At 43.0% G+C, this 72,089-nt stretch overlaps 1 protein-coding gene across 1 annotated transcript; it reads left to right on the top strand.

Annotated features, from left to right (window-relative positions):
• Nucleotides 1-31,835: 31,835 nt before the first annotated feature.
• On the top strand, nucleotides 31,836-34,494 carry OTUD1 (OTU deubiquitinase 1). Its single transcript, XM_078663452.1, has one exon. It carries the CDS (start codon nucleotides 32,098-32,100, stop codon nucleotides 33,229-33,231), a length of 1,134 nt encoding a protein of 377 aa, XP_078519578.1. The 5' UTR covers nucleotides 31,836-32,097; the 3' UTR covers nucleotides 33,232-34,494.
• Nucleotides 34,495-72,089: the final 37,595 nt, after the last annotated feature.

The following is a 72,089-nucleotide window of genomic DNA, read 5'->3' as shown; positions in this document are numbered from 1 at the left end:
ATGCTAACATGGATATTCAGTTCGTTGCTGACAACTGTATTGCTGTGGCTCGATATGAGACGTCTTACATCACAAAAAAAGAAAAGACTGAACTGAAGGAAATGTGGGAGGACATTTCACCTGAAAAGAGTCTAAGCAAGAAATTATACAGTTACAGTCTGAAGATGTTGTCGCATCGAGAAATTGGAGCATATGAATGTTCTGATCGATTGTCGTCAGCAAGTCTCTATGCCAAATCTAGAACCATCATTTGGGTGAGTCTAGGTCTTGCTGCAACACAAAATCGAGTTTTGAAATCTGTACAAGAGATAGAGTATTTGGCGGAGAAAGAACCAGAAAGTACAGATATTTTGAAGACAAACATGTTGGATACATACTATCCAAATAGAAGTCCTCAACTTGAGAACATTTGTCTCTATGAAGTTCTTCAAAGCTATATTTATAAGAGGAACATCAGAGAAGATATCAATAATGGAATATATGCTGTAATTGGATGTGAAGGATGTCTAGTGAAACAGAGAAAAGGTCATTTGATTAATCATCGAAAATTGAGTTGTGAAAATCCAGACAAAAGAGAATTTTACTATTTGGCTCTTTTGCAACTCTTTAAACCATGGCGAGAAGAAGAGGAACTACTTGGAGATTTTCTCTGTTATGAAGACTCTTTTAATGCTACGAAGGATACCATAGAATGTCCTGTTTTTCCAAATTATCTGCAAATGTTGAATGAAGAAATAGAGCAAGAAGCAAAAATTGCTGCAGAGATTGCGAGAGACAGTTCTCAAGGCAGTCAGAGTTCTGCTTCATTGAGTCAGGATCCACTAGGAGGACCAATTATCCAAAATGAAGCTGCCACTGCCATGGATGAGGTGGAAAGAGCTATGGAGCAAGCTCAAGAGGATGTAATTAATTTAGAAGATTTGGTGAAACAATTAAACGTTGAGCAGAAACTGATATATGACGAAGTCACAGAACAGGTTGAACATGGATTGAGTCATGAGAAGAAAGAGTGCTCATGTACATCATTTAAGCCTGTCCGACTGTACGTGAGTGGAGAAGCGGGAACTGGAAAACGTTTTCTGATTAAAGCAATTGCATCTTATCTGCAGAAAAGGACTGAATCACCGCTGTCTTGTGTTGTTACCGCTCCAACTGGGCTGGCAGCACATAATATTAAAGGGATTACTTTACATCGTTTACTGATGCTGCCAGTGGAGCATGATAACAAATTGCAATATCACAAGCTATCTGGAGATGCGTGTTCCGAAGTTTCGAGAGTCCTGAAGAAAATGAAACTTCTTATCATTGATGAAGTAATCATGGTGTCAAATATAATGCTTGCTTTTGTGCATTTGAGAATGCAAGAAATTCTTAGAACAGACTATGATGTTTTATTCGGAGGAAAACACATTATTGTTTTTGGAGATCTTCTGCAGTTGACTCCAGTGAAAGGACAACCTGTGTTCAAAATGCTCATGCATGAAGATACCATGAAGTGCCTAGGAAGCATTGGAAACGTTAATATATGGTTAAACTTCAAATATGCAGAACTGCTTCAAAATATGCGGCAGGCAAAGGATGAAGATTATAAAAATATTTTACAAGGCGTAAGAGTAGGAAAAATAAGTCAGCAAGGGAAAGAAGCTTTACATGGACGGTTAATTTCAAATTTGTACCCAAATGAAAACATTCTTCCAGAGAATATTTTTAAGAAAATTAACGAGAGGAAATCTGCCATATGTTTGATGCTAACTCTGAAAGAATGTCCATTGTTCAACAACAAAATGTTAAATTTAGAAAATGAAGAGATAGTGAAACTGGAAGCTACAGATAAAATAGAGCATATGGGAGCAACAATTGTTTTGTCTGAAAATTTGAAATCAAAATTGGATTCATTAGAGAAGAGTATATCTAAAACTGCTGGTTTTGAAAAGACTCTGAATGTGTGTTTGAATTGTCGTGTCATTTTGCGAAGGAATTTAAATGTTGAAAGAGGTCTGGTAAATGGAGCAATGGGTCATGTTGTTGGTTTTGTGAATTACAAAAATAGAGATGGAATTGAAATTATAAAAATTAAATTTGATGGCATTGATGAAATAGAACAAATTTGTCGTTGTTCAGCTAGATTTTTGCTTGTGAAAGACTTATATGTTCGCCAAAAACAGTTTCCTATTTGTTTGGCATATGCAGTGACAATTCATAAATCTCAAGGTTTAAGTGTAGATAGTGCTTTGGTGAACATTGGAAGTTCTGTGTTTAAAGAGGGTATGGCATATGTGGCTTTATCACGAGTCAGAACTTTATCAGGATTGTACTTGATTGAGTGTGATGAAACAAAGATTTGTGCTGATCTAGATTGTGTTAAAGAATACAATAGGTTAAGAAGAGAGTATGCTCCACATTTGCCTCAATATCCTCTGATTGAAAAACGTGTGGTAGGCCGAAAAAGAAGAAATGAGAGTAATTGCAGTGAGGTAGTAGCAAAAAGACAAAAAGTAGATGAAACTGTAATTGTAAGCAGAAGGAAAAAGGATTCTGTTGAGGATGTTGTTGGATTTCAGTTTGAAAACAGTTCTGGTGTCAACTGCTATGCTAATGTAGTAGTTAATGTTGTTTTTTTTCTTCAAAATGTACAAAAACAGATTGTCGAAAATCGGGAACAAACATTGTGCTGTTTATTGAATTCTGTGTTAGAGAAATGTAGCAGTGATAGAGGAAAAATAGAAAGTGTTTCAGAAATTAGGAATCTTGTAGACATATGTTCAGGTCAAAATCAATTTTCACAGATAATTCAGCAGGATTGTCAGGAATTTTTAATGTATATGTTTGATGTATTGGATGATGAAGGAGTAGATATAAAAAATCGTTTTAACCTTTCTTATCAATGGCAACATGACTGTGATAACTGTGCTTCATCAAGTAGTACTAGAATAGACTCTGAAAGATTTATATATTTGACTTTACCAGACTGCAAATCAGTGTCTTTTAATAATCTAGTTAAAGCAGCGGATCACAATATGGTGTGTATCCAATGTAAGTCTACAATGCTGTCCACATTATTTCTACAAAATTATGGTCACTATGTCATTTTAATGTTCCAACGATGTAGACCTGATGGAACTAAATTGACAACTTCTATTAAAAATGTTGTGGCTTCTCAGTTATCGATATCAGGAAGAACCTTTGCAACTGCAGCTATTATTTTTCATGATGGTCCTTCTACAACATCAGGGCATTACACATGCTATTTAAAAACTTCTAAAGGTTGGACCCAATGTAGCGACACTCATTTGACTTTCAAACAACGTTTGCCTTTTGGCTTTATAAATTCATACCTAGTGTTTTTACAGCCAAAATTTAGGTAAAAGTAATTGGCTAATGAAGACGGGAGCAGTTAATAAAGGTTATTTTGCTGTTTAAAAATATATTCTGAGTAAAAGTGATCCAGGCAATATAAAAAATTGACTTATCATATAGGTACTGTAAGTGGATGTCATAGTAAGTGATGTTAGTATTATACAAAATGATGAACATGAGTGAGTCAGAGATGGCTTTACAAATACTTAAATATTGTGAAAATGTTGTAGAGCCTTTCTTTCAGAACGTCGGGAAAAAGGTCATTTCAGAGTGCCTTAGAATTAATTTGAACGTATACTCATACATCTGACACTATTTGGCCAAATGGAAAGGTGCAGGAATGAGTAAAGAGTCATGACTGAAAAAAAGGAGTATATGAAATTATTGAAAATATTTCAGATGTTCTTGGAGCTTTTCTTATAGAAAGTCGATGAAATGGATTTTTAAGTGAACAGCAAAGTACTTTCCAACGAGAAAAGGACCACCATGATACAGTATTTGGCCTCAAGGAAAAGTAAGTCAATCTAACTTTAGCGTACATTTGTCATTTGTCAGTATTTAAGTTTTTTTTTAAAACACAATCTTTGAGATTGTGTTTTTTTTTCCCGCTGTCATATGATGAGTAATTTGAACTCACCGTTTTAAGTGAAATTCAATATATTCTGAGAACAGCAAAAATAAACTATGTAACATGTTGTACAAGTTATTTTATACTTTGGATTGTGTAAATTAAATTGTATTCCCATTCTCTGACACTCACTTTCCTTTTTCCATCCTCTTTCAGCTCTTTTTACTCACTTATAATGTCTTTCTCTCACTCTCTGTAACCCCCGTTCCCTTACTCCACTTCTTTGACAACCCCTCATTCTCATTTCAACTGTGTGCATCCCGTCTCTCCCTTGCATAACTTTTTAGCTTTCAGTCTCTCTGCTTTACTTCTCTTTTCCGTATTTTCCTCCTTTGCTCTTTTAGTAATTCCTGTTTACTCACTCAGCAGTATTATTGCACTCTATCACTATAAATCATCCACTCTCCCTCGCTTATCTTTGTTTGTTCCTTACTTTTGACCTCTTCTCTCTATTTTTCGTTCACTACTTCTATGTCCTCAGTGCCTCACTCTACTTGTGTTATGTTCACTTGTGTTTATCTACCTTCTATCACTTCTTTTACAACAACTTCACTGCTCCTCTCTCATCGTTCTTCATCCCATTTCTTTTACTCTGGTTCCATTACTATCCCTCATTTCCTTTCTTTCAATGTCCTTCTCTTTACTTTCATCACCAAATTATTTTCTCTCAGTACCACTGGTTTAGTCGTCTTCTCCTCTCTTTCCTTCTTTTTGCTCACTTACTCATTTCCTTTTCTCACTCATTGTACTCCACCTCACTCAGTTTTTCTCTTAGTGTGTCTACCTTATAACTTCCTCAGTCCATTTCCCTCAATCGTTGTATATTATCCTGTCTCCCTTCATCCTTTCACTCTATGACTGTTCTTCACTTACTCTCAGTTATCTTCTATTCCTCAATCTTCTAAATGCATCCTTAATTAGACTGTTTTCTGTCTCAGTCATTATCTTTTTACTTACTTCTGTTTCCTGATTTATTTTTGCTAACTCACATTGTTTTAGTATCTTTCTTACCTTCAGTTAATTTCTCTGTTCTTCTCTCTCTCTTTGTCAGTGAATCTATATGCCTTACTCTTTGTAATTTGCTCTCCTTCTATTTCTTTTTCTCTCTTTTTGTCCTTCTACCTTAGTTTATTTCCCTTTCTGTGAACTTCACTCTAACTTTATTTCTAAATAGAGCGTTATGATTTTTAACCTCTTCATTTGTATCTTTTAATTTAAAATACATATTTTACTAATTATAACTTATTTTTCTTCTCTCTTTCACAGATACAAACTGTAGCAAAACAAAAATAATTAAAGTTACATTTATTATATGGTAAGTATGACTAAAAAAATGTAGTTTGTCATCACCCTTTGCTTTAAGGTCACTAACATTTTCTCAATCTACCTCACTCCTGTGTCTTTACTCTGCTTCTCTCACTTATTCTTATTTTACATGTTTACTCCCCTTTCCCTATTTACCCTCTCATATTCAACTTCTTTCGATCCCTATTCTTTACTTCACTTACCCTCTGTTCCCTTCCTTTGCTTCTTCACTCATTCTCTTTTTCTTAATTATTTACCTTACTCCTACACATACACCTCATCCTCCTCCCAACACATACACACACCTGTAACATACACCCCACACACACACCACACACACACCTCATACACACAAAAAATTCTCACACATACTCCTCAAAAACACACACACATTCCATACACACACATACATCGAACACATATACACCCCACACTCATACACTTCTCACACATATTTCACACACCCTCACCTCCACCCACACCAAAACACTCCACACAACCACACCCACAGACACACCTTACACACCCACACTCCGACCTACACCCACTGACTCCCTATAAGTCACACACACTGCATTACTTATCTTTTTTTGCTGTTTTACTCAAGCCCATTTAGGTACTGTTTCCTTTACTCTCTTTGTCCTCTCTCTTTGTCACTCCCCATGTGTTATCCTAATTCAGTTTTTCTCCCTCTTTCACCCCTCTTTACTTATACTACCTGGTCTTTTCTCACTTTCCCTCATCGTTCTTCATTTATCGTGGTTCCGCCACTACCCTTCATTCTCCATTTTTTACTGCCCTTTCTTTTTCTTTTAACAGCCAATCACAGTCTCACACTATCTATACTTTAGTGTTCTTCCTCTCTCTTCCTTTCTTTCGCTCCTTTAGTCATTTTACTTTTCTCACTTTCATCCAATTACACCTTCTCTATTTTTTACTATGTAATAAACAATCCCTCTGTGGTCATCTTGTAGCTCTTTTTCTCTTAACATAACTCTCTTTGTGTCCTTCCCTCATGCTAACTGCTTCATAAAATTTTTTTTTCTATTTTTTTGCGGGGCGCGCCCCGGTACGCGTACCCTAAGGACAAAAAATTGACAGAGATCCTTTAAAAATATAGGTTTAATTTTATAAATGAAAGGTAGTTCTGAAAAGAACTTTTTTTTTATTCTTTTTGTTGTTTTATATTTTTTTTAATGTTTTTTGAACATTTTGTACTTTTTTTGGCTTTTCAAAACAGTTTTATATTTTTTTTGTATTTTTTATGGGAAGAAACAAAGAGAAAGGGAATTGAAAATGGCTCAACTGGAGCAAAAAACAAAAAACAAAAAAAATTACTTCTTTTTTTTGGGGCAAATGTGATTCTGACCAGCAAGGACGATCAGCTTTACGCTCTTTTCACCATAGGCGATGAGTTTGCCACATTCAGTACAAGTGATTCTAAAAGTACCAAATTGTTGCTGAATGCAAGGCATCGTCTCCGTTGTTTCTGGGTCCGATTGACTGGGTTGCTTTCTTTTTGAGCTGGTCCTTGAACACTGGGGGAGGTGACTGGCCAGTTCCCTGATCTCTGCACGAGAATAGTTAGCAGGATGCTTCCGGGTCATATGCTGAATCATGGTATGATTCCCAAATGAATATTTTTTTTCTGGATTGCCCCTTGAGAGTTCTGCACCACAGATTCGACATGTTACCTTGGCCGCATTAACTTTTTTCTTGCCCTCTGGAAGAGAAAAAAACTCCCATACAATGTGTTCTTTTGGCTTGTATGGGGTAATTTCTTCCGGCAGCCATCTGCTCCCCTCCTCCTCTTCCTCTTCCTCCTCCTCCTCTTCTCCACCAGCAATGTATTGTTGTGGTGGTCCTCTTGGTGGTTGTGGTGGTGGTGGTGGTGCAGATGCTCCAGCTGCTGCTACAGTAGCCATTTCAAAGTACAAAAGAATTGTCTCTGTAGATGAAGCAGGTCTTCCTCAGTCAAAAGACAAAGTCAGAGTGAGGAAGAAAGGTGGGGGTTTTTATCATTTGGAAAAAAAAACTGTGCTGAACCAATCAGAAGTGTTATTTTCAGGTCACAAGACCCAGGCTTTACTCATTTGGAAACCAAAACTGTTCTGCACCAATAGAAAGTGTTATTTTCAGGTCACAAGGCCCAGGCTGGTCACAAGACCCAGGCTATACTCATTTGGAAACCAAAACTGTTCTGCACCAATAGAAAGTGTTATTTTCAGGTCACATGACCCGACGCGCTTACGCTACGCGCTCCGGGGTGCGCCCGCGGGTGTGTAGCGTAAGCGCGTCAGGACGTTTCGCGATCATATGCGATCGCGTGCTTTCGGTTGCGATTACGCTGTGCGTCATATGACGCATCACGCGGTTACGCGAAACGTCACGATGTTGTTTTCGTTCGCGAGAATAACGCTAATGGGACGCTCCCCGGTACGCGCCCCGGGGCGTGCCGTAACATTGCGCTTACCCGTGCATTCACCGGTACGCGCCCCGGGAGCGCCCCCGGGTTACAAATAAAAAAAAATATTAAAGTTTTTTTTAACATATTTATACAATATAAAATTTGTTTTAAAATGTTTCACTTTCTATACCTATTAAGATTTGCTATTAAAAAACCATTGAAATTCACTGAAAAAACCATAGGTTTCACACCAGTTATAGTTAGGAATTAGCATTTAAAAAACCTATTAAATTCACTGAAAAAACCATAGGTTTTACACCAGTTATAGTTAGCTGGAAATTTTACTCGCATAAAACCATTGAAATACCCACGTTATAGTTAGTTGGACTCACTATAACTTGCGCGTGCAATGCACTGCTGATGATGTCACATATTACATCACTCATGACATGGTCAGTGACATCACTCATGACATCACTGATGACACCATCCTTGTGACAGACTGACGGACCTCCTTTCACTGTAATGTAAGCCTTGAAACACATATTCAATAATAGAAACTAAAATTTTCAAAAAAATGGAGATACCCATACCAGTTACAAGAACAAATTCAATAATTCCACCATCTATGTACACATCCACTCATTCACCAACAGTTATATATAGTCACTCATACATATACTTACTCATCATATGTAGTGATACACCTATACATTCTGTTACACACCGACAGTCATCCAAAAGATACTCTCACACATACTCACACATGCAAATAAACTAATGAACATCCATTTATTTGCATATACAGCTATACACACACTACCACCTTACTTCTAAGGAAACTTACACATACTTACTCTCTTAAACAATAAATTAGAGAAACACATACTTATTTAAACAGGAACTCTTACAATGTCTTACTCTCACATATACTCACTTATATACATCAATATTCACATATACTACATTAAAACATATGTAGTTACTGATAAAGACACTAGTGAGACAGTCATTCACTCACTAACACACACATATACACACTCATCCACCCATACAGTCCTGCACATATGCTGTCTTCAAAACACATACAAACAGAGAGTCAGTCATTCATGCATGTATGTGCTAAGTAATACCCCCACCAAACCATACAGACACTCATACTGAAACTAAAAAAAACATCTAATAACCCATATACATACACATGTAGCTACTTACCAAGCCATGCAGCCACTTATACACAAAGTGAAACACTAATACATATATATATATTTAAATATTTTAACAATAGTCACTAATATATGTATTCACTAAGATACACTTAATAAACCAGTTAACCAATCAATTCTTTTTTTAAACATCCATGTAAACACTTATTTAAACATTTATTCTTTCATCAACTTTTACATATACATATATAACACATATTTATTTTTCAGAAAGACAGACATTCACTGGATGGTGTCATCAGTGATGTCATGAGTGATGTCACTGACCATGTCATGAGTGATGTAATATGTGACATCATCAGCAGTGCATTGCACGCGCAAGTTATAGTGAGTCCAACTAACTATAACGTGGGAATTTCAATGGTTTTATGCGAGTAAAATTTCCAGCTAACTATAACTGGTGTAAAACCTATGGTTTTTTCAGTGAATATATATATATATATATATATATATATATATATATGTGAAGAGCAAAACGCCAAGCGTATTTAGAGAGGGCTCACCATGACACACCCGGACCCTCCGGTCTCTGCTTGCATTCCGAAAATCTCACAGCCTCCCTCCACAAGGTTGAAAAGAAGTCCGACGCGTTTCGGGGCAGACACGCCCCTTCTTCATGGACGCTGCACACAGACACATGAACTCACCCAGCTGATTTAAACGCCATTTATTTAAATCTTGTCCGCCCTCGCAGCCTGCCCACCTAGCTCCTACTGAAGGAAATGAACCAGATGACAATTGAAATGTACAGCGGCACAACCTACTTAAGGATCATGGAATAACTCACCTGAGAACTACAGCTACCAGTATCCCTGGCGGCTTAGCATTACAAACCACACCCACTTAGGGCGGACAAGATTTAAATAAATAAATGGCGTTTAAATCAGCTGGGTGAGTTCATGTGTCTGTGTGCAGCGTCCATGAAGAAGGGGCGTGTCTGCCCCGAAACGCGTCGGACTTCTTTTCAACCTTGTGGAGGGAGGCTGTGAGATTTTCGGAATGCAAGCAGAGACCGGAGGGTCCGGGTGTGTCATGGTGAGCCCTCTCTAAATACGCTTGGCGTTTTGCTCTTCACATATATATATATATATATATATATATATACAAACATAATTCCCACAGCGCTGTCTGCTGATAGCGGGACAAAGACATTAATTTTGTGCTGTTATATTTTAATGCTACTTCATGACAGGATGACACGTTTCGCCTACCTCACTGGGCTTGATCACATAATGAGAAATATTTACAAAGCCATCTGTTAAAGTGCTACACACACCACGTGACCGCCAATCGGAATAATCATGAAAGACAGACTATGACCTTAAATATTTCTTACATCAAGTAAGCAAATGCAGATCTTATATTTACATTTCATTAATAGTTAAAAACTGTTTTTAAACTGTTTTAGATCTTAAAAACACAGCAAAGCTGATATTAACAGTAAAGCTAGTATCCAACATCATAGTTACTTTCATCCCTTTCTATTCAGCTACCATAAACCACTGTGTGGGTTATTTGACTTGATATTTGCTCCAATGTTGCTTGATTTAATCGTCACCACATGCTGCTAAGAACTGGGTACAATTTATCCTTTGGGAACATATAAAGTGCACATGTGCCATTAAAATATCTGATATTGATAAACAAATATTTCCACATTGTAGTGGTTAATAAGAGGTGCAACATGGCTTAAAAATAAATAAATAAGAATACCTGTTTAAATGCAATGAATGTCTAACACCTATAGCCATTACTTCTTATTAAAGTACCCTTCAACTAAACATGCACCCTAGTTTTTACAGTGCATATCTCCTCATGGATTTATAATAAAGTGCATAGTGCAAACATATCCTTTGTAGATATAGTACCTATCTCCACTTGCGGTTATAGTAAAGTGAATGGTGCAGGTACGTTGTAAATATCATTACATTCCTGTTGATTCTTCATGCCTCAAAGAAGTAAATATAACAAATCTAGTACAATACTAATAAGCATATTGACCATTACATTCATTTAAAAATAAATATTTGTTAGGTCAAACTAGTATGAGACACCTGAACTTTCATGCTTCAAACAATCAGTGCAAAAGATTTTAAAAAGGGACATAGTGCATGAAAAAGTGCTAATGTGCCTTTGATTAAAACCTAATAACTACTAGGGGATGGGAGAGCAGCAGCAATTATTCTCTTAGTTAACAGAGCAGCCTGCTCTGTTCTGCTTATTTTTATCACCAGAACTTGAATCATCTCTTGTAAATCACTCTGGGCGGGCGACCCCCTCCTTTGTGGGGAATAAATGCTTTTAAATAGTACATGGCTTTCTGGCTAGTGGAAGCACATCAAATTAGGACTGTCATAACACAGATTCTACCTGTTCTTCTTCCATTACTGTCTCATATCTACAAATATAGTCCATGAATCACAGGTCTCATAGCCTGATGGTACGCCCATTGTTCAACCCATTTGGTGTCCGTGTGTCTAACTCCAAAATAAATTTGGACTGAAACCTTCTCAAAAGTTTCTCTCTATTTCCTCCTCTTCTTAGTGGAGGCACTGCACCAATGACAAAATATTTTAAGCAGCTCAGGTCTTTGTTATGCACTGTTTAACCCCTTCGATGCTGATGACGGAGCGATTCCGTCATCAGCATCGGTCGGGCTGTGCTGATGACGGAACCGCTCCGACATCAGCACAGCCCCCGGGGGGAGCACTGGCGCTCTCCCCCTGGGGCATCGATCGTTGTGCCCTGAGCACGGGTGGCAGCGGAAGAGTTTCCGCTGCCACCCCAGGGCCCCCCCACGCTTCCTGATGACGTCAGCGCGCACAGCGTGCGCCGACGTCATCAGGAAGTGCTGGACACGCTGGAAGCCATTTTCTTTCCAGCGCGTCCAGCGAGAGGAGGTAGGTTTTGGCCTCCGGTGGGGCGGAGGAAACGTTTTTCAGTGCCTTGAGGCATCGGGGAGGAGGAAACAGTGTTTCCTCTCCCCTGATGTCCCAATGCAGGGCATTCCTGGTGCACGATCGCGCACAGCGTCGCGATCGTGCACCAGGAATGCCCCACTAGACACCAGGGATTTCTTTTTTAGCTTTAACAATGTGTGCAGGAAGCGACCCCTTGGGCAAGGGTCGCTTCCTTAGGGGGGAAATACATTTTCAGACTTTTCTGCCCCCCTTGGGGCAGATCGGCCGTTTTTTTGGCCGATCTGAACCCAGGGGGGGCAGAAAAGCCCACTGGAGCCAGGGATGTTCTATTTATTCAAAATCGGAAGCAACCCCTTGGGCAAGGGTCGCTTCCTTAGGGGGGCAAATAAATGTTCAGACTTTTCTGCCCCCCCTGGGGCAGATCGGCCATTTTTTGGGCCGATCTGCACCCAGGGGGGGCAGAAAAGCCCACTGGAGCCAGGGATTTTCTATTTATTCAAAATTGGAAGCGAACTCTTGGGCAAGGGTCGCTTCCTAAGGGGGCAAATCTTTTTTCAGACTTTTCTGCCCTCCCTGGGGACAGATCGGCCGTTTTTTTGGCCGATTCTGAACCCAGGGGGGGTAGAAAAGCCCACTAGAGCCAGGGAATTTGTTTTTATTAAAATCGGAAGGGACCCCTTGGGCAAGGGTCCCTTCCTAAGGGGGCACATTTTTTTTCAGACTTTTCTGCCCTCCCTAGGGCCGTTTTTTTGGCCGATTCTGAACCCAGAGAGGGTAGAAAAGCCCACTAAAGCCAGGGAATTTTGTTTTAGTAAAATCGGAAGCGACCCCTTGGGCAAGGGTCGCTTCCTTGGGCCCACATTTTTTTTAAAGTATATTCTGCCCCCTCTGGGGGCAGATTGGTTTTTTAATTTGGCCTTTCTGCCCCCAGGAGGGGCAGAAAACCCCACTAGACACCAGGGAATTCTTTTATTTTTAAATTGAAGTGACCCCTTGGGCAAGGGTCGCTTCCTGGGGGCCCAATTTGAAAATAAATATTGTGCTTGCTTCCAGGGGACATATATTTGTTTATGTGTAATCAGCCTTTCTGCCCCCATTTGTGTAGTGACATAGCCTGTGACATAGCTTGTTATAATGTGTATTGTTTTTCTTGTAAAGTGTAATGTTTTAATTTCCCCTCTTTTGTTCTTGTTCTAGGCTTTTGCTCTTTAGACTGTTGGAGTGTGTGGTTTCGTTACTGGTGGTTCTGCTGTTTGTGTAGTTGCATGTGTTTGGTAAGAGACCTTTTTTGTACTATTTCAATGTAAATGTGTTTTTGCAAAGTGTGTAATAATACCAGTATGTTCGGTTTCTGTTTTTTGTGATTGTAAAACATGTTTTGCATTAGTGCTTGATGTGTATTTTTTTTCTGTACATTTATGTTTTTTTTCTTCTTTCTAGTGGGATATCGTTGACTATTTGCTGTGTCTTTGCAGAGTAGGTGCTGCTGAGTGTAGCTGTCTCTTGTAAGTGAATTGTATAGTTTTTCAGTAGATAGATCTTTGTGATAAAGGCTTACATTTGTTTACCTACTTTGCACAGTGTTGGTTGTTGAGTTGTTTGTGCAGTCTCCTTTCTTAGTGAGGATAATGGCTAGCCGCCGGATTACCTTTCAGCAAGTTGTTGGAATGCTTTTTGATTCTTCCTCTGACCATGGTGCTGAGACTGACTCTGATTCTGAGGCAGAGGTGGGAGGTGGAGATTCTGGTAGTGAGTTTTCTCTCCACATGGCATCGTCTGATGATGAAGATACTCTGAGTGCTGATGAAGCTACTTTTGGTGTGGATGAAGTGTTTGTGTTAGAGGAAGACACTGCTGTGCCGGTAGTGCGGCAAGAGGCATCTGGGCTACAGCCTGGGGCTGCTAGATTTCCAGTTGGTGTAGTGAGACAAGAGGCAGCTGGGCGGCAGCCTGAGGCTGCAAGACTTGTCGTTGAAAGTTCTGACCTCTGGGTTGCCCCAGGCATGGTGCAGCCGGTTTTGCCTGAATTTACTGGTGTTCCAGGGTGTAGGGTGAACACTGAAAACTTTTTGCCAATTGATTTTTTCAAGTTGTTTATGGATGATGTGTTTTTGGCAGAGATTGTAGAGCAGACTAATTTGTATGCAGAACAGTTTTTGAGGGAGAACAGTGCCAGCCTTAAGCCCCATGCTTGAGCTACCCGGTGGACTCCCACAAATTTGGAGGAGATGAAAAAGTTTTTGGGTTTAACTTTTTTGATGGGCTTGCTTAGGAAACCATCAATGGCTTCATATTGGTCTACTAGTCCCTAGATGGCAACAGCTATATTTTCGGCAGTCATGAGTCGTGATAGGTATTTGCTTCTGCTTCGGATGATGCATTTTGTTGACAATGGTTTAGCTTTGCCACGAGATCACCCTGATTGTGACCGTCTTTTCAAGATTCGGTCTGTCATTGATCATTTTGTTGATCGATTTCCTGAGATCTTTGCTCCTGGGAAAGAAATTGCAGTGGATGAGTCTTTAGTGTTGTTCAAGGGCTGCTTGGTATTTAGGCAATACATTCCTAGTAAGAGGGCACGCTATGGAATTAAGCTTTATATGCTGTGTGACAGTCGGACTGGATATGTCTCTAATTTCAGGGTGTACACCGGTAAGGAATCCAGGATTAACCCCCCTGGTTGTCCGTCTACTTTTGGAGTGACTGAGAAAATTGTGTGGGAACTTGGTAGAGGATTTTTTAACAAAGGCCATCATTTATATGTAGATAACTTCTACACTGGTGTGCAATTGCTCTGGGAATTGGTCAAAGTGGACACTGTTGCTTGTGCCACAATCCGCTCTAACCGTAAAGGTTTCCCAAAAGAACTTGTTTGTGAAAAGCTTGCACGGGGACAGTGCAGTGCATTGCGTTGTGAGGAGCTTCTAGCTGCGAAGTTTTCAGACAGGAGAGATGTCTACATGTTGACTTCCATACATGATGAAAGCACTAAACCGGTGACTGTTTGGGGTCAGGTTGCAGAAGCGCGCAAACCTGTGTGCATTTTAGACTATAATAGGCACATGGGTGGTGTAGACAGAGTAGATCAGAGGTTGGAACCGTATGCTGCTCTTCGTAAGGCTTACATTTGGTACAAGAAGTTGGCTATCCATCTTTTCCACTTGGCAACCTTTAATGCTTTTGTTGTGTTCCATCAATCTTGTCCTCAGTCAAAGATGACTTTTGTAAAGTTTCAGGAGTCTGTAATAGGCAGCCTTGTTTTAGTAGAACAGGCAAGTGTTCCTAGAGTTGGAATGGTAGAGGATGTTGCCAGATTGAAAGATCGCCACTTTCCTGATCAAATTCCTCCTACAACCTCAAAAGACTTTCCCAGTAGGAGATGTAGAGTCTGTTGGCGAAGAGGTTTGTGGAAGGAGGTTCGTATGTACTGCCCCGATTGTCCTTCTAACCCTGGGCTGTGTGTACCTGCTTGTTTTAGAATGTACCACACGCAACAGAATTTTTGGGAGCATCCATGAGTGGTAACGTGAACTGGCTGGTCTCTATTCTTTAAAACTTATTGTTCAGTTTCAAAGTTGGCATTTGTGTAGTGTATTTATTTTTGGTTGTGTTAGTAGATTTGTATCAATTTGCAATTTGTTTTTGTTTTTTATTTATATTGAAAAAAAACTAAAGTATGATGTTGGTTTGCGTGTAGTGTCGATTGTCTGACGGTGTGCATGGTTTGGCGCTTGGCTGGCGGTGTCTGTGGACTGGTGCTTGGCTGGCTGTGTGTGTGGACTGGTGCTTGGCTGGCTGTGTGTGTGAACTGGTGCTTAGCTGGCGGTGTGCGTGGTCTGGTGGTTGGTTGGCGGTGTGCGTGGTTTTGCGCTTGCCTGGTGGTGTGTTTGGATTGGTGCTTGGCTGCTGGTGTGCCTGAAGTGGTGCTTGGCTGGCGGTGTCTGTGGACTGGTGCTTGGCTGGCTGTGTGTGTGGACTGGTGCTTGGCTGGCGGTCTGCGTGGTCTGGTGTTTGGTTAGCGGTGTGCGTGGTCTTGTGCTTGCCTGGTGGTGTGTTTGGATTGGTGCTTGGCTGGTGGTGTGCCTGGACTGGCGCTTTGCTGGCGGTGTCTGTGGACTGGTGCTTGGTTGGCTGTGTGTGTGGACTGGTGCTTTGCTAGCGGTGTGCGTGGTCTGGTGTTTGATTGGCGGTGTGCGTGGACTGGTGCTCGGCTGGCGGTGTGTTGGAAGTGACTTAAGGCTGGTTACTACACACAGTGCTAGCTGAGCACCACTCCATGCAATCCAAGAGTTTGTGTAGTTGCTGTGTCAGGAATGTGGACATGTGAAAGTGATTGACCCTTGATTGGCGTGGTCTGCTGGTGGAAGTGTAGTAATGTGATGGGTCCGCGGCTGGCGGTGTGAATGTTTTGTATGTGTCACATGTATGAAAGGTGTATGAATGGCCTGTAAAGAGGTTGGTGCCTTGTCGTGGCTTTACAGCTCACGAGCTGTGAGTCAATGGTTCAGTTTCTCGTCCTTTCTATTATTAACAGTGTATTTTCTTTTTTCTGAAATCACTCGCTAATCAATGGTATATACTGAACCATCACTCACCCTCGTGCCAAATCCAACCAGTATGTGTGTGTGTTTGAGGACTTGATGTCTGTGTAGGTATTTGTTTTTTTTGAAGCAGGACGCACCATGTCACTTTTTGTAAATGTTGTGATGTGTTGCTTTTGTGCCTGGTGGTGTGAATGGTCTTCTGTGTGTCAGGTATGAAAGGTGTGTGAATGGCCTGTAAAGCGGTTGGTGCCTTGAAGTGACTTTACAGCTCACGAGCTGCGAGTCATTGGTTCAGTATTTTTGTCCATGTAATTGATAGTGCATTTCATTTTTGTGAAATCTCTTGTTAATAAAATTATATATACTGAACCATCACTCGCCCTCGTGCCAAATCCAACCAGTATGTGTGTGTGTTTGAGGAATAGATGGCTGTGCAGGGATCTTGGTTTTTTTAGTCTCTCTGCCAAGGTGTACATTCCACCTACGAATAACCTACCAATTGTAGATATTGTTGAAAACCCATGGGACTGCATGGTGATGTCTCTCTGGTGAAATCTAACAATTAACTTTATCCACAATATCCTGCACAACTCACAATGTCCGTCATATTTTCCATGCAATATATCGCCCAAATTTTCACGCTGCACAAGTTAACAACTAATTTTGTCAAAACTAATTGGTTAAGCTAGGGGGGTCACATAGGTTTTTCACTCCTTCATCGGTTGCCATCTAGGGAAACGTAGCAAACCCACACACTTCTGGAAAGTAGACACCCGGAGGCTTTCAAGGGGGTATGGCTTGCATGGATCCTCCAACGTTCCTTTTCCCAGAATTCCTAGCAAACTTTAAATGCAGCTGAAAAAAATAGTTTTTTCAAACATTTTTGTGTGTAAAAAGTGTGGCATCACTGGGCTCACACAAATTTCCTCCCACCCAGATCTCCCCCAGGTCTCCCGATAGAAATGGTACCTTACTTGTGTGGGTAGGCATAGTGGCTTCAACTGGAAATTGCCCAAATAGTATGGTGGAGGCTTTAATATTACCTACAGCAAAACTACCTTATTTTGGTCGGGGGCACCTGAGTTTTTTACCCCGGGCTCGGCGGCCATCTTTGGAAACTACCAAACACAAACAGTTCTGAAAACTAGACACCCGGGGGAGTCCAGGAAGGTATGGCATGCGTGGGTCCCCCAACGTTTTCCTAACCAGAATTCCCTGCAAACCTTAAAATTAGGTTAAAAAAACACTTTTCCATACATTTTTGTGTGGGTTCTCCGTGCCGGCACAAATGTCCTTCCACCCAGCGTTCCCCTTGTTCTCAAGAGTAAAATGATACATCACTTGTGTGGGTGGGCCAAAGCAGAACAGGCCAAAAATGTATTTTTACAAAATTTTTGAATTCGGTATTTACAAGAAAGCACCAAGAATTCTACTGTTTTGGGGGTCATCCTAGTCACAGGCCTTTGGCCCACCCACACATGTGAGGTATCATTTTACTCGGGAGAACAAGGGGAACGCTGGGTGGTAGGACATTTTTGCCGGCACGGAGAACCCATGCACAAATGTATGGAAAAGTGTTTTTTAACCTAATTTTAAGGTTTGCAGGGAATTCTGGGTAGGAAAACGTTGGGGGACCCACGCATTTCATACCTCGCTGGACTCCCCCGGGTGTCTAGTTTTCAGAACTGTTTGGGTTTGGTAGTTTCCCAAGTTGGCCACCGAGCCCCGGGCCAAAAACTCAGGTGCCCCCCCCCCAAAAAAATACGGTTGTTTTGCTATAGGTTATTTTTAACTCTCCACCGTACGATTTGGGCCTTTTCCTGTTGCAGCAACTATGACTACCCACACAAGTGAGGTACCATTTTTATCGGGAGACCTGGGGGAACGCTGGGTGGGAGAGAATTTGAGTATCCACGCAGAATCCAGTACTTTCCACCAGAGAAATGTGAGGAAAATGCATTTTTTTCTCAATTCTTTAGGTTTGCAAGGGATTCTGGGTAACAGAACCTGGTGGGAGGCAGTGGAATCACCCCATCCTGAATTCCCCTGGGTGTCTAGTTTTCAGAAATGTATAGGTTTGCTAGGTTTCCCTAGGTGCCTGCAGAGCTAGGGTTCAAAAACTACAGGTAGGCACTTTGCCAAAAAAGGCCCAGTTTTCACTGCGAAATTGAAGTGCGACCACGTTGCGTTTTGCGCCGTTTCCTGTTGCAGGTACTAGGCAGACCCAGGCAAGTGAGTTACCATTTTTCTCATAAGACTTAGGGGAACGCGGGTGGGTGGAAATTTGTTGATCCACGCAGATTCCAGAACTTTCCACCACAGAAATGCGAGGAAAATGCATTTGTTTTTCCAGTTTTTTAGGTTTGCAAGGGATTCTGGGTAACAGAATCTGGTGGGAGGCAGTGGAGTCACCCCATCCTGGATTCCGCTGGGTGTCTATTTTTCAAAAAAGTATAGGTTTGCTAGGTTTTCCCTAGGTGCCGGCAGAGCTAGGGTGCAAAAACTACAGGTAGGCACTTTGCCAAAAAAGGGTCAATTTTTAACTGCGAAATTGAGGTATGACCACGTTGCATTTTGCCCCGTTTCCTGTCGCAGGCACAAAGCCGACCCACACAAGTGAGATACCGTTTTTATCGGGAGACTTAGGGTAATTCAGATTTGTAAATCGACTGTTATTACCTATTGAGTTTTCATGCATTTCTCCCTTCAAAATGAAAGACATTGTGTAAAAAGAAAATCATTTTGAAAAATGACCAATAATTCTCATGCTAGTATGAGTATTCTCAATTTTGAAAATGTGGAAATATATACTGTTTCTAAACTCTATAATTTGTTCCCAATTCAGAAATACATAGGTGTCTTTCATACAAATTTTTCCATGTATATATTTACCCAGAATAATTGCTCTATACCCGGTACGTCGGGTTCTTGGCGAAACTATAAGTCCTGTATATCCCCACAACCAGGAGGGTCTAACGGATGTAACGGTATATTGCTTTCAAAGTGCTGACAAAATTACAAGAAGTTACAGGTGAAAACGCTGAGACAAAAGGCTGTTTTTTTCAACGAATTTGCAATGTTTCCAATATTTAACTGTTAATTTCTATAAAGAAACCTTCATGGATTTAGACAAATGACCCCTTTCTGAATTCAGAATTTTGTCTACTTTTCTAAAATGTATATCCGGATTAAAGAGCCCATGAGCTGGCAGGACCCGAAGGGCAGTACACCAGCTTCCACTGAGAAGCAACTGACAGAGGACTGCCATGACTCGACGGAGCAGCGAGCCGCAGAACCCGCAGAACCCGCAGAGGCAGCATCAGAGCCGCACGGTTGCAGCATTTTTCCCCACGCCTGCTCCACATTCTCCGTTCTTCTCCTCTCCGGGGGATTGGTAGCGGAGCCCAGGCAGAAAAGCCGTGGCAAGCCGGCAGTGGGGTGCCGTGCCGTGCCCGTTGCCGTGCTGGTCAGGTCCTCAGCCCTCGGACTGCTGGGGGCGGACAGTGCCTCACCTATGACTGTGAGCGGCGAGCAGAGAGCTGAGCCGAGCTGAGCGGTGCGTTGGACAGCTGGTCACAGCTCCACGGCATCCGACATCCTCCGGAGAGTCCTAGCGGCAGGAGAGCGGTAAGAGAACGCAGCAGAACCCGAGAGAACAGAGAACATTGAGAGAACAATGATAGAAGCAGCAGAGACAAGGGCTACGTAAGCGGGTGAGAACTGCTGCCTAGCGGCCCCCCCTCCCAGCTTCCAGCTCCGGGTTTTTTCTTCCACTCTTGGAGTACTCTGGGAGTTTGTAGACCACTCCCCAGCGCCTGCCAATACCTGCTAATACCTCCAAGCCCCCTGACCAGCTGTCCCTCCCCCCCCGGCCAGCAGAGATAGCCCAGCTGCTGGCCCCTGGTACCTCGGAGAGCAGGAGGGGAGCATGGGGGGAGCAGGGGGGGTGCAGGGGAGCGGCAGGGGAGCGGCAGGGGAACGCTGCATCGGTTGGGCTAACAGACCGGCGAACAAGGCCGAAAGGAGGAAAGCATAAAAATGAAATCAAAAAAAGAAAATCCCCCAAAGAGGCAAATACTTTACTACAACTCAGCTACCCCGCCCTCAAAGGATGAGATCAGGCAGGGTAAGGAGGACACCAAAGCAGTCTAAAAAAACAAAGGCAAAGATATCCTCACTTGCCGACTTGAGCAACACAAAACAGAATAAAATGACAACGGCAACTAAACCCACGCCAACAAAAAAAGTCTACCAACAGTCCTGGATACTCCTCTAATCTCCCCAATAGCAACAATGGTTAAGAACAAAAAGCAGGATGGGAGAGAGAAATCAGGGATAAACAAGGCTTTCTTTTTTTTTTAAAAACCCAGGAGCCACTCTCCTTATGACCAAACAAGCTTTACCAGGGCTCCCTGCGCCACTAACTCCTGAGAAGGCAGTCTGCAATATAGGCCTAAGATCTATACCCAAAGCATCAACTCCTCACCCATCTAAGGCAAATCTAACCATTTCTACCAGCCAAAGTCCGCATCAGGAGGCGGCAACAGCAACCAGCCAATTGATGAAACACATCGGCGAGAGTTTCAACTCGTTACAAATGCGTAGCACAGGAGAAATTTCTACTTTGGGTCAGAGTAAAATACAGGCAACTGGGGCAACAGTTGAGGCCACCCAAGACAGCAAGAGGCCGAAGGAAGAATGGGCAAGGGTAGAAAAACTAGCATCCAACCCAACACCTACTACAGCACTAACCTTCTTCATAAAATTTTCAAAATCTAAATCACAGAGTCCCCCTACAAAGCCGCAAACATACAAATTATTTGACAAAGTCCCACGGAGAATCGAAGCCCAGATACACAGGGATCAGAACACAAGTCAAATGGAACTAAACAATCAGAATGTCTCTGAAACCTCATGGTTAAAGCTATTAAGCTCTACATCAAGCCCAATAGCAAATAAAGAATTGCTACAAGACGCAAGCAAAATTAACCCCATAGAAAAAAACCCTGGGGAAAAAAAACGCACAACTTAAATAAAGAACGACAACCTACTGAACTGCAAAGCCAGGAAAAAATATTGGAAAATACTAGAGCAGGAACAACTGCAATCCCAATACCCAATAAAAACCCGCTCTACCAAGAATGTGCTGATTTTGTTTCTCACCAAAAGCTCGAACATAGCGTCAGTGCAACTCACCCAGGGTTGCTTCTCTCAGTAATAGAAACCCTTCAGTCATCAGCAAAGGCACTGAACTGGCAATCCGACAAAATGGACATTCAAATTGAGCTAATGAACACCATAGCTCACTATATTGCGGGGATTGACACTAAACTCGACAAATTAAATAATTTGATAACAACAGCTCTATCAAAGTACACATTGGAACAAAGTCCCTGCTCTTGCAGCCCAATTATAGACAAACTGAGTCTCCTTCCCAATCTCATAGAACAAATACTGGCTCTCAGAGAAGTAGGCCCGCCTTTCTCTATAGTTAAATCTGCCGAAAACACTACATACCACTATCCCGCCAAGAATACAGAAGCAGAAACACACAAAGGGAAGAACTTGGAAGAAGCAAGGCCGTCGTCAAATACACCAGTTTCAAACAAACATCCAACATTAACTAGACGTCAAAAAAACGGGAAAGGAAAGCAAGGAACAAACAAACAGGAGGGAATACGGATGAAGGGATGAGAATGTTCCCCATATTTACTGCAGTCAAAAGAAAAGAGCAAACATTAAGGGGTCGATTAGGATCGCGGACGGACTTGAGTCCGTCCGCGACCCCTGAGGAGGAGGAAAGGTCCGCATGGGCTGCGGCGTTCCCTCCGATCTGATTAGGATGTGACCGCCAGGGTGGCGGTCACATCCTCTATCTCTAACATTGCGGCGGGTGCAGCTTCAAGCTGCACCCGCCCCAATGTAAAAAATGCATGCACAGCATTTGCGTGCACAAAGCGGCAGGCACCGCGCGGTGCCTGCTGCATTGTGCACGCAAATGCAGGGGGGTACCATAGGTACCCCCCATGTGCACCCCCCACCACCCCTTCACCCAGGGGGCCCGCAACGGGCCCCCGAAGTGAAGGTCCGTATGCTTTTTCACGGCGGAAAAGCCGCCGTGGAAAAGCATAGAATTGCAGACATCCTAATATGCCTGGCGGTGTCTGATAGACACCACCAGACATGTTAGTGCTTTTCCGCCGCGGTCGCCTTCCGACCGCGGCGGAAAAGCTGCGGACAGATTATCAGACCCACCAGCCATCCTAATTTGGTGGTGGGTCTGTGGAGGTTCCGCTGCGGTTTTCCCGCATCCTCCGGGCCGGCGGTGGCTTCCGCCGGCCCGGAGGATGCGGGAATTCCGCAATCATAATGACCCCCTAAATATGACAACACAATCTGATGATCATATTGACCAAGTGCCTAAACCACCAAGACAACAGTTTTCAACAAAAAAAGGAAGGGAGGTTAAACTGGCAAATGGTAAAAGCAACCCTTCTACACATATTGACGTAGAGTCCATAGGCGAAATAAGTGACAGAGACGCAAACTTGAGGTCGGGCATGGCCTACTCCATACAGACAAATGGCACTGTAGAAAAAAGTAGCCCCATACCAAGTGGGAGTCCGCCAAAAACTAGTGGATTCACAGAGGCGCCCAGCAATCCGGAGACAACCTTACAACGCAAAGACGCAGGGCCAAACAAAAAACCCATACCAATTGGACCAAAACTCAATGGCACTCTGGAAAAACGGCCCGAAGGAATCAAATGTTGCCCACAAGGCAGAGAAGAACTAAACCCTAGACAACGTAGGACCAAAAGTATGACAAGTGGGGCCATCAAACAAGGCCAGTTTGACAATGTAAGTAACAACAAAGAGGTCATACCCAAACCCACTGAAAGTACTGCAAATCCAAAACTCCAGGCAGGGGGAGAAAAGAGCTTACCCCCCATCGCTGACGTAAAGATCCTATTAAATCAAGGAGGCCGAATTGTAAATATGAATAAAAAGGAGGACGTTAACATGGAGGAAGGGACAGAGGCGACGTTTACCAGAGCCCCCCATATAAACTCCGATATAAACGGGGGACTGGTGAAAGAGAGTACCCAGAACATAAGGCCCCTGATATCCCAACACGCAGAACCAATAGATAGACAGGCAATGGGGGCGCATGTAACAAAAACATCTACCTCGACCGGCCCTTATTGAAGAATCAGAACTGACAGTAGACCTGAACCCAGAAAAGACCCCGGGAATTGGCCCAGCAAAGATGATCCATACCTAAAACAGCTGCTTTTCATTCCAGAATAAGAAACTCAGGGGATGCACGACATTCTCAATAGGGGCAACATACTTAAACTCTTCGTCAAAATTCAAGGGCTCCAACACCTAACTACAGCAGACCTACTCTCAGTCAAATTCCGTAAGCAAGAATATAATAACATACTGGGACAAACATTGACAACATGGCGAACAGAAGAGATTGTACAGTTAATACTATCCTCCAAGGAAAGGTTCGACTCATGGGTTATAAGGCTCTCCAGACCGGTAAAACCACGATACCCAGGCCCGCTCGAGAAACCATTGGCGACGAAGGGTAACAAGGAAAATTCGCCAAAAATAACTAAGCAGGCCTTTTCAGTATTATGGAATGCAAGGGGGAATAGTCCACCACCGGCAAGCTATCCTCCGACCAATCCAGTCAAACAAGCAAATACTAAAGACGACGCCGACTACTGGCGCTGGCTAACCGGCACATTGAACAAACAGAAAGATAACTGACCATCCCAAAAACCATCAAAGGAAAATAATTGCTATCTTGGAACATAGCCGGGGCAAGGAAATGGCTGGAAGATGGTCTGCCTTTCCACAACTGGGCAGCGTGCGACATCATTGCCCTTCAAGAAACATGGGCATTAGAGGCACTACCACTTGTTGGGTATATACATTTTAACATTCCAGCAAGGAAAAATTTCAAATACGGTCGACCAAAAGGGGGACTATCAGTCTATATCTCGATGGACATCAACATAAAATCAGAGGAAATAGCCCTGCATGGGCCAAACACGCAATTAATAAAGTTGTCTCTACCTGGTAGAGCGACTCCGGTACTATTAGTGAATTCCTATGTACCTCCAAATGTAAAAGAGAAACAAGCCTAGCTGGATCATCTAGTATCCACGTTCAGGGATATTCGAAACAACAACCCCACTTGGGAAATCATCCTAACAGGTGACCTCAACTCAAACCTAATCTATACACCAGAGGAGGATGAGAAGTTAGCAGCAGACAACAAATTCTGGAATGTCACACCACAAAATCAGCTGAAAACAGAACGTTACGATCCAATCGGTCAACAACTAGTAACATCCTTGGAATTTCTTGCACTGCGATTCCTTAATGGGAGAACTCCAGGGTACAATCCGCCACAGCACACTTATCTAGGAACTTCGACCACCTCAAGACTCGACTACACAGCAGTCTCACTGCCACTACTGCCCCTCGTCCATCAATTTTTAATTGAATTCACATCAAAAAGTGATCACTCGTATCAGCATACCTTTTTCAATTTAAAACTCAACAAACATTATAATACCAAGCTAGTTGGAGAGAGTTCCTTCTCCACCAACCTGAAACGATTAAATGGAACAACGGCTAACATTGAGGAGTTGCAGATAAAAGTACAGAGACAAAAAACGGGGAGTGAGACAACTAAAGGCAATCAGATACAAAAATGGGAGAATTTCACTGAAATGCTAACAACAATTATGCCCACTCCCCAAAAAAATACACGGCCTTCAATTTATAAAATCCCACTACCAAAAAACTTGGCAAAGCTCAAAATAGAAATTAGAAGAAATGCTAGAGCACTAAAAAAGATAACAACGTCATCAAAAGACTGGGCCCAAATACTAAATCTTAAAAGAGAGTATAAAAAGAAAATGTGGGAACATAAAAGATGTCTGAAGGATGATTTCTGGGCAAAACTACTCTGCAATGCAAAGAGCACCAACTCAAATGCATTCTGGAAAATCATCAACGGTCTAAACCATCCTCCAAACCCAATAACATCAAATGTCCAAGAAGCAGACTGGGCGGCATTATTAACACAGAGATTCTCGGACGCAACAAAAGACGTGCCCAATACACGTGCAGAGCAACAAAACAATAACAAAAGGGTCAAACACAGCAAAGCGAGTTCCATAATTAGTGGCGAAGAAAAAATGCCCTGTACAAAAGCAGAACTCCTGAATAAAGAAAGTAGTGCAACACAGTTGTCAGATGTGGACCAAAGGACAATAAGGAACTTTAGAGAAGAGGCACAATTTTCAGAGTACTACGAGATAGCAGAGAAGCCCAGACGCACAGGTTTCCGCGATGAGGATATAAGAAGAATTTTAAGGAAGTCGCGCGGCAGTGGAGCGCCAGGACCGAATGGCATCCCTCCGATAGTTTTCAAAGACGACCCGGACTACTGGAGTGGAAACCTAAAAAAACTATTAGATGAAGTGGAAAACAAAAACCAAATTCCATAAAGCTGGCAAGGCTCAATAATTTCACCTATCTTCAAAGGAGGAGATAGAACATCTCCAGCAAATTACAGATTGATCGCTCTCCTAGATGAGGAGGCGAAGTACTTTGCATCCCTGCTCCTTGAAGACCTGATAAGCTGGTCTGACGCGACAAAGAGAATCCCGTTGAATCAAACTGGCTTCAGGAAGGGGTGTGGGACAATGACAAACGTCTTGTCACTCTCAGTGTTTGCCGACAAATATCTACGAAGGAAACAGCCCCTCCATCTCTGTTTTATTGTCTTAAAGGCGGCCTTCGATAGCGTAGACCGCAGTATCCTATGGAGGAAACTGTGCAGCTGGAATATCCCGGAAAAAACATTGAGAGGAATTCTTCTTCTTTACTCCAGCACATGGATGGAAGTAAAATTGGGGATCGGAACACTGCTCTCAAGGAAAATCAACACCAGTAAAGGCCTCAAGCAAGTCTTTGTTCTAGCCCCGCATCTCTTCAATCTCTTTATGGCAGACCTACCTCCAAGCCTAAATAACATCTTATCCCACCCCCCAAAACTTGGCTCCCTATCTCTAACTCATTTATCATACGCGGACGACGTCGTATTGATGAGCTTAACCAAGATTGGCCTCCAAAGATCGCTGGAGGGGCTAGCGTAATTTATAAGTAATAACAATTTGGAGATAAATACAACAAAAAGCAAAACAATGCTCATCACCAGACGACGGACACTAAGCCAACGTGTCCAATTAGAGGGAAAAAACATAGAAGCTGTGTCCACCTATAAGTACTTGGGCTTTTATTTTGACAATCGGCACAACCACCAGCAGCAAAAAATGTACATCGCCCAGAGAGTAAACGCACTTTCATTTGCCTTCATGTCTCTTGCAAAAAAGCTTACGGGGCCAACATACAAACCTTTACTGGCAATATTAAAAGCCAAGGTGCTTCCTACGCTGTCCTACGGCAGTGCAGCTCTTTATGGGAAAGACGCGGATCTGCTGAACAAATTACAGACGGCTATGTACAAATCCACTTTCCAAATTCACCGGGCAGCTTCACCAGCTCAGACGAGATTAGAATTTGGGGTAATAAGCGAAATAGTGGGAAGGAAGTACGCAACAATAAAGTATTGGTACAGCCTGAAACAGAAGACATCTGCTTCAGAATTGCATAAAGCCCTGTGGGACGAAATAAAGACTGACGCAAAGTCTCCATACAATCAGTTTCTCGAGAAGGCCTTATCTGACACCGAGACAAGAAACCTTTGGGAAATTAACCTGTCTTATCCAGCTTTTAGGCAAGCCATAAATAAGTCAACAAAATTTCATTCACTCGTAACTGACAAGGCTACTTTCAGTACAAGAAAACATGCCTGGATGGTTATATCCAAATACAAAACACTCGCTGCAGCCCCATACCTAACAATTACATTTCCGGCCCCTAGAAAACAAAAGCTAATGGCGCTACGTCTGGGAAAATTTCCCTTTACCATGGACCAGCCAATTTGGGAGCATGACGGACCCAAAACTTGTGGACTATGTGGTTGCAGCAAGGAGGACTTCATTCATCTCATTTGCATTTGTCCGAATTTGGCCCAGGCTCGAGCCATCTTCCTAAAAAAGGCCATGAATGAACGAGGCATCAGAATGTGCAGATCGGCGATCATGACAGTCTTAAATCCAACAGACACCCGTCTGAACTGCCTATTAATAAAGTTCCTGTTGGTTCATGCTCAAGCGCTGAACTACAACCTGGTACCCTGCCTGAACAAGGGACACATGTCAGTGGCCTCCGTGGAAGAGGGCTCACTTGAATCTAATAAAGGCCCTCTCGAACTTAACAAAGAATAATTCCAGAACTCCTGGAACCACATTTTATATGTGTTAACAATAGTTTCTCGACCGTTTCTTTCTTTTAACTTGTATATTATGTTCACCAAAATGCTCACATTTTTTTTATTTTTTGTATTAGACTCAGAATGTTTTTAGATCAAAAGAAAGAGAATGCGGTTAAACATTAAGAGCCTTGATCCCAGTACTTGATTTTATAAAATGTATTGTTATGGTTTTAATTAACTGAAACAATAAACTTTTTTTTTCATTTCATTCATATAGCTTTCCAGGATCCATTATTGCTTTCGAACTCATTTCTACCATTAACTGGAAGGAGGTTGAAAGCACTAAAAATAGCAAAAATAGGCTATGTCCCAGAAAAATGCCAAAACTGTGTGAAAAATATTGGTTCTCTGACAAAAGACTGTCATTTCCTAAAAGCTGAGAAAATGCTGATTTCAGCCCCAGAAACCCTTTTTTGATAACATTTGCAGGGAAAAACCCAGAGGCTTGCATTTGCAACCCGTTTTCCCCATTTTTCTGAAAAAAACAAAAATGTTACTGTATTTTGCTTAATTTCTGGGACCCCTCCAAGGGAATCCACAAACCCTGGGTATCTTTAGAATCCCCATGATGTTGGAAGAAAAGGACGCTAATTTGGCGTAGATACCTTATGTGGTCAAAAAGTGAAAGGGGCCTAAGCGCACACTGACCCAAATCGCCCAAAAATGGCTTAGCACAGGAGGGGAAAAGGCCTAGCAGCGAAGGGGTAAAAAGCGCCTGGCAACTGTGTAGGACATGAGTGAAGTAAACAACAATTCCTAGGCAATCTTCAATAATTATCAATACAAACAGATACGTAAGGGAGAGCAGCAAAATGAAACTAAGATTGATAATGTTAAAAAAGCATTCGTTTTAATATTATAAAAACAATTCAATTAAAAATTGTGTAGCAACACAATATAAAATATAAATCACATAAACATATAACATTTAATTTAGTCAAAAATCAAAACATAGAATGCATATATAAAAAACTAGTGGCAAAGATGTATAATTTCTATCGACGCGCGTTTCGGCGTACTCTAAGCCTTCTTCAGGAATAACCATAAATTACATATAATGATATTATAGAATGAAACGGCTGAGAATTTCCTCTGGATGACCGTATTTCCTTGAAGTATGTTCCAAAACTCAGAATATGTAGTTTTTCCTTTATTATATAATCTTTCAATACTACTCCTGATATAGGCAACGAGTCTTGGATAAGGAAATATTCATTCTTCAAGATTTAATCCCAATTAAAATATTTTTCAAAAGAGAAGTGCTACACGGAGCTTGTGTCTCTTCATTATCCCCAAGCATCCAGATGTGACGCTTATATACGGATATGTAATCTGTAATTGGGTTAATTATATAGACAAGGAGAGGCGATACTTCAAGATTTTCACCCCTTCGAAATTTAAAAGAAGACAGATAGCCTGATAGCTGTTCTTCACTCCTGGGTCCGGGGCAAACAATGGTTTTAAATTTCGGAGGGGTGAAAATCTTGAAGTATCGCCTCGCCTTGTACATATAATTAACTATATTACAGATTACATATCCGTATATAAGCGTCACATCTGGATGCTTGGGGATAACGAAGAGACACAAGTTCCGTGTAGCTCTTCTCTTTTGAAAAATATTTTAATTGGGATTAAAACTTGAAGAATGAAGATTTCCTTATCCAAGACTCGTTGCCTATATCCGGAGTAGTATTGAAAGATTATATAATAAAGGAAAAACTACATATTCTGAGCTTTGGAACATACTTCAAGGAAATACGGTCATCCAGAGGAAATTCTCAGCCGTTTCATTCTATAATATCATTATATGTAATTTGTGGCTATTCCAGAAGAAGGCATCGAGTACGCCGAAACGCGCGTCGATAGAAATTATACATCTTTGCCACTAGTTTTTTATATATGCATTCTATGTTTTGATTTTTGACTAAATGAAATGTTATATGTTTGTTTGATTTATATTTTATATTGTGTTGGTACACAATTTTTAATTTAATTTTTTTTATAATATTATTAAAATGAATGCTTTTTTAAAATTATCAATCTTGGTTTCATTTTGCTGCTCTCCCTTACGTATCTGTTTGTATTGATAAATATTGAAGATTGCCTAGGAATTGTTGCTTACTTCACTCATTTTTCCCTGTCCTAGGAGTTGAACGATTTACTGTTCAGGGGTCCTTGTTATTTGCACTAACTGTGTAGGACATGTCATAGTTAACTATTGCTCTGAGATATTGAAGAATTTGCACATGTATTTGCAGTTTAGTATTCCCCACGTATTGTAAACCGCAGGAGCAAGTTAAAACATAAACTGCAAATTCTGTACGGCAGTTATATCTTCCTTTAAGTTAATTTATATATTGGGGCCGAACACAGAAGAATATTGGGTCGTATTAGTGCCAAATTGACATGCTCTGCACGAGCTGCACTTATAGAAAACGTTCTAAAGTCCCAGTCATGTAGTTTTAGGCTTGGAGTCCCCAAATGGTATCTCCAGACTGGTTCTAACCAAAGCATTATGCATTGAATTAGCTTTACTGAAAGTTAAAACGGGTTGGGATGGAAATAGTTCTCCTAAAATCACATATGTTCTTATGATGGACCAATTAATTTGTCTATGTTGTTTGTTGTAAGTAGTTAAGAGGCCAGTTTCCTGACTGGTCTTATTCAATGTTTCTTCAGTACTCGCCTTCCTGGATTATCTAAATTTACTATTGCACAGTAAGTTATCACGTGGGACCTCTTTAACCTTATCAAAGGCCAGCTGGATAATATGATTACTGTAACCTCTGTCAGCAAATCTACTGATGGTCTCACTGACACATCTTTTGAATGCCTGATCTGTACTGCATATTTTCCGCAGTCTAAGAAACTCCCCCCACGTGATACTCTTGATCAGATGGTAGGGATGAAAACTAAGCGCATGGAGGGTGGAATTTCCCGCAGTGCTCTTCCTATGCAGTGTCGTTTCTAGTTTAATATTGATGACTTGAACATGGACATATAGTAAGTCTATGGCTCTATTATCTAACAATGCACTGAATTGTAAGTTTAAATTATTGTTATTGATGTTGTCAATAAATGCACCAGCTTGCGCTCTCTCTCTCTCTATATATATATATATATATAGAATAGTGTTATATTGTATTATTATTATAGTGTTATGTTTTTATTGGAATACGGTGGTTAAAAAAAGGAAGGGGCGTGTTGTCATTAATAAAACACTCAACATCATTATTAGAACACGATGTAAGAGAATACACAATAAATTATTAGAATACAATGTAATAGATTGGAACGTAGGAGGGTACGAGGACGGTTGAGATGAGCTGTTGTACCTGCCTGTACCTGCTTGCTCCTATTAAGAACAAACCTACGTGAACTCCACAAGTATATCGGATCATACTCAACCTTGCACCTTTTTAAAAAATTCCTCCACTCCAGGTCAACAGAAATTACTTTTCTGTACATTTTTTAACACCCTCGTACGTGTTTCCAGATATCGACATGTATGTAATAGCAGAACCAGAGACTAAAGCACTGTATTTGCTAACATTATTTAAATTATAAGGGGTACTACATGCGGCCGACCAACAACATAAACTGACGAGGAGATGAAAAACAGAGCGGCTCTGTATGCGTCCTATTTCTAGTGAAAATGTGGCTGCAGGGTTTACGTATATTGGGGTTTGTTCCAGGGTAGTAGGTAGCACAGCGTGTTAACATTCTCGAGTCCTGAGATATGAGCTACCCTGTCAACAACGACGCGATAATTGGGAATGACGTAACCTTCCTGCAAGGGAGGGGGCGTGTCCACGTTTTCCAGAAGACTCGGGAATGCTGCGTCGGCCGCGTAATGCTTTGATTGACGTCATAGAAAGACTACAACGCGCACAGAATTCAGTAAGAGTGTTGTCTATAGCCTCGCGGCGGCCATGTTAGAGTGACAAAACATCATCGGTGACCTACAGAAGGCAGCCTCCCTTTGCCCCTCCTTTGCTTAGGACGTTCCTCACTGTTTACCCCTAACATGGCCGACGCTCCAGTCTAGTGTTTTAGGCGGCTAAGCCGCGGCCGTATCCTGGACTCAGTGGCTGAACGGTAGAGGGCGGGGCTGGTCCCGTGCAGAAATCGGGATTAGGCCTACCCGCCGTGCATTGCATTGCGCACACACTATTCTCAGGCGGTGACCGTGCGTCGCCGCTGAGGACATTGTTTATTTTTACCCAACCTCGAGTGCTGTTGGGAGCGGGGTATAAATAAGGGCTCTGGGCAAGGCTGAGAAATGCAGCTCTACAGCAGCGTATTGACTCATTACCCCGAACCAGTCTTCAAAACCTCCAGCTCGTCTTCCGCTGACTGCCCTCCAGCAACACAACAATCTACCACTATGCCTGCGTTCTCCTCTTGTTTCGAGCTGTTACCTCACGACGGCACGGGCGGGCCAGGTCCGTTCACTTCCAGTGCTCGCATAACCGTGCGGCCAGTGGAAAGAATAGTGCCCATCCGCATCATCGGTGAAACCATGGCCTCGACGACCATCACTGGAGGGGATCCTGCCCTGCCCTTGGACAGCAGGTACCTAGACGCTCGAGGGGCGGAGGGCGTCCGCAACGCCGCTTGGCTAAGCGAGCTGGTCCAGCAACATGGCGGCGAGGAGGAAGCAATGGAGGAGCCCGAACTGCCCGTACACGGGCCTAATCAGACAGACGTTGGTCTGGATGCGGAACATTCTGAAAACCGGCATCTGGAGGTACAGGGACTCTCTTACAAGCGACAGGAGAATGACCACGAGGCGCGGCCCGAACCCCGAGGGCCCCTGTCCGAGGCCAGCCAGAAGCACGCCTTGTATTTAGCCGAATTAGAGCAGCAGGACTGCTACCTGCAGCAGAAAGGCAGATTCCGCTTCAGCATCATTCCCGACGGCAACTGTCTGTACCGCGCCATCAGCAAGGCCATGTATGGGGACCAGAGTATGCATAAGCAGCTGAGGGAACAGACTGTGTATCATGTGGCAGACCACCTGGAGGAATTTAACCCTCTAATCGAGGGCGACGCTGGACATTTCCTGATCGGCGCAGCTCAGGATGGGGCGTGGGCGGGCTATCCCGAGCTGCTTGCCATGAGTCAGATGCTGAACGTCAACATCTGCCTCACCACAGGCGGAAGGCCCGAGTGCCCTACTGTGTCCACCATGGTGCACTACCTCGGTCCCGATGACCCCTCCAGGCCCAGCATTTGGCTGAGCTGGCTCAGCAATGGACACTATGATGCAGTGTTTGATTGTCATCTGCCCAACCCCGAGTATGAAAACTGGAGGAAACAAACACAAGCCCAGAGACAGCGAGATGAAGACTTGGCGAAATCAATGGCAATTTCCCTGTCTAAAATGTACATTGAACAAAATGCTTGTTCTTGAATATTATAAACTTCTGATTCAGACCAATTTGGCCACTGGATCTTGGTCGCATTTTACATATTCGCCGGCCTTTATTTATATTGCACTTTACAACATCTCCATTGCAGGTGTGATGCCTTAAAATATGTGTTCGGTTTTCTGGGCAGCTTCCGAAGGCTTTTTTCCACCTGAACAAATTACATGTTTATGACTGCCCAGGTTGGCGAATCCGACTAGCCTCTCAATATTTTGTTGTGTACTGTTCTTTTCTATTTCTAAGCCATTCTCGTGTACATATTTCTTTTTAAATGATTCCCATTCTCTGGACTGCAAACTTTAATGTACGTGGGTAGCTTTTATTCCATTTACTGTTAAGCATTCATTTCTTGTAAATTTATTTTCTGCAGTTCCCCTATCTTTTCTAAAAGATTATATTTTTGCATAATATTTTTCTAACTACTGTTTTGGATGTTTGTATTGAACAAAAGGCTGAATAACTGTATAGTTAAAATTTGTAATTTTTTTGCATTTTTTTAAGATGTTTGCTGATTTAGAAATTCTTGATTTTTAGTTTGCGTTATGTAGGATTGTGTACAGAATTCTGCGTATGCATGTTTGTATGCTGAAAAGTAAGTACTGTTCATGCAGTGGTGCAACTTGCAGTTTGGCTTGTCCAGACCTGGTTCCTATGAAACAAAATAGGTGCCAAAAAACTTATATTGACCATACCAAAAGTGAGAAATTAACACACTGATGATCATGGAGAATGTTTCTATGATATTAGTCTAGTTAACTAGTTTTGTCCAATCAAGTGCTTTACAACTTTATATATTACACATGGGTTATGGTATGTTTCTGCCCATCGTTTGGTGTAATGGGTCTTGGCACTCATGTTGCAAAGTCATCCAGTTGGTAAATGATTATCTCCACAGTTTTGGTATCACTAGGAGGGTGTAGCAACAGTGGGAAACCAACCCTTTGCTGCACTCTCTCCATTCCAAAAGAAATGTGATGAAAACATTTCTCGAGGCTGTTTTGTTTATAGAGACGACACGACAGGAAGAAACAAATCTTGAAAGTATAATTGTACTGCAGTTTACCCCTTTTAACTTTATGTATTGCTCCTCCGTGTTGCACCAGAGTGCCCTCTCGGTGTCAAACGGCCATGTTCCTCATGTGGTGATTACGACAACTTAAAACATTTGTTAATCACGTATGTGTAGTCATTGTGTAATCTGAACTATGGTTGATTGAACATATGATTAAAACGTATGAACACTTTTATTGCTTGGTTTGGTTTTTGAGCTGCATTTACTGTACAGTTTATTTACATGACTATTGCAGTATTAGTTTGTTTCTCGTTGAACAGGAGGGGGCTTACTGAAGCATTTTGAAATTCGAGTGGACATGGTAGTTTGTTAACCTGCATTACATATACGTCTAGTTTGCTTAGGTTTTTAGTCCATTCCACTTGCCTTAGATCAGAACCATGTTTACAGATGTTCTTTTTAGGGTTCGCCTATAGTGCACAAAGGCTGTCTGTGAAATTTATTGGTAACAAAAAAGCAGAACAAAACGGACAGCGATCCCTCCCATTACCTGCTTTGGCTGCAGTGCCACTCTTGTTGTTTTCCTTCTGATTGGCCAACATCTCCTGCTTCCTTCAGGCCTTCAAAGGCCCATCCTGCTTTGGAGCATGGGCCTAGTGTAGCGTACAATATCCTTCCCTAGCTGTAGACTCCTGCATGTACTTTTACTTCATCATGCACTCTCCAAGAGTGCATTTATGCAGTCTCATCCCTCACTCCTCCCCTGTGTTATGCCTACCCTGTCTGATGCTCCTCCCTCTCTTTTCTCATGCTGCCCGATGTCCATTTTTGCGGCTCCCTCATATCCCCCCCCCCACTTACACACTTGCTTAATTTACCAAACCCTGACTCGGCCAATGCTGGCCACTTCTAGCCCCCCCCTCCTTGAGTCATAATGCACAGTAGCCTTCAATCCTGGTGTTGGAAACGCAGAAACCTGCAGCTTATGGCTAACCTTGCACAAACTGTTCTGTCTAATCGGGGAAACCAGAAATGGTTTGAGGTATCTGTAAACCTAGAGACATCTTTTTAGTTATTTTTTTACTCTAGTTATACCATTCAATATTTTGCTCACTCTACAGTCGCACAAGTCCTGTGTAAATTGCCGGAGTGGAATAAAAGTCTTCTGTGTAATATCCAATCTGCAATGAGTGATCTTCCAGAGTTACTGCTATGGCGAAAAAGATGGGTGGTGGCTTTTATGATTAGGTTGCTCTTCAAATTAGTGGGTGCAGGTCACATTGGCTGTCCCATACATTTATAAGAGGGTGTAACATAACTGTTAACATAAGTCTTCTGATTTCTTTAAAGTTTTGATCAATTAATCATTCTTGAGCAGTGCTCTTCTAAATATTTTCAGTCATCTGTATGTTTTGTGACACGTGTTTTGGTGATGCAGACATTGGTTTGGACTTGTGAGAAACTAGTTTCTATGGATTTGTATTTTTTTTTTTTTAGAAACATCGACTTTTCAGATTCTGGTTTCTGTGAAGAATGTCATATATTTTTTTTTTTGCATTTAGTAAATCACTTTGTGTAAATAGACTTCAGTGTAACATGCATCATAATGCCATGCTCGTGATTGTATTCCTACAATTGTGTACAACAGCAACTGTAGCACTGGAACGGTTATACAAGTCTTTGACATAAGCGATACAGAAGCTCTTATGTATAGTCCTACAAGTCAGTGCAGAGTCCTGTAGCGTAACACAATTTTGTACATTAAGCACAGTGTACAGTAGCAAATAATTTATCATCTTAGTGCAGTCAATAACATGCATAGTATAAAATATTTGCACAGTAAAGTATCGTAGCAAAAGTGATTTACATTTACACAACTATATCAATGGTAATTGCACAATGGTACTTTTTTTTTGTGAAACATCTTTTTATTAACTTTGCTCACAGACTCACAAAATACATAGTGTTCAATTAGCAGAGAATAATTGGCAATTCATTGTACATACAAGGGCAGATCATATCGTGTCCAAAACCACCACCCGTATCACTCCTCACCCGCACCCCCTCCCCCTGCCCCCCTGTTCCTCAGTACTTCCGCCAGTGACACAATGGTACTTTCAACTGTAACACAAGTTTGTGTTTTGCAAATAAGATCACATGGCCAAGTAACTTTTGCTGCTCAGATAGCTGTATAGTGTAGATATTCTCTCTGTCAGCTCTTTTTATAATTGAATCCAATTTTACACAGTAGTTTCCAGCATGTGTTCTTTTAGATATCTTGATTTCTAGTGATCATGATCTGACGATGTCATCAGTCTCCCGCCTGAATACCATGAGAAATATTGACGTAAATGGACCTCGAAAATAAATTCTTGTCCCTAATCTTTGTTTTCACCTCTGTAGACAGATGTGAGCCTATTTATGACTTCCACAAAGAACAGAGAGGAGCAACTTTTAAGCACCTCTTTGTACTGGATGGATGTGTTCGAATGTTGCAACTGTTCTGGTTGGCGCTGGCTTGACTGGGGAATGAGAGAATAATGGTTTAGGTCTGAATGTTGAACATTGAGTACAATTTGTTGGGATGGGATTAGTATTATTAGCAGTTTTTTTCATTTATGTTAGATTTTTTTCCTGCAGTTTATGGAATAGCTGGCGAAAACATTATTCCTTTGTTCACTATAGTGGCACATCTGATGCAGCCAAATGATGCCGGAGTCACTGGGTTATTAATAGGAAGCATGCTACATTGCAAACTAGAGACAACTTTAACAGACGGAAATTAAATTACGTTTTTGTAATGTTCCTCTGGGTTGCGGTTTGGTGACATCACCAAGCTGAATGTTTGTAAATGGTGTGTCCATTTTACACAAGTGGTGGAGCATATATGCCTCTCTCTTCTTGTCGGTCTGTAGCAGCAGTCTTCCAAGGTCGATCTATTCCTGAGATACGGTTTTATGATTTTTAATCTATAGTATGGGTTTCTACATAGAACATCTAGGTTTGCCACAAAGGAAAAATAGCTTTTGGGGGCTTGTCTCTGTAAGGACATGTTCACATACATTTTTTACATGTACTTTCGAATACCCTGCTCCCTGCCTTTTGGGTAACAAGCCCTACAAATAAAGGGTTAAATTTGACAGGTTGAATTGCTATTTTTATACTGCTAGCCAGGCTACACTGGTAGGCACGAAGCCATATTGTAGCGGAGGGCACAATAGGTGCTGCTGTTAACTAGTGATATTTAACGTACTGGCCTTGGGTACAGTTTGCACCATATACTAGTACTTGTAAGTAAGTGAAATATAGCGATTTAAGAATATACCAATTCTGTCAAAAAATGGGGCAGCAGAAGCGTTTTCCTACTGGTTACCAGGGTTAAAGTGCTCTGAGTTCTAAAGCCAGCAAAAGTGTAGGAACCAGCAAAATACAAAAAATATGAGGTGACCACGCAGAAAAGGCAAATTTCTTACACCCATGATGTATGCTTTCGTGCATAGAAGTGGAGTAGTAATGACCCTCCTAAAAACTGACAGAAGAGGGCTTACCCCAAACACCACTCTACCTATATATATATATATATATATATATATATATATATATATATATATATATATATATATATATATATTTATATATATATATTTTTTTAAATGATATACATGTGTGCTTGTGTTTTCTTACATCCTTTTTTTCAAAGGCAACATACATGGTGTCAGGTGAATATTGATATCAACCTAAATGTGATCTCCGCTATTCCTCTATTGATCTCAAACTGGAATTCCGATTTGAGATCTGTAATTTTGTGGGATTCCTGACATCTCAGTTGAAGTATACTTTCCCTTTCACTTCTATTTTGTTGAACTCCCTCTGTGGCACACAACTGCAAGATCTTTGTTACCATAATGTTGTCCAACACCAAAACCAGTGCTAACCAAGATAATCTGCGTTTCCATGTTATAAAGCCTTCAGGCTTTAACATGATACACTAACACTCCTCTCATATAGGTCTATTGGCTTTAACGTGTTTCATAATAAATAAATTCCTATTGCCTTCGTGATACTTCCTCCCCCCCCCCCCCCCCCCATAAAAAACATCATGTCTATTGAATCTGACTTAATTTTTACCAGTGAAACAATTAGGCCCACAGCCTTTGTCATTGGCTTAACATCATAACTGACTCGGACATACTGAATTCCACATAAGCAACCATCAGACATACAATTAAACAGTTGCGGATATGCAGACAAATTGTAGTTGGCCAAACAATATACAGCTTTTTTTCGAAGGGCCTACCAATGGTTATTACAGAAACAATCTTCTTCCCCCAGGGTATGTCACAGAGGGTAGCCTCAGTTTAATTCTTGCCTACTATGGTAATCTGTGAGATTTTATGTAACAAAATATCTGATCACTGCCTTGAACACAGTGTACTAACCATCTACTGTTGAAGACTTTTATGCTTTGAAAATGTATCCTAATAAATCAACCTTTGTCGTAACTTTTCATACTAAACATATAAGACCTATGTAATAATTGTTACAGTGAACCAATCGGGCCTATAGCCATTGTCATTGGCTTGTCTTTGTAGACCGCTCAAGCCTCCTGTGTAGAGCTCGAGCTTTCCCAGATGGCTAGCATCAGACATAGTCATAAAAACTGCAATTATATGCAAATTACAGTTCGCAAAAAAAATACTAACTCTTCTAAAATGATCCATCAATGATGATCAAACTGCAATGCACGCTACAGTTGCCAGAGGGTGTGACCACCACCAAAACCCTTTTGTTAGAAACTGAGTTGTTGGTTGACTGGGGTGTAAGCCCTGCTCAAGCAGCAGCCACAATCCTTGTCAGGATAAGGCACAAGCTAACCTCTGCTCACCCCCTTGGTAGCTTGGTACAGAACAGCAGGCTTAACTTGAGGCAAGGTGTGAAGTATTTGTGTGACACTTCAAGCAGTGAAAACACAGCACAAAAGAGCTGACAACAAATGTAGTAATTTTTAATAAGTAAATCAAGACTTAAATGACTAAATCCCAATTAGTAGAAATGGAGGTATTGAATTTTTGAGTATTTAATGAAAATAGCACCAAAAAGCACAAAGTGCCAACTATGGGTATCAGTTGGCACTGGACCGGGACAAAGTCACAAGTTCAGGCCCACTGCGATGGACCTGCTATAGGGACCCCGTTAGGTCCACTAAACAGAGTACTATAAATCCTTGTTGCAGTGCGTTGTATGGATTTGCGTTGAAGATGCATGGTGCAGCCAAAGCTATGCATCGGTTTCGAGGAGCTGCGAGAGGCTGATGCGTAGTCAGATATCATTGAGGCTGTAGTTGCCAAAAGATGTGAAGACTTGGGCTGTGGATGCGCTTGCAGTGATGTGTTGATTCTGAGGACTGCAGAGACAATGCAGGTCTTTTTGACTGATCCAATCCACGCAGCAGCAGTGATGCATCAGATCTGCTCTGGGATTTGCGGCTCAGCAGGGTAGATGCCCCGGATTTGCTCAGGGATGCGTCTCACAGCAGAGAAGATGCTTTGATTCTACTGGCAAGCACCACCCGCCCACTTTCAAGGGTCCAGGACTGGATAGCGCCCCTTGGCAGGGTAGGCTCACAGAGGGCAGAGTCTAGGTGCAAGGTGGTTGGAAGCCTGTTATGTCTCTGAGGCTTTAGCTCAGGAGGCCAGCCTGCTAGACCTTGGAGTCACTCTGGTTTCTAGATATGCAGGTCAAGTCCTCACCCAGGCAAGAGGGCAGCAAGTAGTAGGTCAGCACAGGAAGGCAGGAGTCTGGCAGAGTGGCACTCCTTCAGCAGCACAGGAGTCCTCCTTCCTGGCCGAGTATCCACAAGTCCTGACGTGTACTGAAGTGGTCGTGTCTGAGGTCCTTCTTTATACACAGCTGTGCCTTTTGAAGTGGGGAGAAGCTTCTAGAGGCACGCCTTGGAATTGCACCAATGTCCTCCCTTCCCTGGCTCCTGACTAACTGCAGGGGGTATGCAGCCCCTTTGTGTGAAGACAGGGCACACCCTATTCAGGTGCAAGAGAGGCTGGGCTAAACTCCTCCCTCCCATCCTGCCAGTGATATCCCATTCAGTCACACCTCTGAGCTACCATTGTGGGTGGATGTGTAGGAGGAATACACAAAGCCCAGCTGCCAACTACACCCAGTCATGAGACCAGAGGCAGGCGGCAGGCACCAAATGGCTAAGGCAAGAAAATGCTAACTAAAAGTGGCATTTTCAGAATTGCAATTTAAAATCTGACTTCGCTATTACTTGGGATTTAAAATTGTGATTCCGGAGACACCTAAATTAAAGTGGCATATCTTCCCATTTTGGAATTAAAGGTATAAAATGTAATAATGCAATCTCAGTGTTATCCTATGGGAGGGATAGGCCTTGCAGTAGTAAAAACGAATGTAACCGGTTTTTTTACTACCAGGACTTGCAAAAATTTAAGGCACATGTCCTTCTTTTTAAATACATTGCTCCCTGCTGTCTGGGCCTTCCAGGGCCTATCCTAGGGATGACTTAAATGCATTAAAAAGGAAGGTTTTGACTTGGCAAAAGGTTTAATTTTCCAGATCAAAATGGCAGTTTAAAATGGACACACAGGTTCTGAAATGGCAGGCTTGAGAGATGTTTAAAGGGCTACTAAAGTGGATGGAATAATCAGTGCTTCAGGCCCACTAGTAGCATTTAATTTATAGGCCCTGGGCACTGTAGTGCACTGTGCGAGGGACTTATAAGTACATTAAAAATGCCAATTGGGTATAAGCCAATGTTACCATGCTATAGGGAGAGAGCACAAGCACGTTAGCGCTGGTTAGCAGTGGTAATGTGCATAGAGTCCCAAGGCCAAGAAAAACAAATTCAACAAAAAGTTGGAGGAGGAAAGCAAAATGTTTGGGAATGCCCCTGCAATAAGGGCTATTCCAACACCTTGCATACTATTTTAATCGGTAAGATTCCATGTAACAAAATACATCTCTGCATACTTTTATACAAACTAGTACAATTCCACCCATAAATGCCTTTTAACTTTTAACACTGCTCTTTTTCAGTGGAATCACACAACTTCTGCCCAGTCATATGTTGCATTCAAGGGCATCAATATGTTGGTGGAGCTAAAGCCCCTCTCTCAGTAGTGATTGTGGATGCTCTTTTTCAGTTGATCACATACGGTTTTATTATTGCTCCACTGTCAAGCAGCCTTAAAAAGGATAAGTAAAGAAAACAAAGCAAATGTTTGTAGATAGTGTCACTGCCATCTACAGTCTAAAACGAAAATAAACATTGTATCAAACGATTACATTCATCCATGCTAAAACATAATTGTAGACATCCACAATTAATTACAACTATATTAATCCCAAAATAATTAATGAACCCTAAATTAACACATGGAACTCATGGGTTAGTGCCCTGTCTTCAGGTTACTGAAAGAGGTACCCCAAGTTTGCTTACTAGTTGTAGTTCAGCCGGTCAGGACAAGGTTACATACACTGCCAGAGGAGCAAGAGTATGTGTTTTTACAGAACCAAACGAGGGGGCATTCTAGCACCTTGTCCTCCCAACTGTTTTAGTGGACTCTACTTGTAAGCGGGAATAATTTCAGAAAGTGGAGTGCTTTAGCCTATCACTATCATTATGTACAATGGAATGACATATGTGCCTAAGGGACGAAAATGTTTCGTAGATGTTTTTTTCCGTAGAATAATCCTGCGTTCCAAAATGCTGCGTGCTAAAGCCACTTGCGAAGTAAAATTTGCGTGGTACTGGTAAGAGTTGTATTATCATATAACCAAGAACAGACCACAATCGTCGGCCACACGGGACTACTACTAACATGATGTTGATTTTTATAAAACATTAATAATCCATTAACCTTTAGCTTCGAGGCTGAGACTACAAGTTACGTATAACAGCGGCTGGGCTGAGCTGAGCTGACTGTACTGTCACTACCTGGAAAGCCCTGTAATTGCACTGTGTACAGTTATGCTCTGCCTCCAGAACCCGTTTTTCACTGACTGAGTAATTAATTTGTTGTTAAGCAACACTCGTTTTGGAGCGATTTATTAAATAACATTCTTAAATAGGTGGAAATCGGTGGTCAAACAGTTACTGGCCCGCCGTCGGATTTCCTTTACCTGTAACAGACTGAGTAGTCTATACCCACTGCATACTAAATATTCAGGGGTTATAGTTTTCCGCTATAAAATAGGTGAAGCACGTGTTTCTGATGTTTGAGTTTCGGTAATTAAGATTTCCCAATGCCAAAAATGCTTGCTGTCCATTGCACGCAAAGCAGACAGTTTGGAGCAAAGGCATGTTTCTGTATTTCATCAGTTCTACATCACGAACAGCCTTGTTACTTGTAATAACGTTCGTCATTCATGCACACTCAGTCTACACTACAGGCTCTGCACTCTGAAGTTCATCTAATTCTTCGCAACATGCGCTTAAACCCATTAGGCCAGCAATTCCAGTCACGGTTAATGAGACATGCTTTTCTTAATTTACATTTCAAACTGGGACCGGGACTTGTTTCATGCAGAACACGAACCATGCATATTTCCAAAACTGTATTTTATGAGGATTAGTTGTGAGCTATGTCTTTTGACTAGATTAGTGCCCTTCCATTTCTGGTGCTTTCCAGCAGTTTTAATATTTTCTTATAGTTTCTAGTTGCTCAAATTAGTGCAATTATTTTTATATATGTGTGTCACTCTTCCTCATTGCTTGATTTGCTCTCCAGAAAGTGTCACTCATATTTACACTGAAATTATGAATATGTCACACATAAGCAATCTGAGACCTTAATAGCTATGAAAAGGCATGCAACAAGCCTAATAGCACCTAACAGCACAACGTGTGCTTTCACAATAAACTAATATGTATTAGTGATTGTGAAAGCACTTATGGTGCTGTTGGGATTGCTGCATGCTTTTTCTTAACAGAGCATAGCAGTTTGCATACCTTTTAAAAAAAAGTTTTCATGTTAAATGCAGCCTCGAGTGTAAGCATGTTGGGAGCTGCAATTAACGTGAACACTCTCAAAAAGGCACAAAATCTGCTGCACTCTATTAACAAAAGGCACGCAACAAGCCTATCAGCACGACGTGTGCTTTTACAATCCATAATGTATATTAGGGATTGTGAAAGCACACGTCATGCTGTTAGGCTTGCTACGTGCCTTTTGTTGAGAGATTGGGTGACCAGAATTCGAAAGCCAAAAACGGGGACATTTCATATGAAGAGAAAAGGGACAGCACATAGCTGCCAAGGTTTTAGATTGCTATGTGTGATATTTAAAAAATGTCAATGCAATTGTGAGTGACATTTCAACAACTAGGAGTGACACTTGAGAGCAACATCAGCTGATTCTACTCAAGTACACTAGAACGCCATTCACAATATGAACCAACCTGCCCCACACAGTGCATTCAAATACCACACAGCCATATTAACTAACTCCATTCATATCCACCAGAACCAACCTGCTCCTTCGCAGTCCATCTTTACCCCATTCACATCTGCAGTGTTCAGCTCACCTGTTCCAAGCAAGACTCGGGCCAGGTTGAGATGAGCCTATGGGACATTGGCGTTGCTTTGCTTATTATTTCAGGAGAGAGGCCGACTCAGGACTGGCCTCAGATCGTAAGGTGCTTCGTTATGGGTATTACATGCAGCCTTTGGTTTGTGTCAACAGAGAGGGGCTGCTGCCTGTGTGTCCTAGGGGCTGCACTGAATCAGAGTCCTAACGTAAACTTCACAGGGTAGCTCTAAGTCTCAGTTCGCTGTCACCCGGGCCGTGAAGTTGACCCTAGTGCCAGTACACTGTAACTGTCACCAGGGGCGGTGGGTGACATTTGAAAGTGGTGGGGCGCAAAGTGATTTGCATACAGCACTGCAGCGAGCGAGCCCAAACCCCAAAAGGGGGGTTTGGGAGGATAACCCCCCCAAGAAAATTTTGAAAAAAAAGAAGAAAAATCGTGCATTTTCAAGCAAATTTGAGATAGCAGGAAGGTTAATAAAGCAATTGTGAAAGTGCAGTTATTACATTAATAGATGGCATAACATAGGTAGCTGCTTATTCAGTATAACGACAGAGCTTCATACATTCCGTCCTATTATGCTCAGGTGCTGAATTCAGACTATAAGACTTTAAATAAATACCAGCTTGAAATACCATGTTTTAACAGTGTGGCTCACGCTCGCACCATGCACAGCTTGAGGCAATTAAATAAAGGCATGTCAGTCGCAATGATTTAGATTATCAGCTTTCACAAAGTGCTAAAACAAATGCCGTCCTGAACAGTGCCGTCCTGAGCAGTGCCCACCACATATAGTGCCCAGTAACCACCCAATGTGCGCTGTTTTAAATGTGATCGTTTATTGCCCACTTAGGAAAATTAGGCAAGTGGATAATAAAGTTTAATCTGATTTACAGTTCCTGTAAGCAAAACAACTCTGCATTACACACCTATACTGAGTGCCCCCGTTGTATTCTTCGCCTTCTCTTATACACGATAATATTAGTTGTTAGGACGAGAAAAGTTAACGTTAAAAGAATTGCTCTTCCTGTATTGTCAAAGGAATCCAACCTCAAACTGCATCCGGACTCCCTTTTTCATGCCTTTTCCTTGTACAATTCAAAAACGGCATAACATTGCATGTCTTTTTGCCAGAAATACACATGGACATGCCTAAAGCTGAATCGAACAGTGGAATTAACAGTGAAGGCTCCTGTATTTAATAATCAGACTTGTTTTTAAAGTGTGGATCCCATCCGGTTCCTGTTCAATAGTGGCAGGTCATGTTTTACATCTAGTTAGAGCGCTTCCTTTCGAAGGTGATATTACCAGATTAAAAGTGATGTTTGGAACAGCACATCAGACAGGGCAGCAGTTGGATAGTACATGTTGCCACTATTAAGATCCTTGTACCTCTAGTAGCAAAGGTTTGAATCAGTGGGTTATTGGACACACCTTTATGTGATGTGTTTTTGGTTGACTCGGTGCACCTCTGAGAAGTGTGAAATGACTGCTTAGGCATTAGTATTCCTCCTGCTTCACACCTCATACCACCAATGATTCAGTCCATATGGCACATTATTTGGTACATATCTCAATGAAAGCCCTGGTTCACTGAAATAAACGAAATACAGGGACCTTATGTCAAAGGTCCAGAGACCTGGTGGGTGTGCTTATGGTTACTGCTTACTAAGTCAGTGTGTACCATAATTTGTATGTAAGAAAGAAAAATTTCTTTCTAGAGTCCCCTCACTCACCGGGGTTGCCCCACGGTGACATGCTTCATCATTGGGGCCATCCCAGTTCTCTACGAAAAGGGGCGTGCTGCGACAAGGCGACTACGCTGGAGCACTGGTTTTGTGAGATGACTATGTGTGGTGCAAGTGTGATGATGGTGGAGTGGGTGTGAGATTAAAAATACCGTGCTAGTGGGCCTCAACAATTTATTTCGCTCCTAGTGTGGTATAAAAATTAAAAAGGGGTAACACTGTGTACTAACTTTTACTGAGCTAGATCAGTGTTCAGGTCAACATGTTTCAAGCTCCCCCAAGCTTTTCTTCAGGACCATACAGGGTCCAGCCCTGTATTGCCACTCCTATTTTCAAATGAAAAAAATGTTGCTAAAGAAATATATATATATATGTGTGACAATCTACGCTGTTATTAATAAACATGCGTGCTGTACATACGTTCTGTATTTCACTGCGTTTTCTGAAAGATAGAACAACAAATGTTAAATGATAGACAACCCCTTCCAGGAAGGGGGCAACTCACAAGCATCTCACTCCAACTAGGGCGTGAGTGTGCCCATGGCATCATATTGACGCGTGCTGGTTTCCAAGACGGTGTTGAGAAATAAATCACTGTGAATAAAGTGGTTTAGTGATTTACACATAAAACATACAAACACATAGACTAAATGTGACCATAGACAAAACACACTATATACATACACGGAATAATATGGCAGATGGTTATATTTACATAAAAGAGTGTATGGTTACACCCCATGGTCTTAGGCGAGGGCAGGAACGCCTCGTGGAAACGTTGCTGAAAAAAGGGATTATCAGAAATGCAGAGTTAGAAAGTTTTCCCTTTTCCTTTTCGTTGGCCCATTCGGATTTACCGTCTTTCTAGCAAGATTCCATAGCGCATTCACTTACTTCCTATTGGCAGACCCGCTCGGTACTACCTGGTTGCTTCCTCACCCGACCGCATACTGATATGAGGCCGGGCTGGCGGTGTATTTAATGCGCGTGAGCTGCCGGGTGGCGGGAAACGCCTATGTATGCTAGAGCGCGCACTGGGGCGGCCATCTTGGTGGGATGTAATCGCGCTCGGCGCGAGTATGAATTAAAAACAATGTTTATTAATGAGTCTCGCTTGGTACAGGAAAAAGAAATAATTTAGGGCGCTGAGGTTGGCAGGGTCATTCTTGCACAACAATTTAGAACACATGATGATTTTTGCGTGGTTGCACATAATATGGGTTTGATCATAGACAGGCAGGTAACGTAACATTGGCAGAGAAGCAAGGATGGTACCTCTCATGTCTGGGAGGGTTCATCTGGGTGTATTAGTTTTGTTGAGAAAACAGGTAAAATTATTTCAGATAGTAGGGACAGTTTTTGTGTTCAAACAGGTCGGACCAGCCTTGAACAGTCATTAGAGAAAATGATAACTATGGGCGAAATGCTCCCCACGGGATTTCATCATTGAGTTGGGTGTCTGTATGGAGACGAAACACCCATCTTTGTTCTTTTTCATGGAGGGTGCGTTCCAGATTGTCTTTGTTTTTCACTGTCTCTAATACTACCCAGGACAGATCATTGGGTGTATGATTCTGCTCAATGAAATGGGTGGTCATTCTTGTTGTGGCTCGCTTGCACCTGATGTTACTTCTGTGCTCTACTATGCGAGTACTAACCTTCCTTGTCGTCATTCCTACATAGTGAAGGTTGCACTTACAGGTTATCAAATACACAACCCCACTTGTGTTGCAATTAGAGAAACCTTTTAGTTCCCATCTCGTACTGTTGTTGAAAGTGACGTTTTTGGTTGGGGAGGTCAAATGACAGACACTGCAGTTGTTGCATGGGAAATGACCGTCCGGTAGTGGCTGGGATCTAACTGTCTGAATTACTGCTGTGGGACGTGTGTGTACCAAATAATCCTTTAAATTTTTACCCCGCCTATGGCTAAACATAGGAGTAGGTATGTGTAGGCCGCCGGTCATTTCCCATGCAACAACTGCAACAACTGCAGTGTCTGTCATTTGACCTCCCCAACCAAAAACGTCACTTTCAACAACAGTACGAGATGGGAACTAAAAGGTTTCTCTAATTGCAACACAAGTGGGGTTGTGTATTTGATAACCTGTAAGTGCAACCTTCACTATGTAGGAATGACGACAAGGAAGGTTAGTACTCGCATAGTAGAGCACAGAAGTAACATCAGGTGCAAGCGAGCCACAACAAGAATGACCACCCATTTCATTGAGCAGAATCATACACCCAATGATCTGTCCTGGGTAGTATTAGAGACAGTGAAAAACAAAGACAATCTGGAACGCACCCTCCATGAAAAAGAACAAAGATGGGTGTTTCGTCTCCATACAGACACCCAACTCAATGATGAAATCCCGTGGGGAGCATTTCGCCCATAGTTATCATTTTCTCTAATGACTGTTCAAGGCTGGTCCGACCTGTTTGAACACAAAAACTGTCCCTACTATCTGAAATAATTTTACCTGTTTTCTCAACAAAACTAATACACCCAGATGAACCCTCCCAGACATGAGAGGTACCATCCTTGCTTCTCTGCCAATGTTACGTTACCTGCCTGTCTATGATCAAACCCATATTATGTGCAACCACGCAAAAATCATCATGTGTTCTAAATTGTTGTGCAAGAATGACCCTGCCAACCTCAGCGCCCTAAATTATTTCTTTTTCCTGTACCAAGCGAGACTCATTAATAAACATTGTTTTTAATTCATACTCGCGCCGAGCGCGATTACATCCCACCAAGATGGCCGCCCCAGTGCGCGCTCTAGCATACATAGGCGTTTCCCGCCACCCGGCAGCTCACGCGCATTAAATACACCGCCAGCCCGGCCTCATATCAGTATGCGGTCGGGTGAGGAAGCAACCAGGTAGTACCGAGCGGGTCTGCCAATAGGAAGTAAGTGAATGCGCTATGGAATCTTGCTAGAAAGACGGTAAATCCGAATGGGCCAACGAAAAGGAAAAGGGAAAACTTTCTAACTCTGCATTTCTGATAATCCCTTTTTTCAGCAACGTTTCCACGAGGCGTTCCTGCCCTCGCCTAAGACCATGGGGTGTAACCATACACTCTTTTATGTAAATATAACCATCTGCCATATTATTCCGTGTATGTATATAGTGTGTTTTGTCTATGGTCACATTTAGTCTATGTGTTTGTATGTTTTATGTGTAAATCACTAAACCACTTTATTCACAGTGATTTATTTCTCAACACCGTCTTGGAAACCAGCACGCGTCAATATGATGCCATGGGCACACTCACGCCCTAGTTGGAGTGAGATGCTTGTGAGTTGCCCCCTTCCTGGAAGGGGTTGTCTATCATTTAACATTTGTTGTTCTATCTTTCAGAAAACGCAGTGAAATACAGAACGTATGTACAGCACGCATGTTTATTAATAACAGCGTAGATTGTCACACATATATATATATATTTCTTTAGCAACATTTTTTTCATTTGAAAATAGGAGTGGCAATACAGGGCTGGACCCTGTATGGTCCTGAAGAAAAGCTTGGGGGAGCTTGAAACATGTTGACCTGAACACTGATCTAGCTCAGTAAAAGTTAGTACACAGTGTTACCCCTTTTTAATTTTTATACCACACTAGGAGCGAAATAAATTGTTGAGGCCCACTAGCACGGTATTTTTAATCTCACACCCACTCCACCATCATCACACTTGCACCACACATAGTCATCTCACAAAACCAGTGCTCCAGCGTAGTCGCCTTGTCGCAGCACGCCCCTTTTCGTAGAGAACTGGGATGGCCCCAATGATGAAGCATGTCACCGTGGGGCAACCCCGGTGAGTGAGGGGACTCTAGAAAGAAATTTTTCTTTCTTACATACAAATTATGGTACACACTGACTTAGTAAGCAGTAACCATAAGCACACCCACCAGGTCTCTGGACCTTTGACATAAGGTCCCTGTATTTCGTACATAGACTGGAGGCCGACCTGGTTGGTTTAACCTCCTTCTCCCCCTTCTTTGTTGATTCACTGAAATAAACACCATTCTTACACTTAAGAGACAAACCCATTTCCGGGTCTCCAAAGTAGAGACGTTAAGGCAATTTGTAACCCTGGTGAAATCCAGGATAACAGTTTCAACTGCATCTGTTATGTTTCTGTATACACATTTTATGTGTAATTGTATATAAATGTAGCTAATAGTTAAAAATGCTAGATAACTCCAAAAACCTCCATTGGACACTGGTAACCAGCTCCATGATGTACCTGAAATTAACAGGAATGCTGCTCAGAACCTTCCAGAACTTGTTCAAACCCATGTATGATGGCAGAGCATTTGGATAAGCTAAACCTTCGGTAAACAATCAACTTCCAATGAGGAGGGGGACTCTCGTAGTTGTCTTTGGAAAAGTCGAAAAAACACTCCAATGACACTGGAGGAGTTTCCACGATTCTGCATCACGATCTGGTGCGTCCTTATGGAACACCAAACCCTAATAATACTTTAAAGTTCATAAAATAGAAAAGGAATTTCCCATGATCACCTGCACAAGCACCCACACCAGCTAGCCAGGATATTTTAACCTGTATAATTATTTTTACAAAAATACAACCTGTTTGCACGAGGTACTAAGAAGTAGCTGTTTTAATGGAAAAAGGTGCAATTGATCACACAAAGCAGAGAAAGGGGGAAACCACGTAGGCTACATTCATTTTGGGAAAGATCTTACTTCATTCAAACAGTAAAGGAGAACAGTTTCAATTCCTTAACGTGCACACTGCCTACTCACATTTGTTTGAAATGCCTAGACAGCAAAGGAGAAACTGTGAACACATTAACACTGCGCTGTGCGGGTCCTGCCTAAGAAATTCAGCACATCAATGGAAATAGTTTGGCAACTAAATTAAAACTTTTTGGGGGCATACTCTGGGATATTCAACTTGGAAAAGTTGGTCATTTAATGAACCCAAGCAAACATCTATTGGACACGGCAATATCACACTGCAAACCACCAAGTGATCTGCAACATGAAAAAATACACCCATCATCAATATGTATGGCAGTGAAATAAAACTGGCCAATAAAATAGGTACATTCGGGCAAAGTGTAATTACAACAACAATATTACGTGTAAGAGTTCATAAAACATGAAGCAAAACATTTCATATGCACATTTCATATGTACATTTGCACAATATTCAAATTTGGTCAATATCATATATACATTACCAAAATGTTCATATTATTGATGCAATTCCAATCAAGGAATGGTGAACACAATTAAGAGAAAATCAAGAAGAAATCAAATGGAGAACAGATGAATCAGTAACATGCACAATCTTAATCAGTGAAAGAAAAGAAAACACTGAATCAATGTTTCAATCATTCAAAAGTGCTATTCTCCAATAGGCCGACGCGTTTCGAACTCGAGATATGAATTAACGGGTTCTCATCAGGGCTGAGTGATTTTCCTGTTTGATTTTGTGCAAAAAATAAAGAAAAAAATATATACATGAGTTCCTGAATTAAAAAAGCCTCTGTAAAAAGCTCCAATGTGAACTGTAATTATGATGGGGTTACCTTACAAAAGGCCGTCGCACTTTTTCTATAGGGTTTCAGTTGGGGGGTTCAGTTGCTTATTGTGGTCCCTGCCGGGATTTCTGAAAGAGGGACAATTTGTGCCAGGATAAAGTCAGTTTTTGATGCCAACAGCGTGCACCATTTTATGGACATTTGTGACATTTATTACCTGAAGATGTTTGCATGGGGCTTGAAACAGATCACGGGCCACCACAGATGTGGCACCTGCGTGTCGTGTGACACAACGATCGAGGGCAGTGAATTCACCCACAGACATACAAAATGGAAAAATGAAAACTTCAGCAATTGCAAAACCAAAAATGTGGTTTACGCAATTATTTGCGTGTGCAACAAACTGTACATAGGCAAAACGAACCAGCAAATTAATGCCCGAGTCACCCAACATAGATCGCGCATTAAGAATAAAGTCACATCTGCTCCCATGGTACAACATTTTGTGGATCATGGGCACACAGAGATGGACTTTAAATGGACAGTCCTGCACACAATTGGGCACAATAGAAGAGTCCTTGATGTTGATGATGCCCTACTTAAAAAGGAAGCTTACTTGATATTACGATTTAATAGCCACCAGACTGGGCTAAACTCTATGTCTGAAATTTCAAGATTATAAATGTAAATCTCCACTGCAGAAACATAATGACATATCCCCGGACTACATGTCCCACAATTCCTGAAGTCAGGTGACTTAATATAGTACCCACCCCCCTTCCAACATGGCGCATTGATGTTTGGTCGCCAGCACTTGGAAGGAGAGCCTTTAACACAAAGCCAAAAGGTAAGTGAACCCCAGCAATCGCTACCGCTTTGAATCAGGGATATTTTATAAATAAACCAGTCAGTGACTGAGCGCCCGTTTTTCCTGCAGATTTAATCACGATCTGACTTGGTCTTCAGGGATGCAGCCCTAAACTCGCAACAAGCAGTTCAAAATACATGACCTGAATTCAAGGTACAAGCGTCTGCCTGTTGTGAATAATTGTTGCCTTGCATTATGATAATGTGAGTTTAGAAGTCAGCGCTTTTTGGTAATGATGGTACAAACGACCTATGTTGCCACTTGCAGGTCCTGCACTGCACTAAACCACGCTGATCTGCCCGAAAATCATCTGTGATACACCAGTTTAACCGACGGAGGTTTTAAAACACGTGAAGCCAAGCGCAGGTACATGCGTTGCTCAGTTAAAACTTTGCATACCTGGTTCAGCAAAAAACGAGTATCTTTTACATCCCACCCCATTTTAACCCTTTAGGCTCGCAACCGGTCCCGGTGGGCACGTCACAAGTCCCCTGTGTAATCACCGGAGATGCCCCATGCAAACATCTTCAGGTAATAAATGTCACAAATGTCCATAAAATGGTGCACGCTGTTGGCATCAAAAACTGACTTTATCCTGGCACAAATTGTCCCTCTTTCAGAAATCCCGGCAGGGACCACAATAAGCAACTGAACCCCCCAACTGAAACCCTAAAGAAAAAGTGCGACGGCCTTTTGTAAGGTAACCCCATCATAATTACAGTTCACATTGAAGCTTTTTACAGAGGCTTTTTTAATTCAGGAACTCATGTATATATTTTTTTCTTTATTTTTTGCACAAAATCAAACAGGAAAATCACTCAGCCCTGATGAGAACCCGTTAATTCATATCTCGAGTTCGAAACGCGTCGGCCTATTGGAGAATAGCACTTTTGAATGATTGAAACATTGATTCAGTGTTTTCTTTTCTTTCACTGATTAAGATTGTGCATGTTACTGATTCATCTGTTCTCCATTTGATTTCTTCTTGATTTTCTCTTAATTGTGTTCACCATTCCTTGATTGGAATTGCATCAATAATATGAACATTTTGGTAATGTATATATGATATTGACCAAATTTGAATATTGTGCAAATGTACATATGAAATGTGCATATGAAATGTTTTGCTTCATGTTTTATGTAGTAGTGTCATAATTTTGTACTGTTGAGTTTTTGAATAATTGTGTATATATTGGATGTCTTTTTCGTCAAACTATAATGTGTTGTTTGAAAATGAATAATTCATAAGGTATAAATAAAAATACCATACAAATCCTCAATCAATAGGTGATTTGTTACTCCAATTAAGGAGATGTTACAAAGTATTTGTACGGCCAGCACTATGCTTTTTCTAAGATTTACATATGGTCCAGCTGCCCGTACGTCCCAGGACCTAACTCCCTGTTTACAACTGAAGTGTTTTGATGGCATCAGAGCATGCGCAGGCAAGTCTCAGCCCGGCAATCTCATGCGCACAGTTGCTAGCCTGCTGCAGACTGTCACTCAAGCAGCTGCAGCAGGCCAGCAGCCCCGCCCACCCCCTGCGCACTCTGGCCGCACCAGGCATTGTCATGACAACAATGAATCATGTCATGATCCGTGTCACTCCCGCGCTGCGTTTGCAGCTATATTTATTAAGCTTAGCTTAGCAGTGCCACGGCGCATCCAGGGCTTGTGGGGCTACGCCCCTACGCCCCAATGGTTGCACAGCGGCTGACTGTCACGCAATTGAAAAAGGGCATATGGTGAACCGTTGTTCAGTCAACAACTGAACAACATTCAGCAAAATTAACTTGTCTATCAGGCTGCATGGGACTGAGGAAATGAGCAGGTAAGATTTTAATTAAATTATTTCTTATCGTCATCCTGGGCTGCACCGCACTTTCACAGTTTCCAGCACAATCTACCAAGGGCCTGCAAGTCACTGGCTTGGCAGGCTGTATAGGAAGTAGCATTCATAAGTGTGCTTTCTTTATTTAAATGCCACAGTGCTGGGATTGTTTAAGTACGGTCCTCAGTGTGCACAGCCTGCGTTACGGCCCTCGTCCTTAGGCGGCTTCAACACCATGTCTGGTATGCGTATGGGTTGGCAGGGTTTACTGTCAACATACCTGACTCAAGGCTAGTTGCACCCCGGGGTCTGACCTGTGACTTTTGAAGATGCTCGCAGACCGCTGCAACAACTCCCCCTGCACAGGCCTGGCTGCGGGAAGATGCCATGGTCCAGGACGTGACGACTCATGCAGGCTATCTGCTAAACATGAAGTAGCACCACTACTGCGGCAGCCGCAGTCTGGGTCGGGTCGCAGTTGGCCGTAGGCACATAAGGGCTGCCCGGGCCGGCACAACAATGCGCGGTGCCCACTTCCAAATGTAAACTGACTGTCAGACTGCACTGTCACACCGCAGGCGAGGAGTTGGCCTAAAGGCAAGAGTGGTCGACCTCAAATCTGTGGAACCAGGTTTAAATCTCGGCAAGGACGTGCAAAATCCTGTAATTCTGGGTAGATCACTTAATCTCCCCATGCCTAACAAAAAAATTAATGTGTCCACAAGTAACCCAACTAGTACTTGTGTAAAGCGCTCTGATACCTGATACCTTTGGGTCAAGTTTGCACTATAGAAAACTTTGTAAAAGAACAAAAAACAAAAAGGCGGTAGAGCGCCTATATCCAGGAGCGTAGTCAGACTCAGTATATCGGATATTGGTCCATGGATAAATCATGCAGACAAGGATTTGCTTGCTTTGTCACGTGAGGTCAGTGAAGCTGAATGTGGCGCCAGCCCACTACAGGTGAAGTTGTTACAATGTAGCTCCTGAATCCAGCCCAAAGCTAGCTGAGTGTTATAATCCAGCAGGTGATTAATGCATCCTCTCTATTGTTGCCCTTGCCTTGATGCTCAGCTTATGGTGATGTCATCAGAATGTTGAGAGGGTTGGTGTGGAAGAAAGAATCAGTTGGTGTGGAAGGGCTGAGCAGCAAGGAGGGTGCTCCTGGTGGGGCCTAACATGAGGCTTAATATGGATCTGATTTTAAGAATAAAGTTGTGATTCTGAGTTACATTCTGGACTACCGTAACACTGAGCCAACCCCCAAGTTTCCGCAAGCAGGGCTGACCGGGGTTTGCCAGCTTTCTGTAAGAGGACATTGATAAAATAAAGATTTTAAAGCCAGTATCATGCCAGTTAATTAAATAGATTTTTTATAACAGCTGCTAACTGTCACCGATTTGGAAAACATAAAAAGGCACCTCCCAATGTTTTCAGTCAACCCGGTCTAAAAAGGAGGACATGAGCCAAATTTACTGAAATCTACCGGGCAGGTGGTGATAAACTGGGACTGCCCTGACAAATCTGTGAAGTATGGTCAACCTATTGATAGAGCGGTGTAGATAAGGTGCCTTTTTGAAAGTATTCAAGATAAATGCAGTGCTGTGTGTTGGCAAGAAGGGCGTTAAAATTACTATAAAAATGTTCAAAAAGGCACATAATCTGCCACGTCTTATTAACAAATGCATAGCTACCAAGGATTCTGATTGCTACGCAATACCTTTTCTTAATTTCAGTGTATTATGAGTGCCACTTTCTTGTGAGCAAAATCAAGGTATGAGGTCGTTGGACCTGCACCACTGCAGTGTGCTAGATGTATTAATAAAATTAAAAAGCACATTTTGAAGCAGAGTCACAGAGGCACTAGCTCCTGCACACCGTGTTTCTCTTTCCCTTGTATGCTTCCCTGCTCTGTGTTGCTTTCCTCTCTGTCTGTTTCTCCATCTGCAAAACACTCTTGCTCTCAGTGATGCTCTCTGTCCCTCTTGTGCTTTTCTTTGCCATCCCAACTGCTCCATGCTGCTCCATGTGTTTTTCCTACCTTTAAACACTCCCTCCTCCACGCTCCTCTTGCTCTCTTCCTTGTATGCTTTTCTTCCTCCTCCAGAGCACCACACTAAAATGCATTAGTCTAAGCCTGATGCATGGTACTTGGCAGGGCATCGAAAGGCATGGAGGAAATGCAGCAGGAGATAAAACGCATATAAGGAATGTTCTGTGGTTGGCTAAGGATAGGTCACAACAATGCATTTTTACAGATTCCATTGTGGTGTTATCTTGTATAACACTAACACCTCTCAGGGATGTAGCATTCACATTTGACAAGTGATAGTAAGGGGCACATTGCTACTTTAAAAGACCTTCAATGGAGAACATGCTTTTGAATACTGTTTCCTTTTTATGTTTGTTGTATGTTGCAAACCTGCCTTAAGAGCCTTCATGTGGTGCTGTATGTGTAGAAATAATTGTCTTTTCTCTTTATTATGCAAATGTTTGGTGATATTTGCACTAATTATTGTCGCTGCACCCACACATGCGGTTGAGTTCTTGGCGCACAAAGCCTTGGCTGCAGCGCACAGGGACCTTATACTGCCGCACGCAGAGGAAAATAATTAGAGGGAACATTGGTTGTGTGCCCCCTGAAAGCAGCCCTCTGGAGGGGGATAGTGGGTCCTGTGGACCCCCCAGACATCCCCTAGTAGGTGCGTGCAGTCACTCACTGCCCCTGCCTGCAAGGGGATCTCTAAACCCTTTTAAAAGCGCAGGCGGTTTGCCACCTGCACCATGAAACATGGAGCATCTGTTTCAAAGCTGCAAAGTTTTTCACTTGAATGCGCTGGCCCCAGGGCAGCACAAGTTCGTGACTGCCCTGCTGCGGCACATTCTTTGTAATAGGACGCACTTTTCCTGTTTGACCCTGGTGCACCTGTTTTAAGGTGTGCTGGGCGCCATCAGGGAAAGTGCACCCTATACATAAAAGGGTCCCTGGAGTATTTGGAGTAAGGTTGCTCTTTCCCCAAATATTCTTGGTGTTAGAATAGTAAATTTGACATTTCAGAGTCTGCTACACCAACTGATGGCCTCGGGGCAAAGGTGCAGGCAGAGAATACTAAGTAGGACAATAGATCTGTGGGCACTAGCAGAGCTGAGTGTGAGCTCCATGTAAAGCAGGAAAACAGGATATTGAGGTCCATGTATTACCTGACATCTATGTCTTCCTCTGTGTATGGCCAAAATTAATTGAACAATAAAAATAAGTCTTGCTTTAGAACGTCAAATTACATAACCAAACTTCAAAAGTATTTCACTTGTAACTTACATTTAGTGACCTAACTCAGGAGAATATCAGTTTCATTTACCTGGAGATAAGCACATCCTCATACACCGCTTCAACAAACAGCAGCGTCTGCACCCTGTGGTGGTAGTTCTACTGGATAATGGATGCTAATTCTCAAGTCAAGTCAAGTCAAAGTATGCTTTATTCGAGATTTCACTCATAAAAGCAAGAACGATCTAAATTTAAAAGTACAATTAAGTTTACAATCAATTATATTAAAAACTAAGCATAATATTTACAGTTTATGACTCGATATACAGTTCCAATTTTGAAAGTTTTCATACAATGCAAAATTAGCACATTTTAAAAATAATAAAAAGTTAAAAAACACCTAGATATAACAAATTTGTAATAAAAACGTAGATAAAACATGCTGACAGTTTATCCAGACAGAGAATAGTCAAATGACTAGCAGTCTCTGTCTAATCGACCATGCCCATCCAAGATATTTGGCAGTGGCCATTGATATCCATATCACAGTGCTAGAGCATATATTACGCAAGGCAACTGTACTACTGGTAGTCCCTAAATTCTTGCACATCGGTTTTAACCATACCCGTCTTGGGTCCGAATAGGCTGTACAAAGCAAATGAAAAATGGCCCGTTGTTTCTTTGGTGGAACCACAAGCAGGGCAACTATCGCTCGACCCACCTTCCCATTTAGCTGTCAAAAATCTAAGAGGGAGTGAACCTGCTCTCAATTGGAAAATAAGTTTTCTATCACCAGATCTAGTTATGATATCCCAGTAGGGTTCCAAAGAAGGATACAAATTAGCCTCTAAGAATCCTTCAGTCATAGATCCTGTACTAGAGCTACTCCAACCCCAGGAGGCTACCTTTTCCCAATACATTTCTTTTAGAGCACTTTTAGTAGGGAATGTTGCTCCAGCTGGGTCTGTCCAAAGCGAACTTATTCCAAGCTCAATCAAAATTGCTTTCAACGATTTGAGCCACCCGATTTTATGGAATATATCTGCTTTAATGATATCTAAAAACCCCTCGGCATAATGGGAAAGCTCAGGCGTGGTCCAGAACCTTTTCCAGTACAGAATCGGTCGAAGCCTGGCCAAATCTGTAACAGCTTTTCTACCCAGATCGTACCTAAGGGGCAGCAAGAGAGTACTTTTAGGGACACCAGTTATTGCCCGAAAGAACTTATTTTCCGATATTTGTAGGGCAGCCACCTTCTCGAAACCCCATAGCTCAGCACCGTATAGTGCGGAGCCAAGAGCCTTTGCTTCATATACCTGCAGAGCAGGCTTTACAGGTTTCGTCAGGGACTTTCTATGCTCGGAACTAATAGCACCTGATAGTTGCCTGTGCCTCAATGTAGCAATATCTATATGTTGGCACCATCTCTAGAGGACGACCATTCATGGTAATTTTAGATTTAAAACTGCGATGGGGATTAAAAATCATACGTTTTGATTTGGTCACATTGAACTCTAGGCCGTGCTCCCCGCAGAATAGATCAAAGATAGACAGTGCACGCTGTCCGCCACTTGGGGTTTTCGATAGGATAAGCGTATCCTCAGCGAACATTAAAATAGGTATTTTTATACCAGCTAATGAAGGAGCGTCCAACTTCGCAGATAACATGCGGGATACGACACCGTTAATGAACAGTGTAAAAAGAGTGGGAGCCATTGTACAGCCTTGCCGGACGCCCTGCTCAACCGGGAAATCCGCTGTCACCATGCCCTTCCCCCCCCCCCCACTGGATTCTAGCAAAGGATACTTCATGGAGCCGCATTATCAGTGTCAATAGATCATCTGGTACACCCAGGTTCTTGAGAACAGACCACAGCTTCACCGTGGTACTAGATCGAAGGCAGCCCGTAAGTCGACAAAAGCCGCATATAGGCTACCCCCGCCCAGCACCACGGTCCTCCATTGCAGCAAGTTAAAGCGGAAAACCTGATCCACGGTACTTGTGGACCTGCGGAATCCCGCTTGAAACGGGGACAGAGCGTCATTATCCTCAGCCCAATCAAGAAGCCTGTTCACAATCACACGCCCTACTATCTTTTGGATGGTATCAATAAGGCTTATCAGCCTATAGTTGCCGGCCTGGGATCGGTCACCTTTCTTAAACACTGGTATAATTACTGCTCCCTGCCAGGATGTCGGTACCTCAGCACCCTTAGCAATATTGTTAATAAGAAAGTAAATGTACTTACACCAACGTTCTTTGTTATTAATAAAGACGTCGGCGGGAACACCGTCTATGCCAGGGGCGCGCCCGCTATTCACGGAGCTCAAAGCCACCAAAATTTCTTGGAGACTGAAGGAATTATCTTTGAAGTGGGTTTGACGTATGTCCACTAGAGATGTAACCTGTTTTGCCTCGGCATACTGTGTTCTAAAGAATTTTACCCACTCTTCTTCTGGAACATTGTTATTTGGGGGTTCAGGTATCCCCTCACCACCCCACTTAACAATGCTCCAAAACAGTCTAGAATCTTTCTTATCACTTGCTCTTTTTAATTCGGACCAGTGATACTCATCCCAGGCTTTCTTTGCGTTCGCTACACTAGCTTTATATTCCTTTCTAGCAGATTGGATAGCCATAGTCTCCCTACCCTTTAAAGCGATACCTAGGGCATTTGGTGCATCCCTGCAATGGGCATTGTACCATTTTGCATTCTTAGGGACTCTCTCACCTTTACCCTTCACAGGCTTCAAGAAGTGATTTTTAATTGCGCAAAAGAGAGTATCATGAATTTCAACCAGGCTACTCAACCCAGAACTAGAAGAATTAATATGTTCCATGGCTAATATCGCTTTATCGGCTTCAGTGTTGATGTTAGCTATGGCCTGTTGGTTGGTCGCAACGTTTACCCATCTCAACCTACGCATATCGTTTGCGGGGACAATTAAGGGTGGAACAAGAGCAGTAGGGCCTCTAGGCCCGTTGGAAGGTGACCACCATTTATGCTCTGTACACAGAGGGTTGTGGTCACTCTCGCTCCTCCACACAACCTCCATGTCACATACCAACGGCCATAGTTTCAAGCTACAGAGTACATAATCTATTCTACTCTTATGCCGCCAATTGTCAAATGTCATAGACCCATTTTTGTCACTTAATGTCCTTCCGTTTAGTGCTCTTAAACCTTTTTCAAAACATAAGGCATTCATACTAATCACATCCTCGGTCCAGCGTGCAACTGGTTTCAACTCTAATTTTGGGACTCTCCAATGCCAATCCTCTTCATCCCCAAGGAAATCGTCGTCTGTGGCTAAGGGTTCAAATGTTCGATTAAAGTCACCTGCAATGACAATATTATTATCTTGAGAGTAAGTATCAAGGAGGGAGCCCAAGGCCGCTAAAACCTCTGATCTCCCACCCTTGCTACTCCTCACATAGACATTGTAGATGTCCAGTGATCCCAAAATGTCTGAATTCATTCTGATTAGTTGAATGTCTCTGTGGCTGGTCTCTGTTACCTTAACATCTAATTTTAGGGACTGACGAACCCAAATGGTTAAACCACCCATTGGTCTCCCCTTTGGACCTTTTAATGCAGGCACAGAGTTCAAGTTCAAGTACAAGTTCAAGAATTTATATAGCGCACTACTCACCCAGAGGGTCTCAAGGCGCTTGGGGAGGGGGTTAATTATTTATCGAATAGCCATGTTTTAAGTTCTTTTCTGAAGGAGATGTGGTTCTGTGTAAGGCGGAGGTGAGTGGGGAGTGAGTTCCAGGTCTTGGCCGCCAAGTAGGAGAAGGATCTGCTTCCCATGGTGGATCTTTGGATACGCGGTACTGCGGCGAGGGCTTGATTGGCGAACCTTAGTTGGCGGGGGGAGTGTAGAAGGACAGTCGGGTGTTGAGGCATTCGGGTCCTAGTTTGTAGAGGGCCTTGTGTGCGTGGGTGAGGAGACGGAACGTAATTCTCTTGTTGACGGGGAGCCAGTGGAGGTCTTTCAGGTAGCCGGCAATGTGATCTTGTCGAGGGATGTCCAAAATGAGTCTCGCTGATGCGTTTTGGATGCGTTGGAGTTTTTTCTGTAATTTGGCTGTGATTCCGGCGTATAGGGAGTTTCCGTAGTCCAGTCGACTCGTGACCAGAGCGTGGGTGACAGTTTTTCTTGTCTCGGAGGGGATCCAACGGAAGATTTTTTTGAGCATACGAAGTATGTTGAAGCAGGAGGATGAGACGGCGTTGACTTGTCTGGTCATCGAGAGTGAGGAGTCTAGGATGAAGCCAAGGTTCCGTGCGTGGTCTGTGGGTATGGGTGCAGAGCCCAGAGCCGAAGGCCACCACGAGTCGTCCCAGGCAGAGGGGGATGATCCTAGGATGAGCACCTCCATTTTGTCTGAGTTGAGTTTTAGGCGACTGTTTTTCATCCATTCGGATACTTCTTTCATGCCTTCGTGAAGATTGGTTTTGGCGGTGATAGGGTCTTTGGTGAAGGAAAGGGTCAGCTGGGTGTCGTCAGCGTAGGAGTTGATGTTAAGGTTGTGTTGACGCGCGATGGATGCGAGTGGACTCATGTAAACATTGAAGAGGGTGGGACTGAGTGATGATCCTTGTGGTACACCGCAGATGACTTCGGTGGCTTCTGATTTGAATGGGGGAAGTCGGACTCTCTGAGTTCTCCCAGTTAGGAATGAGATGACCCAGTCCAGGGCTTTTCCTTGTATGCCGATGTTGCTGAGGCGTTGAATGAGGGTATTGTGACAGACTGTGTCAAAGGCGGCGGAGAGGTCGAGTAGGATGAGGGCTACTGTTTCTCCGTTGTCCAGTAGTGTTCGGATGTCGTCTGTAGCTGCAATGAGGGCAGTCTCGGTGCTGTGTTTGGCTCGAAAGCCGGACTGTGAGGGATCGAGGGAGTTGTTGGAATCAAGGAAGGCGGCGAACTGGCTATTGACGGCTTTCTCAATGACTTTGGCAGGGAATGGGAGGAGGGATATGGGGCGGTAGTTTTTAAGTTCTGAGGGGTCTGCTGTGGGTTTCTTCAGGAGGGCGCTGACTTCGGCGTGTTTCCAGCTTTCTGGGAAGGTAGCAGAGTTGAAGGAGCAGTTGATGATCTCACGGAGATGGGGTGCGATGATGGAGTCTGCTTTGTTGAAGATGTGGTGGGGACAGGGGTCGATTGGCGAGCCAGAGTGGATGGAGTTCATTAGGCGTATGGTGTCTTCAGTGGTGATTGGGTTCCAGGTGCTGAGGTAGTTAGAGGGCGGTTTAGGTTCGGAGGGGGGTGGGGAGGATTGTTCGTTGGAGGTGTTCTCGAAGCTGTTGTGTATGTCGGCACTTTTGTTGTAGAAGAAGGAGGATAACGAATCGCAGAGGTCTTGAGAGGGAGTGATGTCGTTTGAGGCTGCGGTGGGGTTGGTGAATTCTTTGAATATGTTGAATAGTTCCTTGCTGTTATGGGCGTTGTTGTCGAGTCGATTTTTGAATGCTGATTTCTTGGTGGCTCGAATCAGTTGGTGGTGTTTGCGGGTGGCTGCCTAGAAGGTGGTCATGTTGTCGGTGGTTGGGTTTTTTCTCCATGTTTTCTCGAGAGTACGGCATAACTTCTTGGATTTCTTAAGGTCATCGTTGAACCAGGAGGCCTTTTTGCTGTCCTGTTTGGTGTGAAGGTTTTTCAAGGATGCTAGCGCTGTGAGTGATCCATTGTTTGAGTTCGGTGGCGGCTTGGTTTGGGTCCGATGAGAGGGCGGGTGGGTTTTGGTTGAGCGATGTGAGGAGTTGGTCGGTGGTGATTTTGTTCCAGTTTCTTCGAGGAATAGGTTGTGGGGGGTTGTGGGTTGGGGTTGTTTTGTAGCTGAAGTGAACGCAACTGTGGTCCGTCCAATGGAGAGCTGTGGTGTGATCGAAGGAAATGTTTTTGCTGGAAGTGAAGATTGGGTCGAGTGTATGTCCGGCTACATGGGTGTGGGTGTCAACAAGTTGTTTGAGTCCGAGATTGGCCAGGTTGTCAAGGAGGGTGGTGGTGTTGCTGTCGTTTAACTTTTCCAGGTGGAAGTTGAGGTCTCCTAGTAGAATGTAGTTCTCGGAGGCGAGGGCATGTGGGCTGATGAAGTCAGTGATGTCTTCGCTGAATTGTTTACGGGTTCCTGGGGGCCTGTAGATGAGGGTGCCTCTAATTGTGGTCCTAGCGTCGGTGTGGATCTGGAAGTGGAGGTGTTCGGCGGTTGCAAGGTTATCGTCGAAGCTGGTCGTGATTTTGATGGTGTTCTTATGGACGATGGCGATGCCTCCTCCTGTTTGATTGGTGCGATCTTTTCGGGTGATCTTGTAATTGTCCGGGATGGCTATGGCGATGTCGGGTGCTGATGATGCGTTCATCCAGGTTTCTGTGAGGAAGGCACGTCTGGAGAAGCAGTGTTGAGTAGGTCCCAGAGTTCAGTAGCGTGTCTGTGGACCGAGCGGGTGTTCAGCAGGATGCACTTCAGGTGGTTAGAGTCGGAGCTGTGTTTGGAGATAGTGGATTTGGTGTGGATCTTGATGGAGGCAAACTTGCAGGAGTGGCAGGCGAAGGGACCATGGGTACGACCTGGGACAGCTTTGTAGCATTGTGGTGTGCGTCCGGGGTTGAGGGCAAGGAGGGTGGAGGCGTCATACGTGATGCGGGAGGAGTGCGGTATGCGGGGGCCAAGGGGTCTGGCGCTGGGCACGGTCCAGGCGCGGACGGGCGCAGACGGGCTTACCTTTGGCGCTCCTTCGGCGCGCATGGGGCGCGACCGCTGTGCGTAAGCGTGACTGTCATAAGTGGATAGTGGGGGGGCGGAGCATGGGAGGAGCAGCTGGGAGGCGGGTGCGGGGCTGAGAGGCTGGCTGCGAGGCTAAACAAACAAGATGGCAGCGTAACTCAAACTGAAACAGAAACTGGGCGAAGATTGGGGCACAAAGAAGCGTGACGCTATGTCCAGTGGCACCGGCACAATCAGGCAATGAAATTCGATTTGAAAAGCATATACAGTGTGAGCGCTCCAATAATTCAATAAAAATGCGAGCAGAGTATGCGATGTTAAAAGCGCTACGAAAATGCACAGCAGAGCAATGTGGCCAAGCGCTACGATACCAGGCACCAAGATTCCTTTTCCTGCCAATCAGGGAGAGCAAGCGCTGTAGAAGTTGGCAGGGAGCGTGGGGAGCGACCGCTTCTCGCAATGAGAGAGAGGTCACAGCATTACAAGCAGCAGGGCAAGCCTTAAGAGTCCTTGCGTGGGAGGAGCAGCTGGGAGGCGGGTGCGGGGCTGAGAGGCTGGCTGCGAGGCTAAACAAACAAGATGGCAGCGTAACTCAAACTGAAACAGAAACTGGGCAAAGATTGGGGCACAAAGAAGCGTGACGCTATGTCCAGTGGCACCGGCACAATCAGGCAATGAAATTCAATTTGAAAAGCATATACAGTGTGAGCGCTCCAATAATTCAATTAAAATGCGAGCAGAGTATGCGATGTTAAAAGCGCTACGAAAATGCACAGCAGAGCAATGTGGCCAAGCGCTACGATACCAGGCACCAAGATTCCTTTTTCTGCCAATCAGGGAGAGCAAGCGCTGTAGAAGTCGGCAGGGAGCGTGGGGAGCGACCGCTTCTCGCAATGAGAAGTATCCCTGCGCAAAGGATGGTTCACATAACATTCTCCTGAAATATACATAGATCAAAAGAGTTAACACATCGAAGCCACTCTCCAGAGTCCAGTTTAGAGCACAGCCCTGCAATGTTCCATGAAAACAGTTTCCCCTCATTGTCCACGATACCATCCAGGTCCTTCAATAGAGGGTTGGCATAGTTATCCTCTGACAATTCTTGTTCAGTTACATTTAGCAAACCTTCGTGACAGTTAACAACAATGTCATCTACCCTCTCTGGGGCATTCTCAAAGTTAGGGCTTACTGTAGATGCAATAACACACATTTCAGACTCAGTCATCACGATGGAATTGGACGGTAGCTCGGTGTATTTATACTCCTTACTGTTTACTAGAGAAATTGTGTCATCTGCTAATCTTCTTTGGGTCATGGAAGTATCATTTGTGAAGCCAATTCCCTCGTCTATAGGAATATATGTTCTGTTTAGCTCAGCCGGATCATTAAGCACAACACTGCCTGCCCTCTCAAGTCAATCACATTCATTCAAGTCTGACAGTGCCGCAAATCTATTTTCAAGGCTGATTCCCCATTCGCTGGGTTGTACACCCCTACCCCACTTATTTGTCACCGAGTTCCACTTTGTCCTTAATATGCTTGGATTCACTGTACTACCTCTACGGTAGAAAAAATCCAGAGTTAGTGGAATAATCTCAGTGCTCCTACGTTGTGGGGGTAATATGTTTCTTAAGACATCAGGGAGTACTTCTGGACTTAGAAAATGCAGAACTACGCAATCTCCTTTAAGTTTTTTCACACTGTTCCCTATCCAGTCCACCCTTCTTGCCATGGTAATTTCCACAGCTAGCTGCTGTTTACCCCTTGGAGATATCATCATGTTATTACTTAGCCAGTGGAATGCTTTGCTGATCAAAGAAGAAGTAGATTCCACTTGCCCTGGTTTTAGAGGAGGTACATTGGCCAGGACCAGAACAAGAGGGGAGGCCTCTACAATGAGTTGAACCGGGCCTTTCTCTATACCCATCCCTGTGGATTTTGATGGAAAGTCTTCATTGACTGTTACATGAGCATCTTTGGCTACTGGGTGCTGAATAGGGGGTGGATCTGATGTCACTTTATCCCTACCCCCTGTCCCATCCCCAAGTATATTCGCAGTTGATTCAACTCTATTTAACCCCTTCCACGCTGATGACGAGCTGGGCTCGTCATGGCGTAGCCTCCTCACTCGCTGATGACGAGCCCAGCTCGTCACGTAAAGTGCGCTTTAAAAAATCTCAGCGTACGAGCGGAATTCCGCCCGCACGCATGCGGTTAAGACTAGAGTTGGTATGTTACCCACCTCCTCCACTGACTTGTTTATCAGTCCCCCTAGCCTATTTACCTCAGCTGTTAGCTGGTCAATTTTGGCTACCAATGCTTTAATTATAAATTTAATCTTGGAATCGATCATACTCACTAGCTTTTTAATCAGTTCATCCTCTAATATCTCCTTCCCACCTTAATCCCCATTAGCCTCTATTGTAGCCATATTTTGAGGTGGAGAGGCTGTTCTTTTCCTGCTAGAGCGTAACCCACCACGTTTGCTCTGGCCCTTTCTGCATGCTCTGACAGCTCTAGTTGCAGGCACAGACACAGGGGAGGGGGAATTATCTTCTATCGTGTTTGACTGGTCAGCTGGATTATTATTTAGATTAACAACAGTAGATATGTTTAGATCAAGATTGACATCAGAGGGAAACTCAATATCTGGGACATCACTGCAATGCACCTGTATTGGGACTTCTACCATAGTGGGTTCTAGCAAAGAGCTCTGTATGGGGGTAATAGGTGGAGAACTTAAGCCCAGCGATATCCTTCTTGTGCTATTAATTTTACTCACAACCTGCACCAGGTAATTGTCCATAGTATTAGATACAGAAGAAGACCTTTGCTTGGACATGTTGCACACAGTGAGATGGTAGTGAGCTAGCACTGGTAACCCGAAGGCAGGCAATAAATAGAGCTTGCCAGTGAAATAGAAACACACGGGTTCCAAAAGAATGTTAACAAAGATAAATCTTACTAGAGGGATACCAGAAATAGACCACGGCAGCAATAGACAAGGATCCTGGCCCAGCCCTGTCACGGTCAGTCTCGGACTGTCTCAGACTGTCCGCCCTTTGTCCTGGCTTCGTCCGGCGCGTCCCGCGCGCGTCCTCGCGGGACGAGGGACCTGATGCAGCTTTATGCGCCTCCTGGCACGATCAGTGGTGGCGTGGGCATTTGCCCCAAGGGATCCTGGGGGTTGTAGGCAGTCGTTGGACCGGCGGAGCAAAGCCCGGCCGTTCGTTCGTGATGCTGGGGGCGGAGCCAAGCCCGGCCGCGAGTGAATAAACAGTGGGCACAGCAAGCGACAACAATCAGCCCCAGAGTCTGTTACAGCGTCGGTGGACTGGAGGGGGATAGTGGGTCCTGTGGACCCCCCATACATCCCCTAGTAGGTGCGTGCAGTCACTCACTGCCCCTGCCTGCAAGGGGATCTCTAAACCCTTTTAAAAGCGCAGGCGGTTTGCCACCTGCACAATGAAACATGGAGCATCTGTTTCAAAGCTGCTAAGTTTTTCACTTGAATGCGCTGGCCCCAGGGCAGCACAAGTTCGTGTCTGCCCTGCTGCGGCACATTCTTTGTAATAGGACGCACTTTTCCTGTTTGACCCTGGTGCACCTGTTTTAAGGTGTGCCGGGCGCCATCAGGAAAAGTGCACCCTATACATAAAAGGGTCCCTGGAGTATTTGGAGTAAGGTTGCTCTTTCCCCAAATATTCTTGGTGTTAGAATAGTAAATTTGACATTTCAGAGTCTGCTACACCAACTGATGCCCCCGGGGCAAAGGTGCAGGCAGAGAATACTAAGTAGGACAATAACCAAGGTATTAGGTCTAGATCTGTGGGCACTAGCAGAGCTGAGTGTGAGCTCCATGTAAAGCAGGAAAACAGGATATTGAGGTCCATGTATTACCTGACATCTATGTCTTCCTCTGTGTATGGCCAAAATTAATTGAACAATAAAAATAAGTGTTGCTTTAGAACGTCAAATTACATAACCAAACTTCAAAAGTATTTCACTTGTAACTTACATTTAGTGACCTAACTCAGGAGAATATCAGTTTCATTTACCTGAAGATAAGCACTTCCTCATACACCGCTTCAACAAACAGCAGCGTCTGCATCCTGTGGTGGTAGTTCTACTGGATAATGGATGCTAATTCTGAGATTGGCAAGAAGATCACCTCTTCCAAAGCATTCTCAGAATTACAATAATTTTGCAATTGCCACCCCTCCCCGTCGGAGAGTTTGAGACAGTGGTCTGTACACAAGGAAACATCTTGAATCCCAGCCTTTGCCATAATCTTCTGGAGTAGGACAGTGCAAGGACAAAAGTCAAGCTCCAGCCATGCCAACTGCAAGGCAGAAGCGCCTGAAGCATGCATACTTGTGGAACCAACCAGCTGTAGCTGGCACTGGTGCAATGCTGGCAGAGCATTTGCCTTGCCAGCGTGAAAACAATCTCAGATTCTCTTTTCAACAAGGCTACATGCTTGAAAAGCACCTCAAATACGCGGGTGACAAGACTCACATCAAAAGGAACCTATAACAGGTGAGTGAAGAAACATGCTGCCTGTTGAGGCGTATTTCAGCTAATGTTCAGAAAGGGAGAACTAAAATTCATTATGCAGAATACAGAAAATCATGTGAAATTATTTTGATGCCAATGTTAAGTGTAATCAGGCAGAAGTAATTCTTTTTTCTACTTTATAATACCCATGCAAAACTGTTGTTTTAAGATATAACTTCAACTAGTGAAGCAGATCGCAGCGAGCCAGTGATAAAACTGTGCTACAAACTGCTGTCAGCTGCATTAAGACATTCTAGTGGCAGTTTGAGAATGGAACACAGGATAGTGTCTACAGTTAATATAACTTTAAATTTATTAAAATATCCCAAAGCAGAAATATGAAGTTATATAAATCAACCGAATTCTGGGGAACTACTAAAGACATGTCAGATCTGGATCTATTCCATTATCCATCCTGCTCACCAAAGACACAAGTGGAACAGTGGCAGTTCAAGGTTGATGGTGGCTATGATGCAGAGGGATCCAACAGACTTAACTTTAAGGTTTTCCTAATCTTATCTTTTTTCATCTCTTGCAGAAAAACCTTGACTCACTTTTGTAAACTCTCTTTGTCAGACTAGATGCTCTCTCCACCCTCCCCTACTTCCTACTTTTCAGCTGCTTAGTACTCTTGCCCCGCCTTTGCTCAGCCATCCTCCACTCACACAATTCGAATATTTCTCTGTTGCTTTTAGTTAGTTCTGGTTAGTGTTGTTTAAATCCATTGTAGTGTGTTTGAGTGGTGTATTACAGCCACAAGAATGGTCTTTAACAAACCCAGACGCTCGCCTTCGCGACCTTTGCTGCAAGCCCTACATTGGCTGCCTGTAAAGAAAAGAGCAGCCTTTAAACTCCTCACACTGGTGTTTAAGACAACTCGAGACCTGGGGACAGCTTACTTAAGGAAGAAGACAAGGCCTTATGTTTCCGGTCGCCTCCTCAGGTCAAGTAATCAAAATCTGCTAGTGCCTTGCAGAATTAATAAAACCAGAATGGGAGGGCGTGCATTTTCCTATCTGGCTCCATTCCATTGGAATAGGCTGCCTGAAGAGATATGTTGCTGTACCTCTCTGGGACACTTAAAAAAAGCTTAAAGACCTGGATGTTTTAGGGGTTTGCGTTGCTCGTGTTCTCTGTTTGCTGTCATGCCTAGGCGCCGTGAGATCCCTGGGGATGATACGATGCGCGATACAATTGTTAAATAAATAAATAAATATTGGAGTTGTTCTGCTAGCCCTTGTGTTTGGGGGTCCACCAGCCCATCACTGTGAGCCCCCCAGTATGGAATCCGAACCTGCAGGAATTAGGGGACATAATTCCAGCTTGGCCAGTTGTAGCAGACTATGGCTTAGTCACGTGTGTTAAACCTCTTAATTACCATATTCATTGCATATATTTATCCTCACTTTCCAGTTTATTATAGGTAAAGCACTCCACTCCTCCTGTCCTGAGCCCCGCAGTTGAGAAATTATTTTGTGTGGAGCAAGTTGTGCAGTGCCAAGTTAATGTTTTCATATATGTTTCTGGGTCATGACTGGTTGTTGGTAATGGCCCAGCAGGTCTATATTTCGCGATTAATTGCGAAAAACATAGTCAAATTGTTGACTTGTCTGGCCGATGTGGATACGTCCTTTGAAGATGGCAAGCTGATCTCAAAACCAAGTTTAGTCTGGCTGAGAACATAGCATGAAATGTCAGAAGTGGAGTCTCCAGCATGGTTCTGGATGGAGTGAGTGTTGATCAGACTTACTTAGTTTCGGCCACAGTGGCTGATTAAGCATAATGTCCTGATGCTCCTGCATGCATCAGTGTTTTTCTAATGGTCTGGATAACTTATAGAGTATGACTGACAGGCACCCCAAAGATTTTCGGGCAGATGATCGGGTGGTGCATTTGGGGTTGTTCCTTTGATATTTGATTTTTCTGCAAGATCCTCATCTGGTGCACTGTCATTTCTTGCTCCTCTTTTGTCATTCCCAGTTTTCCTTCCTTCATGTCACCACTTCGGTTTACATCATTCTTACCCACTGGATCCTTGGAGGAAATATTTATGTCATGCCTTCTAATTTTTTGGGATTCCTTCCAAAGGCACATTTGAACCTTTAGTGTTAGCCCAGAACCAACCTCTTCCATTTGGCATCTTAAGATTACACTGATAATTTTGCTAAAGATAACTAAGAGGGATTCTGCTGCAACGGTAACTGGGATGATGTATCTGATATGTGAGTAATGCAACTTCATTTTACTGCTTACGTAATGTTTTCTTTTTAGTATTGCTAGCTTGTGACCATGGTCTACTTCACCATTTTGGTTACACAAGGGAACCCAAGGAAGCGATATGCTAGGGACCTTAGGGAATTATATCTTTACACAGGACAGTGGTCCCTAGACAAGGGGAATTTCTGAAGGATAAATATAGACTAAATGAGTACTATATTCTTTGTCCAGCCGGACAGTTTTTATTTTAATAATAAGAAATTACACAAAAATACTGAAATGACAGCAGGACACCAGCCCATGTCCGACTAACACACTAAGAAAAAGGACAAACAAAGAGTTTCAGGCAATATGAACAGTCTGTGTAGTACAAATCACAGTCAGACAATATTGATTGCACACTATTGTTGGCATAAAAATAGCACAGTTCATACACATATAGTGTGACACAGTCGACGACGTTTGGTGGGCGATTTCACCTGTGGACGAGGAACCCATTGACTGCTGCTATTTTTCGTGTCCTTCCTATCAGTGGAGGCTTCACTTATTGAAAATCCGGCATTCCGAAAATACTCAGGCTATCGGTTTGCATACCAGTCCTGCAGTGCTCATAACATGGGCTAAAAATTTAATTGTGACTTTTTTCTGATATAAAGAGAAGGCATATAATTGATGTCCTGAAGATGAACCTTTAATATGTCATAGGTTCGAAACGTCGAAAGAATATAGTACTCATTTAGTCTATATTTATCCTTCAGAAATTCCGCTTGTCTTGGGACCACTGCCCTGTATAAAGACATGGTCTACTTCACAGCATTAGTTAGAAATGCACACTGTCTGGTCTATCCCTGCCTGACAGGTTGGTCACTATAGAGAGAGGGGAATTCCATTCAGGTCCGGCTCCAGAGTGGTTAGACTGTAGTTTGGAGCACTGTCTCTTGTAAACATATTGAAGGGACGAGAAGCTCACTATTAGAAGGATTGTCTTTAGGCGTGTTTTTTAAGTTGTGAGGTTGAGTCCTCAGTTATGGCCTAGCGAATTCGAGAATTGGGAGCCCATGACAGAGTTGTTCTATCTCTTTGAGTTTTTTGTGCATGTTATTACGTTTAGTGTAGTGCATTCTATAGTTGAACCGTTTCAGGAACATTATCATGACATTTCATTGTAAAATAGATGCAGAAGTTCCGATACAAGACAAGCTAGGCGTCAGTCCATACCCCACTGCTCCTACCCTTACAATCTATCACACAGCAACACATCCCCTAGACGTGCTCACCGGTCATGATAGCACTAGATCAACTTCTAGTCCTTACAGCACTGAGCCCCCCCTCAAACACAACCATGACTCGCCACATTGAACCCACCCAACCCAAACAATCTCTCCATTCCACCCACCTTGGCATCACTGCCTTTCCCTCCTTTGAGGATCGCCTGCCCACCTCAGACTCGGGACTCTCCACTTGTCCGTTCATCCACAGAATAGATAGCCTCCTTGATACACTCACCTTGCTCCTGAGC

The sequence above is a fragment of the Lissotriton helveticus genome, chromosome 10 (genome assembly GCF_964261635.1).
Source record: "Lissotriton helveticus chromosome 10, aLisHel1.1, whole genome shotgun sequence".
Taxonomy (NCBI): Eukaryota; Metazoa; Chordata; class Amphibia; order Caudata; family Salamandridae; genus Lissotriton; species Lissotriton helveticus.
Note: the sequence above shows the minus strand (reverse complement) of the source record. Positions and strands in the feature narration are given on the sequence as shown.

What these genes read in the sequence shown, in the direction of transcription:
- OTUD1 (XM_078663452.1), top strand. Translation starts at nt 32,098, where the DNA reads ATGCAGCTCTACAGCAGCGTATTGACTCATTACCCCGAACCAGTCTTC.